The sequence below is a fragment of the Ixodes scapularis genome, unplaced genomic scaffold (assembly GCF_016920785.2).
Source record: "Ixodes scapularis isolate PalLabHiFi unplaced genomic scaffold, ASM1692078v2 PGA_scaffold10__122_contigs__length_95168666, whole genome shotgun sequence".
Lineage (NCBI taxonomy): Eukaryota > Metazoa > Arthropoda > Arachnida > Ixodida > Ixodidae > Ixodes > Ixodes scapularis.
In genome coordinates this window covers 32,710,502-32,771,724 of record NW_024609836.1, presented here as the reverse complement: position 1 = coordinate 32,771,724, position 61,223 = coordinate 32,710,502, and the positions used below count along the sequence as shown (strand labels likewise).

The 61,223-nt window shown below is 48.1% G+C and overlaps 2 protein-coding genes across 3 annotated transcripts; one reads left to right on the top strand and one right to left on the bottom strand.

The window, feature by feature from the left end:
- Positions 1-1,880: 1,880 nt before the first annotated feature.
- LOC8036055 lies at positions 1,881-26,177 on the bottom strand. Its single transcript, XM_029971533.3, has 6 exons — positions 26,061-26,177; positions 25,724-25,779; positions 17,577-17,775; positions 15,022-15,158; positions 10,101-10,319; positions 1,881-4,154 (listed from the first exon to the last, which is right to left on the bottom strand). Exons 1-6 carry the CDS (start codon positions 26,083-26,085, stop codon positions 4,077-4,079), a joined length of 714 nt encoding a protein of 237 aa, XP_029827393.2. The 5' UTR covers positions 26,086-26,177; the 3' UTR covers positions 1,881-4,076.
- Positions 26,178-26,361: 184 nt separating this feature from the next.
- LOC8036057 (F-box only protein 28) lies at positions 26,362-52,565 on the top strand. Of its 2 annotated transcripts, none has more exons than XM_029971531.3 (5): positions 26,362-26,796; positions 30,608-30,856; positions 42,300-42,549; positions 46,472-46,614; positions 50,893-52,565. In XM_029971531.3, the coding sequence occupies exons 1-5, from the start codon at positions 26,671-26,673 to the stop codon at positions 51,349-51,351; spliced, it is 1,227 nt and encodes a 408-aa protein (XP_029827391.2). In that variant the 5' UTR covers positions 26,362-26,670; the 3' UTR covers positions 51,352-52,565. The 2 variants fall into 2 exon arrangements, with proteins under 2 accessions (XP_029827391.2, XP_029827392.2); XM_029971532.3 differs by having other exon boundaries at positions 26,376-26,796; positions 46,475-46,614.
- Positions 52,566-61,223: the final 8,658 nt, after the last annotated feature.

Here is a 61,223-nt window from a genome sequence, read left to right as displayed (position 1 = left end):
TGTCATCCTTTTTAGGCCAAACAGTAAAAAAGTGGGATGAAAGGCGCTCACTCGCAGCAGCAAAGTACTTGTGTATGTGTGGTAAGGCGCGAACACACCACTGGGAAAATATCACAATATTCGAAAATGGCAACACCTCCAATCGGCCACAGTTTTAAACACAAACTCTCAACTACATGCTCGGAACCATATACTAAATAAAACTCTGTGCCAACCGTAGAGAAAAAGAAAACGCACACTTGTGCAAAATTTCATTTGTCGAGGTTGTTGTGTAGAAGAAACAGAATGTCGTCAACTCGGACGGATTAAGACTTCTTAAATTAACACGCGCTAATAAGAAGTCTTTCTTCATTGGTGCACTTGATGCCACTGGGGTGGTATGCACAAACTGCGCTACAAGAACGAGGTGCGGAAACTCGTGCTGGTGAAAGTTCCACCACTTGAGAGGACCAAATTCGGTCTTCTCAATATATATTTGTAGGCAAAGAAGCCACTTGCAGGTTTCTTCTACATCCTTCTGGCTTGTACGTTCTAGTTTGTTTTTTGCCAGAAAGTCTTCTGCCCTTCTCCCTGCCAAAGAAGAACACGCTTTCCAGGACAACTGATACTCCTGCATTCTTTGCTTTTTCTAGGGACAGTATTTTTGGCGAGATAGAATGTTCTAGAGCAATCTTTAGTGAAAATCAAATCTTTATTGACGTAAATAATGATTTTCTCCTTGATTGGCATCTTTAATCTAAGAGTGTAGTTTGCCCCTGCAATACATTCAGTGATGCACTTCATAGTATAACTCACTCACTCTACACTGTGCGGTCCCACACGTTTATGGGCCGCCTCGGCAAAAGAATATGTAAATCGGGACCCGCGGATATCTGCATCCGACCCGCAAAGCTTGAATATTTTTATCCGAATCCGCCAGTTTACTGCGGATATCCGCGGATATGCAGGGCTCTACCTATTTGGATAGAGGTGAAGAGGTCGGAGAGAGAGAGAAAAAATATATTTATTCATATGCCGTCTACCAGTTCTTGCCCACCACGTTTTTCACATGCTGAATGAGGACTGGTAGGAGCATATGGTTTGCATCAGGTAGTAGGGTGAGCCAGTCCGTTTCCGAGTGGGGTTGCTTATCGAAGGGAGGGTTGAACATGGGAGCAGTGCCATAGGCAATGCTCTAGGGAGGCGTATTCGTTGCAGCGAGGACATTTGGGGCACCCGGGAAGTCACCATGCGTGGCGGCGGAAGAGTGGGGTCGTAACAGAGTTCGCCCGAAGTCTGCGGAAAAGGTCGGAGGAACATTTACAAGCCCATGTTTCGACGACCTAGTTTCATCCGGAAAAATGTCAAGCCCGAAAAAAATGGCACATGCTTGTTCCTCCCAGAGTACGTCGACTTGATTCCTTCACACTCGTGTCCTGTGCGCGTCCCCAAGACCAAATTTGATAATCGTGTCTATACGGCCTCAAAGCTCGATCTGTGCCTTTGACGTGTGGCAACACTGGTTTACGCCGTAGTCGAGAGATTTAGCCAGTGGAGTACCATTGTGATGCACGACCGATCGCGCACGTCGGTACAATGCTCGTCCAGATCGGAATGGGAATCGACCCCAGGATCCCCGGGCTGCGTGCGCCGACACGTTCGGGCCACTGATCCCCCATTGTGAGAAACTGTCGCAGATCACTTCCTTGGTCAATGAGTCGGCTGGAACGAAGAGGGGGTCGCCGCACCGAAGCAAGGAGCCTCGAAGGACCATAGTGTTTGCAACCTCCACAACCTCGTGGAGTGTGCCTGCTCAAGACTTGCAGCTTGTTGCGGAAACATATCTGTAACATTTCGTCTAAAAAAATACATCCAAATCTTAAAAAAAAAAAAAAAGTTGGTGTAAGTTTGAATGTTTTATTTCCGAAAGGGAGAGAAATAATGCTCACTCGTATCAAACGGCTTCATCTCCAAATTCAAGGTTTGTTTCAAGTGAAAAAGCTTCGACCTTGTGACATGTTAAGCTTCGACCTTTCAATATTAAGCTCTATATCCTTCTTTTTTTTATATAGTCAGGTACACACCAGGGAAGCAAAATCCCCATCCATACTTTAATAGCCCCAACGGTTCAGTCTGCTCGAGACAAGGCATCGCAAAATACATGGAAAGATTTGTCAACAAACATTTACTACATAAACACTGAAACCGAATAATTCTTACTCCTTTATATCGTGCGATACCCATTGCAAAATGTACAAACTGTGGGTGCTATGATAAAAGTATGAATTTCAGACATTTGTGTTACAAGAGGCTATGCTTAGAAAAGCAAAACAGAATGGGTATGTGCTTCTTTAAAAAGGCGTTAAAAATAATCATAAAACTTAAAAGAAGCTATGATAGAGCAAGTGTTTTTTAGAGCTTCTCACAGTCCAGTCTACTGTGGGAAAATCTGAGTCAGTTGAAGGCAATGGCAACAGATAGCTTTCAGTAGCCAAAATAAATAGGAGCTGCAGTTTGACGATCACTCTGCTTTTTTTTCCATACAATATTGGTAGACAAAACACAAAAATAAAGGTCACTATTTGCAACACAAATCCATTAGATGATACAACGCACAAACCAACTGAGAGCTTCTAAATTGGTTGCAAGCAGAAATGAAAAAACACTCCATTCAAGTATTGAGGACATGTTTGCCCCTAAAACAAGGTATTGCCCAGAATCGAACAGCTGAACTACTCAACTTGGCATAAGAGGTACTGATTATATCTGTGACCTGCCTGTTCAAAGTATGCGGTGTTTTAACATAGCAAGGAAGTCCTATAAGGTATATATATGCTCTTAAGTTAAATCTGAGGCACTTTTATTGAACATCAGTGCAAACTGAAACTGTTGGATTGCCAGCCCGTAAACTAAATACAGACTTGAAAGAAATGTATAAATTCTTAGTGCCCAGGTCTTTCAAGCAATGTTGAACAGCCAGAAAGCATAGCCAGACTTTGCACAGTTGTCGGCCTGGATGCTTGTCTTGATGCATAATGCCAGAGTCCCACTAGAGCGACAAATGGAAACAAACCACAATTACAAGCCTCAAACCGGAGTCTTTCGCAATTCGACAGGCTTTGTAGAATAAAGGAGGCTATGCTCAAACACAAGCATCATGCACGCAAGGCTATCCTTGGCAGGCTTGCAATCACTCGTGCTTACTTGTCGAGCACCGAACGACTAAACACCTGCAAAGGTACCATCGCGAGCATGCTGCATCTGTTTGTAGCTTGTCGCTGTCTTTTGTTTCTGTTTGTCGCTCTAGTCGGACTCTGGCATAACAAGCACTCTGTGCTAGGAAATATGTCTTTTGTATCGTTCCCTTGTAAAATTATAAAAGGGAACCTGTAAAACTGATTTGACAAGTGTAAATGCGGAGCTCTTAGCAAAATGTTTCTGTTCGGGCATTCGCGCAAGCAGCCTGCCAAAGCACAGTCCAGTGCCTTGTTCAATGGGTACATTAAAAATAAAAAGGTGAGCAAAACGAGCCCGCTCCTAATATTCATACTGAAGGGAAAAAAACAAAACTCACACATAAAAAAGGAATGCATTGCTTCTTCAACACAAAACAAATTTAGCAACAAATACATGAGAAAATCGTAGTTACAGGCCTCCATAAATGCAGCACTCTGTGCATTGTTAAGTCGGTATAAATAAAGCACTCCTTCACACTTCACACTTGTTGACCTCGCACCGAAATCACTTGTTTGGTTGACAAAGTCGCCACCGATGTTGCCACAACGCGCCTCCGTACACGGCGTCAATTATTTTACGCAACATTTTTTAGGCCAGCGTAGCTTCTGCTGTGCTCCGGTGCGTCTCCTTTGCACGAGAGCGGGTACAATTGACACTCGAGACAAAGCCACGTGCTCTCGTATCGGTTCGGGCAACAGCACTGCGGAAGCTGTGCTAGCTCCGACAATGTGGCACAAAATAGTTCACGCCAGGTAGTGACCGACTTGTTCACCGGAACCACGAATCTCCGTGCAGACCAAACAGAGAAGGCGTGCCACTTCTTTGGCGCCTCGCTGTCGGTGGCGACAGACCCTCCGAGGTCAACCGAAGGTCAGCTCAAACTGGAGGATCTCGTCGAACTCCGCCGCCTTTTTGTCTGCCCACTCGTCGAAAGCAGCCTGAAAAAAATGAAAATGTTCCGTGCGGTCATCTTGAGCATGCGCTTTTCTTTTGTGACCAGAAGAAATTTTCAAAAGTTTGCTGAAGTGCGACTCGCAAACGCCGCTTGGGTGAGGAAACGCACGACATCATGGGCATGCTGGCACGGTTCTGACCGAAGGTTATAATCTGCGAGTCATGATGCGCCACGGTAAGTGTACCTAACCTAGCTTAGGGCTTAAAAACGCACACTGTAAACCACGTCCTCAAAGCATAGGAACGCACACTGTGAACCACATCCTCAAAGCATAGGACTGAAGTTCCAAATGTAATGGGGTTTCCACACAAAAAATATTACCGTAATATCCCGAGTCATCGCCCACCCCCCTACCGCCTGAAATTCGTTAAAAAAGTGGGGTGGGCCATGTCTCGGTGGGTGAGCACAAACACTTGAAAAAAAGCGAAAAAAACGCCTATTTTTCTCTGCATATCTAGCGCTGATGCACAAGAGATACATCAAACTCAAAACTCGATTTAGTTTCATTGTTTTATAGAAAAAAATGCTCAAGAAAGAATATTTTACTATAGCGAAGTCCGTTGCTTGCATACCCGCTAGAAACACCGCCGATCTGCGTATAGCGCGAACGTTTGTTCCGTGAAAGAATGTCACCACTATGTTCTCCTAGTTAGTAAAAAAAAAAAAGAAAGAAAAGTCTACAAGAAAATAGAAAAACCGACCAGGCGCAACGAGCGAGTGAGCGAGCGAGCGGACCAAAGAAGCGACCAAGAGCAATGCTGGGAAAGCGGGAAAGCCGGCGGTCGCGTTGGCAAATACTTTGGCGTCGGGCCAAGTCGGGCGCCTTGTCAATTGCAAGCTCTTGCGCAACTTTCTTGTTTGGTGCGTACATACGTGCGTCCGTGCACGGCGGGCTATCAATGCACGGTTGGGGCGCTCTGCAAACGTCTGTGTAGGACGTTCCAGGCTCCAGCAAAGCTTTATTTACGCTTTGGCTTTGCCTAAAATATTGCACAACCGCAGTCGCGACGGGCGGGAAGAAGGAGCGGGTTCGCGGTGACCTTACTTCGGCGGAGACAGGCTTTGACCTAACACTCCGCGGTTACATTAACAAACTCTTATTTTGTTATCTCCATCGTTTTCTTTTCGCACGGATACACGACCACTTTGGGGTCGCTCACGAAGGAAATGCGTAAACAAAAAGAAGTGACTTTCCCTCCATCGTTTTACTTTGTCACGGACGTCCTCCAACTGTAAGGTCCGCGGCCGCGTCATTCGGGTAGGATGAGTGTTCGCGGATCGCAGAGTCCGCGCTGGGGTATTTGAAGGGATGGGCGATGACTCGGTGTTTTTTCGGAAATTGATATTGGCCCAAAAAATGGGGTGGGCGATGGCTCGGGGATGGGCGATGACTCGGGATATTACGGTAAGCTAAGTAATAAAAAAAAAATGTCTTTCACAGTGAGTTTTGCCTAAAGTAGAGCAGTCAGCCGGAGAGTTCCAGGGAAATTTTGATAGTCCCTGATTAGCCCCAAATTCGATTCAACACATAAGTTCATTACTCAGAACTACAAGATCACAAGTGGCAATACTTTCGTTTTTGGCAAAGTTACTAAATGTTTAATTTTTTTTGTCCGAGAGGCTGAAAAGCTCCACCGGAGCATTGAAAATGCGACGTCAAATGCCTTAATATGGGGGCAGAGCAGCTCTTTCTCCGACGGGCAGCAAGGAGTTTGACGGTGTGAAACGAACGCTGGGGAAGCTCGCAACAGCAAAACGAAGAACGATGCACAGAACACTGCATTTTTAGAGTGCCTGCTCGACTTGCGAGTTATACCACGCGTGACGTCGGCCCGCCAGAGAGGGCGGCAAAATTCGTGTTCGTTTTGGCATTACCTTTGTTTGCGTTTTCTCAAGAGCTATATTGAATTTAGAGATAATAAATAGCATGTCACAAAGAGTAAAGCGTGGGTACCCCGAACACGTGCTTAGTGCGGGTAGCTTTAAAAAGTCCGCAACCTTTTTGCTGTGGTATGCGTAGAAGTGGCAGTGATGGCTCAGTGGGCGGAGGCATTCACGCTCTGCTTCGATACAAACAGCATGGCATCCCCCCTCCCCCTCCAAATAGTGTCCTAACTTTGCGTGGCCTCTCCACAAGCGATCACATTGAAATCCAGAGAAGCGAGGCGATATCCTGAGGCCCACACCGGCCCCACGGCACTGCTGGTGATGATTATTTGTGGCTCTTTCCTTTGAATTGGGAGGCGAGAGATGCTGAAGCCCCTCAATGTGTTTGCATCGAGGCCCTCGGAGGCAAACCGAGGCTCAGCACCTGCTCGTGGCACATGTCTTGCACATTCGTACAACAATGGTTGGCGGTACTTCTTGCGAGAAATGCAGAGCGTGAATTTCGTCGAGCGACCTTAATCCTTTCACGGTCGAGTTTCGTTTTCAAAAAATGTGCACCAGTAGATGAGTATTCTTAGAAATGGATAGAGTACAAAAAATAAATAAATGCACAGGATTTCTTTTTTTCTTTTACTATTTCAATGGGAGCACATGCAGAGCTTGCGAGCTGTTCAAATGAAAAAAACATCAGATGGAAATGTTGAGGGTGAAAAGTTGCACCGTTTCTTTCATTTGGTTTCGTTTTGGTCCATTTGCTTCCCTATAGCTTTCGTGACATTCTGGCGGTTAGATTCCGAATTGGAGGTACACATCGCGACACTGTTAGCGCAAACACCACGTCGGCACATTTTCGCATTTTACTTCTAAATAGTATTAGCGAGCACGAAATGTTATTGCTTGCATTATAGAACTAAATGAGCTCTTTCCATAGCATAGATGACATCCCTTGGTTTCAAAAAGAGAAACAGGAAAAACCAGTGATCGCTTGTTCGCGCTAACAGTGTCGCGCTCTGTACTTTACAGAGCTTCTTCATCGGACGATAAGCTCTCAACCTGTGAACCTCTGAAAAGTATTGCACATTCCGAGAAGTATTGGACACCACCAGCAGATCAGCTGACACGCGAAGCGGCCATCTCCGGCGTATCACGTGCACGAAGCGTCCAATTTCGAAACTACAAAAAGTCCCAGCAAAGCGAAATGCAGCACTAATAAAACAACTGTAGATGCCCCAAAAGAAGTGCAGACCGGAAGTTTGTCTGCTTCTTGCACGGGGTCTGCAATGACGTCAGACAGCCGAGCTCTTATTGGCTGCTTGAAAGAAATAGTGGGCAGACCCCGAGGCATATAGCATTCAGGTCTACCCACCATCCTTTCAATCAAAGCCAATCAGAGCTCGGCATCGTTCCGACGTCACTGCAACTCCTGCGGAAGGAGCAGACGACTTGCTCTCCGCGTAACAGACAGCAGGAACTCCCGAGGTGCGTGCGGTTTCACGATTAGGCGGGAACTTTAAAACGTGTGATTGCCGCACGTGCACGTCAGCGACCCTCAAAGGGTCAAGAGGCGCCAAGTGTGCCGGCCATCTCTCGGCCGAGGGGTGAGCTAGTGTTTTCTGCCGAGCGCAACGCCATGAATGCAGCTGGCAAGACCCCATGACGCCTGTCAATGTAAAAAGAAAGGCTGACTGGAGTTTTCTCTACTTGAATTTGATACTCGGATGTAGGACTGAACCACAGATGCTCTGCAGGGGAAATACAGTTAATTCGGATTTATCCAATGAACTCTGAATTTGGATGTGCCAATGCACCCCTTTTCCCACTCCCCTCCCCCCCCTAAAAATAAAAACGAAAGACATTACTTTTGCAATAAAGTCTGATCAGCGCACAGGGTTCTTGGTCCTGGGAAAATGACACCACAGTTATCTTTCAAATATCAGACCATAGTCCAAAGAGGTGTTGCAGCTTATTTCGTCAAGGCTTATTTGGGACAACAGGCCATTGTACTTTCGGGTCACAACAAAAGCCACTGTCTTAATTTTTCCAGTTTGGGCCATACTCTTTGTACCTTAGGCTTAGAGGAAGGAAAGCTTGTGTTTTTGTAACAGTGATAGCTATGTACCATAGAGATTGCATAAAATGGGGAAGAGAGGCAGTTGAAACTTTTCTATTACGTCCTTCATCACTCCACCTCGTGCGGCTGCGGGGTAGGTCGATGGGATAGGATGGGATGAATGTGAGCTTCCTAGCGACCACCTCGAAGAGTTTATTGATTTTAAGGTGTCAACGTTTGTCAAAGTAACACTTGTGTGGAACTTTTGTCATGAGCCAAATTAGTATTGCCAATGGCAATAATACCATTGCCAATACAGCTGAAGAAATATTAATTGACACAAGTGCGCCTTATTTTTTTTTTTTTTTTCAGCATACGTTTAACTCAGAATTTCAGAGAATGGGAAACTAAAGAAAATTAAACTCCAATAAACTCCTAAATTTCAGCAAAAAGCGAACTCATGAAAACAACCTCTGAATATGGTGAAAAATAAACTTTGAAAACCCAAAATTTTACTTATATGGCACACACACACACTGTATCTTACCTCATGGGAGCACTATAATGGTGGCGGCCAAAGAACTGCTCCACGAAGTAGCACTCGGTAAAAGAGCCTGAGCAGGGCTTTCCCATTGAGGCCGCTCGCTCCTGGCCAACACCACGGCTGAACCAGGCACAACGTAGCAATCTTGCCAGACGGCCGATGTTTGCTTTTCATCACTCCGTCGTACCACGATGCACAGAGGCGGCTTTTAAAAACGCAGCGTCCACCGCCCAACCGCAATTTCAACCTCGGGCGAGCGGCCTCCACAACTTGGGCTGTTCCACTGAGTGCCACGTCGCGGAGAAGGTCTTTGGCTGACGCCAGGATAGCGCTTCCACGAAATAAGGGGCACTTTGCGCGTGCCGCATAAATTTGGCAAACGCTGCGCCTGAGACATTGTCCGATACAGTGCAGCAGTAGTGCTGCAAAGTACTGAATGCTCGTCAATATCTTGTTGAGAATGCTAGGATTTCCCAACAAATGCTATGGATCGATAGCTTTACTTTTTTATTTAAAGGGCACTAAACGGACAGACGCCCGTATTTCGGCAACTCCGGACGACTCCGTGAGGCTAATGCAAACATCCCGTGTATCGGGAAATGCTCCTTTTCGTGCTCTGAGCATATCTTAACTTCCATTTTTAATCAAAATGCATTTGGGATTAATAATGCAACATTTAAGACGACAGCAATACTTCTTTCACCGCAACCTGGCAAAGAGCGAATGCTACACCCCTTCGTGCCAATCGGAGCGAAGGAAGCGATGCACGTAACAACCTTTACCAAAGATATAGGGGTGGGAGGCCGCCGAGAGCGACACCCAAGAAGTTGGAGAGGCGGGGAAGGACTTGCTTCCCTTTTACACAGATCCTCTCCTGCCAGTACCAGACGTTGCTTCTGTGCCCCTTGCCCCCTGGAGATTAGCCAGTCACTCGAAATTCGCACAGAAGCAGCTGTCCTCCCCAGTCGCGCATCGTAAGACCAGTTGAACCCCCACCCAGAATCCTTCTCGATTAACTCGTCCCAGTTGACTCCCAATTTCTCCCCAAATGGGAATGATGCAACCAGATGACTTTCAATGGGGAGTGGTGACAACCTGCTTACCCCTCAACTGGACCCGGTTGGCCTTTCAACTGGTCCCGGCCGAACTCCAATTGGTCCCCGTCGAATCCCAGGTGGGACCAGTCGATCCCCGTTTCCGATTCCAACCGATCCCAGTTAGACATTTTCACCCAAGTCTCTCCTCTGCCCGTGGCTTCAACAGCACTGCAAGCAACTAGTTATAGTCCCGAAAGTTTCCCTTTGACGTGCCGGTCAGCTCATTGGGACTGTAGCCTTCATAGTTCTCCAAGTTAAGGCGAAAATGAGTGCAGCATGCTTATGAAGACGTGGGGAATCCCGGCGTTTCCGGCCTGGTTCCCCAATCGAGAAAACCGCGGCAGGACCAACCTTGCGCTTCTTGTCCGGCAGCTTGGAAGGCGTCGCCTTCTTGGCTTGCCTCTTGACCTTTGACGTCAACGGCTCTTCCAAGAGGTCCGTCACGGCTGCCCCATCCTCTGGATCTTCGAAGAGGTTGAGTGCTCGACGCGCCCCGCGCACCGGAGTTCGGCTGTACGTCCGACTCACGCGCCGCACAGACAGCTCGGGACTCCACACCGCGGTGCCTCTCTGTTTGGAGTGGTCGGGAAAACCGTTTACTTATTTATAGATTTTGTATACCTTCGGGGCTCCGAGGACATTGACACTGAAGCAAGGAGTGGGTTAAGAGCAAGGTTCCGTGTTTTCGGGGGGTTATTTTTTTTTCAAACTTGGGGCAGTCTTTTTTTTTTTTTTTTTTTTAAGGGGGGGGGGGGGGTAATTGTTTTCCACAGATTTGGGATTTTTCAGAGTCGATTCTTAGTGTTGGATGAAACATCTGGGTCTATCAGGGCTTGTGCTGAAGAAAATTGGACACGGGGACACTTTCAAACACTCTGGAAACACCGGGGACACTTTTCGAACACTCTGGAAACAACCTCCCGAACACTCCAAGGACAGCCCCCCAAACTCTCCCGGGACAACCTCCCGAACACTTTGGGGGCAGCCTTCTGAGCACTCCAGGGACAACCTCTCGAACACTACGGGAACCTCCCCAGAGTGTTCGGGAGGACGTCCCCGGAGTGTTTGGGAGGATGTCCCCGGAGTGTTTGAGAGGTTGTCCCAGGAGTGTGTGGGAGGACGTCCCCAGAGTGTTCGGGAGGACGTCCCCGGAGTGTTTGGGAGGGTGTCCCCGGAGTGTTTGAGAGGTTATCCCAGGAGTGTTCGGGGAGTTGTCCCCAGAGTGTACTGGAGGTTGTCCTTGGAGTGTACAGGAGGTTGTCCCCAGAGTGTTTGGGATGTTGTCCCCGGAGTGTTTGGGATAGGCCTCCTGCGCTGAAGCTTTGAACAAACTGTAGCGCCCTCATTTTGGGTAGTACAAGCTCACCCGATTGAGCCTCGCGCTACTTATGGCACATTGGTTGAGCTTTTTTTTTTTTCTGTGTGGTGCTGAAGAACGGAAAGACACCTTTAGGCACCCTAAATCGAATAGATTCAATGCCATAAGACAATCGAAAATGCCAAAATCATGCTACCACCGCTAGGGTACGCGTCTTTTATCTCTGGGTGGTGACGGGAAAACATCTGTATCGTGCCACTTTCATTTTTATTTTTTCTTTCACTTCTACTTCTGCCCGCATGAAACGGCGTCTTTTGGCTCACGCTCTCAGCGTCTTAGCTTTGATTTGTGCTTCGGGGGCGTTCGAATTTTTGTTGTTTCTTTGTATTTTTCTGTCCTCGCGTTCCGCACCAGGGCTGGTGCGCTTCTGCATGCGTGACAGTTTGAGAAGCTCAAATTTGAACTACCCAAAACAAGTTCCTTTTTGCAACGACCCCTGGGCAACGCAGGAGGCCCACGTTGTCCCCGGAAGGTTTAGAGGTTGTCCCCGGAGTGTTCGGGAGGTTGTCCTTAGAGTGTTCGGGAGGCTGTCGCCGGAGCGTTTGGGAGACAAACGCTCCGGGGAGAGCCGTAACGATAAGAAAAAGAAATGAGATAGAACGCGTGGTTCCAAAGCGAGGGGAAGCCTCGCACACAGTTAATTGGGTCCTGCTTCCGGGTCAATGCAGAATAAAGCCGTATACCAAGATTGTCTTTCTTCTCCTTATTTGAAAACAGCTCCGATTTGGGCTTTGTCAGTTTTCCCCGACTTCGATAAACAAAACCTTTGGGATCAATTTTCGGGGTTTGTCGGTATTTACTGAAAACATGGAACCCTAGTTACAAGGTACAGTAATTTCTCAATAATATGAAGAGCACGCTATACAGACAATGTTTTGGGGGACAAACTGGGTCAATACATGCACTTCTGTCATGTTAGAAAACTTACCTTATGAATGCTTTTTGGGAGCACGGAACTGTCCATATTAAAAACACAACACTGTATGCAAACCAAAAACGACAATGAATTCCAAAAATACAAAATAGTTGCCCATTAATAAAATACTAAAATACTGGCTCTATAATAAACCCAAGACTAAGAAAAGTGTAAAAAAAGGACAATCACGCATGCCTCAAACACAAGAGTAACGGTGTTTAAAACGTTCTGTATGTCGTTGTTTTTTTTATAACTTTTTTAGTCAAGTTTTCTTATAGACCGACACGCTGTTTACAAACAAGCCCTCGTTTGCCCCCACCAGGTGTGGGCACTGCGCGTGCGCAGAAACTGAATTCACGTGAAGTGAATCGCCTGCGCATGCGCAGTGCCGTTGACAGCGCCACCGCAGCTGCGTGACGTCACGGTCGCGTGTAAAGGAACCCTGACACTATCCAAATTTTTTTTTTAATTTTTTAGGAGATTTTATTATGATGTCAGAAGATTGCCCAATCAATATTTTGCTAGTGTCACATATATTTTTAATAAAGTAAAAAAACGCAACTGCTAAAAACCGAAACCACAACTGGACTGGGTGGGGAGGAAGATACAGAGAGGATAGCGTTGCCAAAAATCACGTGGCTGTGCATCATTTTCTTTTTTTTTTTTAAATTAATGTATTTGTAGTTTCTTAGAAGCCACAAATTATCAATATCATATTTTGTTTCTGTTTTTAATATTGAGTGTGTACCTTCGATGACCTATGACTTTGATTATCTTTGGTGGTTTCCCTCTACGCGTAACGCTAGAGTTTCAGAGGGAAAGCATTGGACTTGAAATGGCCTGCCCCAACTTCGAATCCCCACGTTTCAAACCTGTGGCAACGCGTTGGCGTAACACAGCTTCCGGAGGCTCGACCTTCCTTGGAGAAGCCACGGAAGGGCCGCGGTGCTGACGAACGTCGGTAGACGAGCGGCGTCTGGTTTACGCGGACGCATATGTTGCATTCTGAGCGACCCCGGGCGACGTACCGACATGACGCAACGAGGAAGCCGCCGGCACAACTGCTCAGTTGCACCGACCGCCAACGACGCGTAAATGAACGACGCAAGAAACGAGCAGAAATCGCTGAAGGACCCGTTCCACTTGGTTCAGTGTTTTCCTGCTAGGTGCCATCCATTTTGCAAAAGTCTCAAGAAGTTGAAAAAAAAATTCAACAGTGAAGTTCAAAAAGAAAAAAAGAAAAGTCGCAAAAATTGTACAACGCAAAAGCGTAACACGTGTTGTCCTCGCCAGGCTTGGCGGGGAAATTCAAAATTTCATGCCAGATTTAGCGGGAAAGACTAAGTTTCTAGGACTGGGAGACAGCTGTACAATATGTGGGCTTCCAAACTTTCCATCTCAAGGAACACCTCCCTCGACTGATGTCCAACAAACCCTTCCCTGCATTGGCAGTGATGCAGTGCAAAAGCCCAGGCCCTCTAAACAATCATTCAGGCGCTAGGGAGTGATTGGCTCATTGCTGCGCATCAGCAGGCAGTTCGGATCCAATATTTTCCGTAAACGAGAAAAACGCTTTACGTGGCTGCGGAGACTTAAGCGCGATCCAAACCAACGCTTCTTTTTGCGCCTGTAGGTCGTGCGGCTGCGGATGTGACGTATTTTCGTGATGTCGCGCCGCTTCTTCCGGGCGCGCACAAGAAAGTTGGATAATTTCAACTCCTTCTCAACGCGCACAAAAACGCGCGGTGACGTAGTAGGGCGCTCCTGTGTCCCGGCCAATCGGTGGAGGGCAAGCTAATTCCGGCTCCGCGTTTCTCGCCGTCTGGCTGCCCTCTCCACCCCCCTTTTATTCTCTTCCAACATGACAACGCGATCTCTCTCTCTCTCTCTTCCTCTCGCCGTCTGTCGCAATTGCACTTTGCTTGTGCGCTCGTGCCGAAGTTTCGCCCGTCCAAACCAAAGCGCACGGTTCTGACTCAGAAAGCGCGCCCGGAAACAGCAAAAACGTCAGGAAATGCGTCACATCTGCAGCCGCACGACCTACAGGCTCAAAAAGAAGCGTTGGTTTGGATCGCGCTTTAGGAATTTGGGAGCCCCCGGGGTTAATCTGGGGAATCCCTGGATTCCTGAAAAGCACAGTTTGAGAGCCCGTGGTTTTGTTTAAAAAGTGACCAAGTGCAAAAAAAAAACAGCTGTTCCTTAACCCTTCCACTGCGGAGAGTGTCTTTAGACGTGTCTCTGTTTTAATCTTGAAATGGGGAATGCGTCCAAAAATATGCAACGCATCTTTCAAACAAATAGAGCGCGCAGTGAAACGCGTGGCAACTTTTGCCGGAGGATGTACACATTACCAAGTATGGCCTCCAGGTGCGGCCATCTTGCTCAGTTGGAGTGCGCTTGGGTGCAGCTATAATCCAATTGAATTACCACGCACCCAAGAGCACCTCAACAGAGCAAGATGGCGGCGCCCTGAGGCCATACTTGCACACATGTATGGTGCTGCCGTCTATGGTACACGATACCAAACACGTTTACATTTATTTGGATCCGCTGGCTGGCGAAATAATTTAATTGCTTTGATACAGAATAGTTGTTCCTTTTCTCAATCAAGATGCTCGGAAGCGGTGCAGAGCGACGCGCTAACTGCGGTGCTGCTTTGGCGACGTGGCCACGATGACTCAAACACGAACACCCATACTCATGACCTACCATACAAAATCGAACGTTCATAAATGAAAATCGTCGTCTCTTCTCTGTACTCCAACACAAGAAGCAAGTAAATATTCTTTCACAACTATAAAAAAAAAAAAATATTTAGTGCAAAATTGATTTTAAAGATTTTCTTGTGAAAAAACACTTTTCAAGGCATGGTCGCACACCCAAAAATTACTCTCTAAGTGTTGAGACTCCCTCTCAGGCCTTGCATGACCATTCAACGCTTTCCTGGAGACACAAAGCAAAGGAAACTTTTTACAAACCTTGCGTTTACGGATTGGAGACTCTCCGAAAGGGGAAGATGCACCGTCCCAAGAACAACCTCCTGCCGCAGAAAACGAGGTATGCATGGGTGATGGCGTCAATCTCTCGCGCTGACGCGGCACCGTGCCAGAGGTCTCTGCACATGGGACAAGGAATACAAAGGAATCAAATGTGCAACTGGTCAGAATCTAATATTATAGTTAGTTTTAAATAACTATCGAATAAATGGCTATTAAAGACGATGCCAAACCAGCATTCAGATTTATTCGTGATTTCCAATGACGCGACATCACTCGCTGGAAGACGTACTGGCTGAGCAGGCAGTCTAGAAAACATAGTACTGTAAACAATTTTTGCAGGCTCAAATTTTTGCAAATCAGTCCAAAGCTGAAGACTGGGTTCTAGTTCGCGAATCGAAAATCAGAACTCGCGACAACCCTGAACCGAGGTGACCGTAAATTCCAGCTTATTGGATTAGTTTCTTTCGCGTATTCTAAACACTAATATTATTAATAGAACATATGTAATGACCGTGTGAGAACCTTTGCTTCCGTATTTTTCCGTTGCTAGATAACTGCTCAAGGAAGCCCAGCTTCTCGATGCAGCTTTCTAAGCGTCAACACTTTGCTCGAATTGTTTTCAGCACCTGTTTCGCGAATACCTAACCGGATTGTTTACAGCCAGGGATGGGCAGTATTTCAAATACAAATATTTGAAATACGTATTTCAAGTACTTTGTGTATTTTGCATTTATATTTAATTACAAATTGGGCAATGTATTTGACGTGTGTATCTAAATACTAAAATGTGGGTATTTTAAATACAATTGTAATTAAATACAATTTTGTGGGCGAAAATACATCCCTCAAATTTATTGTCACGACTCATTTTGCTCATCCTAAGACGTGTCCAGAGCAAGAAGAAAACTACGTTCCTGCACCGAATGCAGTGTCTCTCAATCAAGCACAAGCGTTTAGTGACTTTGTGATTCCGGTGCTAGTCCAGGGCAAGAATAGTGACGAAATCGACGTTCACAGGCAGACTGGCTAAATAAGTGCCTGTGACAACTTGTGATGCTTTCCAGCCTGATTTCCATCCATTATTTTGCCTGGAACATTCTAAATGCGCGGGTCGTCCAGATTTTCGTAACTGGTGCGAGTTGCAACAATAAAAATTTCTCTAGCTAGTGCTGCGCGTCTTGGTTGTCTCAGTTCTTTGTTGGTCTATACCAAAATGTAATCGACAAAAAAGCTGCTTGAAGCTCTGTACTTTTATCACCTAAACGTCCAAGCTGATTACATTTTTTTTTTTGTGATTATATTTTTATTACGTTACTAGAGCCTCGCACACTAACTCCCGAGTGTGCGATGCAAAATTAAAATGAGATACCCAGAAACCCGTTGCAGGTGCCCTGAAGTCACTGACGCAAATTTTGAGGAATGTATTTGGAAAAGTATTTGGAGGAGACCAAATACCTTTGGTTGTATTTGTATCTTGTAATTAAATGCTTTTTTGGAAATATAATTAGATCTGTAATTAAATACATTTCTGACGAAGTATTTTGTATTTGTATTTCGATACATAGTTGCAAGTATTTTGCCCATCCCTGTTTACAGCATATCACACACTTTCAAGCTGCAAGGTGAGCATTAGAGAACGCTTCCTCAGCATTCACTTCACACCGTCACACTTCTCGTAATCAGTTGGAAACAAGTTTCAAAGACCAAGAAATGAATCTGTGACTGCCACTGGCATCACTTAGGACACTGCCGGTAAAGACGTTTACTGCAGAACAACGGTGAGGATTGAATCTAACAAGTTCAATTATGACATGATATGTCGGTCACTATTACAGGGTGTTTCTGAGTGATATTCGAGCGTAAACATATTTTTTTAAGAAACAAACCAATAAATTGAGTGCGATGAAGCTTCTCAGAAAGGTGTTTTTGGGTGGTGCATTTAACCAACTCAAATTTTATGAGTGTAAGGAATTAGAAAAAAAATTATCTAAGCAAAAATAATTAAGTATTTTTGTTTTCTTGTGAACATGAAAAGGAAAACGGTAAAAACCATTCTGGTTCAAGCAGTTACTCACAGGTGGCACAACGTAAAGCAAAAACGTGAGAGCTTCTTTGGGATGAATGCCCAAAAGCAGATCCAGCAGATCAGCACGTCGGATACAGCAGATCTGAACGTGTGCAGTACCGTCTGCAAGTAGCAGCGTGAACCACGTGGATTGTAGCGTATCCCTCTATGGGCATAGAAAAACAGCATCGTTTAGGCTTAAGTATTTTTTTCTGAAACCTACAGTTACGAAACTTGTGTACAATAAATGCACTACCTAAAGATATTCTTGTGAAAAGTTTCAATGCACTCCGTGCACTGGTTTATTTATAGTAATTCTTTTACACCAGAATAGCGCTCACAAATACACTGTAGCTCAGTTGTGCATATCGGTGTGTTGAGAAAATTTTAAAGCAAATTGGCTATCGTGAAAGACAAATGGAAGAGTGCCCCCCTTTAAACGAGGTCAATACGTGCAGACAAGACATACCGAGATCGGCGTGGCTTGCTCCAGCAGTTGCCGCTTCGTTGCTTTGGCGCTTCGACGGAGCACGCCGTCTGCGACGTAGGAATGGGGTTGACGCAGGGTCCCTCCCTGGGCTGTCCATGCTCTCAATCACCTCCACGACGGCGTCCTCCTTTTTCTCTTTCTCTTCCGTAAGAGCTGCCGGAGACTTCTTGCAGATGCGCTGGACAAGCAGACAGTACACATGCGGAACAAGTTGAGACAAATGCACTGGACAAGCAGACGCCAAATCTGCTGGACAAGTGAACGAGATGCACTGACAGACAGACAACAAACATTTGAGCTTGGTATAACCGGTAACTGAACCAATATCTCATAGGTAACTGAACCAATATTCCATGCAATTTGGCACAAAGGGTGCAGCACTTCCATCACTGCAGTTATACTCTTAAACATTCTTAAAATGGACACAATAAGTGGTTTTCTTTATGATTACACATTGGGTTTATATTATTTTCCAGAAATTTTACTCGCATTAGAACAGATGCGACGGCCAGCAACACACAGGATTGGTTGCCGTCGCATCACTAAAAGCAGAAACTCCTTTCCTGGTTTCTAGTAAACCCTAGCCCGGTTTCTGCACGTCGAAACGCCTCGAGAACTGCGTAGCGAGTTCCGTCCCCCGGGGTTGGCTCTGACGTCGCTCAAACGGGTGACAAATGTCAATATTGCTATGACTTCATGGCATCATTGAGGGCAGAGCCGTGGTGCATGCATTGCCAATATATGTTCCTTCCTTCCGTGACTTTTTTCTGGAATGTTCAACCTAGTAATTCCGCAATCTTGATAGTGACTGACAGTCGCACATTTCCTCTGCTCCGCGTATGCTGTATCTTCGTGGTGCTTTGTAGGCTCCGACTGGACAACCCTTTAGCTCCCGACCATCGTGCCAACTGCAGACCTCGGTGTACGTTGCCAGTTTCTTTCCCTCAAACTTTTCCGCATGGACGGCCTTTTCTGCATAGACGGCATGGACTAGGCCTAGCACAACAATGGCGACGGAACACCAGCGCATCTCCCAACCGCGCTGCCGACTGTCTCCAGTCGGCACCACAGGACACCGCCTCAACCTACACACCGTCTGTGTTCTTTTACTTGCCGGCGACATCGCAACGAACCCCGGGCCGCAGCAGCCTTCCTGTGCAAGCTGCACAAAGCGGGTACAGGACAACCAGGCGGCCATCTGCTGCAACCTGTGCGACGGTTGGGTCCACCGCAGCTGTGTTTACATGTCACTGAGCGATTACCGCAAAATAGGTGAAGGAGGCGACCCACGGTTTTGCTTAGCCTGTTCGCTGCCACCGCACTGAGATGACTTGTTTAAGATGCCCGCTGCCCCCAACCCTTTATTTCCCACCGCGCCTGGCATTCCTGACACATCACCACTCCCCAAGCCGCACCATCCGTTCAAAAAGACGGTCACGTTCTGGTACACTAATTGCAGAAGTGTGAGGAACAAGTTGTCAGACCTCAAGCTTGCCTCCTCAGCCCTACCCGGCAGCACCGTCATTCTTCTCACAGAAACGTGGCTAGACGCTGGTGTTAGTGACGCCAAGCTCTTCGGCCACGCATCTTTTATTGTCCATTGTCACGACCAACCATCCCACGGCGGCGACATACCCATCCTCCATGTCATGCCCTCCAGCCTCCCGGCAGTCAGGAGGCATGACATGGAGCACCCAGAGTTGGAGACTGTCTTTCTTGAACTGGTGCCACCCAAAGGGCAGCTCTCTCCTAATCCTTGCTTATTGCCCCTCGTTCACCAAAGCTACCGTCTACAAGCTTCTCGACAAATCGCTACCAAAGCACTGGCAAAGCCTTGTCATGAAGTGCTCATGTTTGGTGACTTCAGCAGCCATATTGACTGGTGGGGTTCCAATACTCCCATCGCTTCTGATGTGACTGATGAAACTCTCCTGGGCCTGGTGTCGACATTAGGTCTTTTGCAGATCTGCCACTCTCCCACCTGCATCTCACCCTCCAGATTCTTCGATCTTCTGTTTGTGTCCCATCCGACCCAAAGCCATGGTGACCACCCAGCTATCGAACTAACATACACCATGGCTCTTCCCCGCAAGGGTTACTTTGCTCATGCAGTATGGAGGTTCCACCGGACTGATAAAGGGCACATGGCTAGGTTGGCTCACCTCACCCCGTGGTACATGACCACTATGGTTGACCACTGCCTGTGAAACATGGACTTTTGGTGCGACTTGCTATGTGAAATCCAGAAGGAGTGTGTACCGTGTGTTGTTTCCCACAGGGGAGCATGTCTGTGCTGCTCAAAAATGCGGGCCTTTTTGAGCGTGCGGTTGTCTGCAGTGCGCTAAGAAACTCTTGCAAGTGAAGGCACTACAGCGCTCCTTGAAGGCCGACCTAGATGATGCTGAAACTGCATTTGCCAACGCCATTGCTTTCTGAGAGCGGAAAGAACCTAGAATTTTTTGGTAGTAATGCAAAACTATTGATAAATGGACTATCGATACAATCAATAGTTTTGCCAAAACTCTCGATAATGTGGCAGAACTATCGATAATGTTGCAGAACAATCAATAGTAGGCTATAGATAGTACTATCAACAGTTTTTTTTACTATCGCTAGTCAGATTTCTAGCGATTATCGATACTATCGATAGTACTATTAATAGTTTTGCACCACTATTTTCTGGTCCTACATCAGCGAGTGACAAAATATGCGACAGTATCCGACCTTCACCTCCAATGGCAGGATAGACTCATCACCTAGGGAGATTGCCGACATGTTTGGCAGCCAGTTCGCTTCAGTATTTACACCTGCTCCTTCTTCCTTACCTCCCCGCCATGGCTCATATATTAACTTGCTGTCTAACCCTAATGTCCGCTCATCCCTCTCTTTCACTTCCTTAGACCTCGAGGAGGCCCTTAACTGCATGAATCCTTCCTCTTCCATTGGCCCCAACAATATCCCTCCCATCTTCCTGTGTTACGGGAAGGTTACGAAATAAACAGGCAGGAATTCGCTATGAACTCCTGTGTTACAGGAAAGGATACCGCAGATTGCGGACGCAGCAGATTCGCATTTCATGGTGCGGAGGGCCCGCGGAAACTAGAGTTCCTGTATATAGCTACCTACAGTAGCAGAGTTGCGCATTCAGCCTCGGCGGGTGGCTGTAGCGCCGGCTTTCCCGCACGCCCTGGATGCTTTGCTCCTCACGTGACTAAGTTTGGCGAATAGCGGCGCCGCGTGCACCGCCGCGCATGGAAAACAGGAGAGGAGGAAAAGGAGGCGGAAAGCAGGGGAACATATGCCGGGGCGCGAGAAACGTCGGCGGAGCGACCGTAAAGGTGGCTTTCTCGCACGGCGCCGGATGCTTTGCTCCTCACGTGATGGATCTCGGCGAATAGCAGCGTAGCGGCGCGGGGAAAACAAATGTGTAACTCTGCTCACCCTTCGGGGGAGCATATCGAGGAACTCCAGCAGAAACCCACCGATAACTTGCATCTCATGGGAATGAATACCGCAAATCGCGGACGCAGCAGATTCAAGTTTTATGGTGCAATAAACATGTGGAAACCCACTACAAACTTGCCTGTCACGGGAGCCAATATTGCGCGCGCAGACAAAAACGCAATATCCGCTATGAACTTATGTCACGGTAACGGATTACGCAAATTGCGGACGCACCAGATTCACATTTCACGGTGCAACATACACGCGGGAACAACTCGCGTGTTACGGGAGCCGATACCGCGTGCGCAGATCGCAGACAAAAACGCAAAAACCCGCTTGTCAGACGAGCCGCTACAGCAAATGGCGCAATTTATGCAATTTCCGGCGGACATCGTGTGACGTCTGATGGGAATCGGGGGGTGGGCGATGTTTCGGAATTTTTATATCAGATATTTAACCAGAAAAACGGGATGGGCAATCTTTCAGAGGCGGGCGTTCTCTCTGAACTTTATGGTAAATACCTGTTAACACTTGTGCTTGATCGAAGTGCTAGATTCGCGCTGTTGGACCGCGTCTTGCTAAGCGCTTTGGAACCAATCTTTTACGATTGCAACTCGATGCTGACGTCACACTCGGCAAAGGAAGGTCGGATAGGCATTGCATAGTTCCCACAAACTGTTCTAGCTCGACAGTGTTGACATACCGTTGTGTCGGAATAAAGAAGGTACAGTCGCCGGCCAATTATTCGGACTTCGCAGGGACCGAAAAAACGTCCAAATAATAGAGCAGTCCGAAAAATCTGCAGATTAAAAAACTTGCCTTTATTATTTCCAAGTGGGCTTAAAAAAGCCGTAAATAGTGCCTTGCTTCAGGTTACGCCTCCGTTTGCGTTCGGCAACTTTCTGTTAGCTTGAGAATCGTTGCCTTCTTTTCTAGTGTTATGGTCGAGTACTTTCTGCGCTTCTTAACGACACATCGCGGCGGCAGAACAGTTCGGCCATGACGTCCAAGCCAGCGTTGTCTGAACGAGATGAGAGGTGCAAATCCAGGACTGCAACATTGCGACTGGCGACGCGAAAGTGGGGCGGATGTGGCGGATGCGCGAAGAGATGGAAGGAAACAAAGCAAAATTATAATTATGATGATGATGATGACGTGCAGCTAAATGAAAAAGAAAAGAACTAGCATAGCGTCACCTAGCAATAGGACTCGGGAGTACTCAAGTAGCGCTGCAAAACCAAGCCAATCCATTTGCAGCCAACACAGAATTCAAAATGGTCGCTTCTCGGTGGTGTTTCCCGCTGATCTCTCGCAATGATTTTGTCCGAATAATTGAACTTTCGGACTTCAAGCTGTCCGAAACATTGGTCATGAATATACACTATTTCTATGGGGTAAGTCACGGTTCCGCCTTTAGGTCCGAAATATCGAACAAGTCCGAATTATCGGAGTCCAAAAAAACAGTCGGCGACTGTATACTAATAACAAAGTGTACATGCCATGTTGCGAAGGTAATCTATTCGGCATTAATTTGAGCTCGATATCACACAAAACAAAGAGATCAAATCAATGAAAGCCCCTTTTCGACGACAGCATTCGTCACCGCTGGCTTAGAAAACAAAGGGAAGAGATTAACCTCTTAATCTAAAATTAAGGTCAGCAATTAAACTATTCAGATGGGAAGGGTCCACAAGGGTGGCGCGGGTATGTTCCATTCAGCAAGCCAGTCGGTCCTGGGCGGACTGTCTTGGCCCGGGACCGTCAGAGCAGGTCGGAGTGCCTCGCTAGGCCTATATTCTGCCAAACTCGCCGAGCTAGCCGGGTTAACAAGGGCTGATCAAACGCCATTTAAGCCAAACACGTTTTAGATAATGGGCATGTTTTACCGAAGCTCGGTTTAGAGAAACGCCGTATATAGAAAAGGAGAGGCTGTTTAAAAGTTTAAAAAAGGCTTTCCTACTCTGCACATGTATTGTTTTATCGCACATTAACCCACCTTCCCCCTGCATTTACGCCGCTTCGTGGTGGCTCATTACAAAAATGTACACTCACCTGACCCATCTGTACACGTCGCTTTGCGGCGGACAATTTCACTGAAAGGAGGCTCATCGCCATTCTCTCTAAACTGGGTTTCTCTATAAAGGGATTCAATAAACGTGGGTCGGTAAAACATAGTTCGCTAAAACTAGCTTCTCTAAACCATGTGCCTCCGGCGGTCACTTCTTTGGTGGGATCCTCGCCATTGTGGCTTTTCCCGGATGTCTGTGGATCCAGCATTCATGTCCACCGTGGTTGGTTTCAAGTAGTTCATTCTTTTTTCTTGCTGCTTGAAGTCGGGACGCGCAAGAAGAGCACATAGAAATATAAATGTCTGTGGGATATCACGACCAAGTAACTGAGCGACACTGTCGGCGATGTTGATCTGATTGTGAAGAAGTGCAAAAGACAGCTCCGGAGCTGTCGTAGGATTTCATTGTAACCTGTGCAAGACCTGCAAAAATTTCGTTTTATGAATACGAATTTGTTTTTACGTTCTGTCGTACGCACACTTTTGGTGTAAGATAGTTTCGTGAATGTGACCTCAGTTCAGCCAGGAAGGTCCAGTCACCAGACTACATGCTTGGAGGGCTCCTTCTCTCGTCTATGCAAGAGCTCCACATCTTGGGTGGCATCATTGCCGCCATAACTCGATTTCAGCCGTCCCGTGGCTAGGGTGGTGGGCAGGTCTTGCAGTGTAATGGGCTTCGCTACCAGGTTTTTCCGGCGTTTCGGACGGGAGACTCTGAAGAATTGTACTTTAACAGGGTAGCTTGCTGGGCTGGTTGGTTGAACGACATAGTGAAAAACAGTGCATAAAAGACAGGACACAAAACAGAAGACAGACAAAGGACATACGCTGACTAACAACCGAAGGTTTACTGGAACTTCCACGTGCGCTCAGTGGAATGCGCAAGTACATGCTCCTTTTTTTCTTTCAACAGATATAAATGTGAAGAAAAAAAAAAGAAAAAGAAAATTTGAAAAAAGATTGAGAGATAGGACCTCATTCGGGCCTAAGGTTTTCTTGTGCCGCTGTAGATTCTTTTCTTACAATCATTTTTCAATTTTTTTTTTTTTTTCTTTATACACATTTATCTTCATCAAAAGAAAAAGAAGAGCATGTACTTGTTAGTCAGTGTATGTCCTGTGTCTGTCTTCTACTTTGTGTCCAGTATATTATGCACTGTTTTTGACTATGACTCTCAAAACACTGTTCACGGCTCTGGTGCTCTCGATTAGAGTACTGATCTTGCACCTGGAGCCCTCACCAGATACACCTCACTGAGCGCCTAGAGAGCGTGCAGCACCGCGCGACTCGAACCTTGGCCCACCACAACTATTCCTCAGACTGCAACGAACGCCTGCGGTCCCTTCGCTGGCACCACCGGAGCCATCATGTCCAACTAGTCACTGTTGGCCCCTCGCTGGTTGGCTCCTACCTAGCCTCGGTCCCCAGATCTCTGGCCAAAGATGCTGTCCTATTCCTCTCCTCGCCCGTACCTGGCGACGTGATGCTTCTGTTCCCCTACGTGGTGACAGCGTACCTTCCTTTGCTGGAGCAGACGCTCTCGCGCCTGCCTGGGGCTGGGAACAAACTCCGCGACTTCAGCAGGAGCTTGTCGCGTGCCCTAGAGCTCAGTAAGTTTTGTATAACCCCAGCCATTTCTCCCTCCACTTCATTTCATTGATGATCACTATCATATCAGATGTTAACACACACCCGAGGAGGCAGCCAATACTTAGCAATGTTATTCAATTGCCTCAGCTACGGAACTGCTCATAGACGCCGCTTGCACGAACAGTACCCCCCTCACTCGCCATGACTCGCCTCCCGTCGCTCAACGTGCTGAACGGCTGCTATTGTAACTGCAGTGTATTCTATGGAATACATACGCTTTGAAGCACAGCGTCTAGATGGTGTTTCAGCTCTGCTCTATGGAACGCACAGTTATGGAACGAAAATCTAGATGGCACCTCGAACGACGGAAGTGAACTGAAGTGATTGAGGGGGGTACTACCCCCCACAAGAGTTCCCCACAAGAGTTCCACAACTGAGGTAATCTAGTAATGTAGGCACTTGGTTGTACAAGCTTCTGCCTTTTGGCTACCTCAGGCATTCGGCTGCGGAGAGCAAGTCATCTGCTTCTCGCGCAGAGGTTGCGGTGACGTCAGAATGACGGCAAGCTTAGATTGGTTCTGATTAAAAGGATAGTGGGTAGACCTCAATGCTATATGCCCTAAGGTCTACCCACTATTTTTTTCAATCAACCGATAAGAGCTCGGCATCCTGACATCATCGCGACCCCTGAGCAAGAAGCAGGCGAAAATGCGCTCCGTATAAACAGGTTGATCACATTTATGCCTGCAGCGATAGTATCACCTTTATGCATGCATTTACGGGCCCCAGGTTGGGTACACAAGCCCTGGTGCATTTATGGGCAGCATTGCCTTTTGTGGCCCTGTATGCCTGGGTATAACCCCCCCCCCCCCCCCCCTTTCTGAGTACAAATAAAGTATTATTATTAGTATTAGAGTGATAGTGTATGCTCGCTTGTGGCGAAAAAAAGAAAAAGGAGGATAGAAGCCTCAAGCATTGTGGCATCATCAACACGATACAAAAAGCTCCACGAAACACTACGTACCGATTTCGCAGAGGTGTTCTCGATGCTTCGGAGGACTTCCTTGGCAAGCCGCTTCACTGCAACGAAAGGCGTCCTTTCAACAGTCACGCCGTGCATACACACGGAAAATCGGGCTTCTCCGACATGCGTGGATATCGAAATTAAAGCTTCGCGTTACTTTTGAGTGGGAACCGTTAGCGCCAGAACGCCACTCACTATGAAGATGACGCTCGCTCAACGGTGGTGATGTGTCAGCCATACCGGCTGGTGACATGATGAGACATGACGCTCATCCTATGCCGGGCGTGACACAACAACTCGTCGAATGAAATACGTACAGATAAACAAGTGAACGTACCCTTTTCAGCGTTCTTTTTAGCCATGATCGGTAGCCCGCCGATAAAAGAGCGCGGAGACGCCTGGAGACGCCAGAGACGAATTTTTGCGCCAGCCAGTACACTCTCGAAACCAGCAAACAGTCAAAAGCGTTTGTAAATTGTGTACGTCTTCAAGAAGCTTACATACACCACGATTTCGTCACTCACGCAACGTTTTGTATTGTGTATTAATGTAATGTATTAATGTAATGTATTAAATTATGAATAAATTGACTTTTATTTTTCTTTGTTTGGGGCTACGGCTCGAAAGATACGGATCCTGGATTGGCTTCCGCAGCGGCTTTTTGTTTTTCGTATCTAAATTTGTTAGATACGCTTCAGTCCTTCAGTCGGTTTTTCCGTGGTTCGACCAGTTCGACGTTGTCTCAGCTTGTCCAGTCGTGTTCGCGCCTGCATCTTATTTAATCGGTCAAAAGTGAGACTGACAGCAGCTAACGGAGCAGCGCGAAATCGCACGAGCGCCGCTGGATCGAAACGATCCAAACGTCGATCGGACCGCGGTGACGCGTCAGTGAAAGAAGCGAAACCCCGGCCGACGCTCGGCGAGGCTCGGCGACTCAGCCGTCCGACATGGATTCGGGGCCCTCGGGGCTCAGGCGGTGCGTCCCCAGGCTCAGCGTCGAGAACCTGCCTGCTGAAGTGGTCGAAGGCATCCTGAGCTACCTCTCGTACGACGAGATAAGCACCAACCGCAGGGTACGAGGCGTTTTCTTGCCGACTTTTTTTTTCTTCTCTCCCACACCTCGTGCAGTGAGGTGCGAAAGGGTAGAAAGCTGGGTCTATGACGCACAAATGGGCGCACGCTTAGATAAGGTGCGTGCTGCCGGGGCGTAAGAGACATGCACAGTGCTTGTCTGGGGTTTTTAAGTCTTGGTATTTGCCTTTAGGTCGAGTGATTTGCGGAGCAGCCTGCCATGTTCGCGGGCGCCAATCAATTTCTGAGTTAATTTTTCTTTTTTTCGCGTCCACCTAAAAGGCACGCCTTTCGCAAGCGTCTGACAAGAATAGTTAGGTTGCCTGTATGTTTAGACAGCGGGAGCTTACTCTGCCTCAAGGGATGTTTCCTGTCCGCACGATGGAAGAAAAATTTTTTAACGTTGCTGTGCGAGTGCCAGCCTGGGGTTTTTAAAACGTGCATCACGCAGTAGTAATACACGACCGCGCGCCGATACGATGCCCATCCAGATCCTAACGGGCAAGGGTGGGGATTAAACCCAGAACACCTGGGATCTGCAGGGTAAGAAGTCCACTCCACGTTTTCCGAGTTGTGCTGCGTGAACACACACGGCCTTCGATCCCCCGAGCCTCTGCCAAAGAAATTCCAGGAAGGCTGTCTTCAGTGATGGTTGGCTAACGGCACTTGCATCACGGGAGGTCGTGCTGTTGCCTCCTTTGGTGGAACTTCCTGAAATGGCTTCGAGTTAGTTGTTGAAAGCATTGGGAGTGTGTGGAGCCCTGCACTGCTTCGCGTAACTACACTCGAAGCGCAAAGGTCTTCGACACGAGCTACGCCCGTGCCCCGAAAAGTGTGCCTGCCAGCCACCGTGCGGGGGAACTGGGAATGCAATAGTATATCGGAGTCTAGCAACAACCAGGTGGCGTCAGCTCTCTTCGCACGGCAGAACAGTCTTGCACAGTGTTTTTGTGCCCTCGGTGCAGAGACCAATCTACTGCTCCATGGTGCCACCAGTCTCGTGAAAGCGTCAAGCCACACTGTCACTCACTGATTGCCAGCTAGGGCGATCTCTGACATGGTTCGGTTGCTAAATAGCCTCAACGCAGTGGTGAAGGCCCATAGGCATGCAGTAGCATGCGACTTTGCCTGTTCGCCACCAGCCAATTCACGTTGTGGCAGGCTGTTCTCAAAAGGAAGTGATAAGGCACCTTACTAGCCAACATCACCATGGTATACTTTATTCATCACTAAGGTGACGAGGTGGTTGGAGGTTTGTCCTCGACGGACCAAATATTCGCCTGTTGTTGGCTGCCTGGCCCCACTCTTTACGCGACAGTATGCATAGAAAGTGTGCTCACGAGATGCAAGACAAACAGTTGATCGGTTCAGCGAGCATATAGGGTGGTTGGATGGTTGATAAACAGCTGTACCTTTGTAACGATTGGTAGCTAGCACCACCTAGGCTAAAAACAATAACAAAAGCCTGATTTCCACTTCCCAGCCAAAGCGTTTCTCTGCCTATTACCAGATCATGAAGATGATCGTCGGGCAGACCTTTGGGGGATCCGGCAAAAGAAACTAAAACATCACCCCCCGGCAAGCGATTCGCCAATTTTCCTCTGGTCGAACCTTGTCGGCGTCATGTAACAGCCGACCCACGGGGGGACAGGGTTGAGAGTTTGGGCCGGTGCCACGCTTGAGGGAGTCCCAATTTTCCTGTGTCCCGCCTCACCCCTTAGCTGTTTAGCTGTGCTAGTTAGAAACTGGGGGCCACCGGTATGTTTGTCAAACCTTCGGGAAGGGCAGGACTACAATTTCTACAACTACTTTCTGCAATTTAGAATCTTATGCTGAATTGTTCTCGTCTCCTTACATACTGCACCATTGTATCCGTGTCTTTAAATTTGGCCCTATACATTTTTGTTTCTCCCGCACTTACCTCAAATAGCAGAGCGCTCCCTCTTGAATTATCTAATAAACCTTCCTTTCTTATGTCCTGCTCCTGTGACCTATAAATCATTAAAGCTGATTTCTCCTGCACTCTCCACTGCTACATCTATTTCTCTGCTTCCTTAACTGTTTTTCCACTGAAGGCATTTGCTCCACCCACATGAATTTCATCCTAAGCTTTCATGTCTGTTTCGTCCATCTCGCGTTCGGACTCCTGATATTACAGGTATTTTAGCTTCTCTGCACTCTCCGCATCTCCTTCATGTCTGTAGGTCTTTAACCAAAATTTATTTTACTCGCTGCCTGACTGCTCTGAAACGATGACCAGCCTATATCACCCTGCACTCCCCTGTTCGGAGCGTTCTCATGTGCCCCTAGAGCTATCCTGCCAACATTCCCAAGTGTTATCTCCAATTTTGTCTGAACTTTAGAACCGGTGCACAAGACTGCTTTACCAAAGGTCAGTCCTGGTACGATTACTCCTTTCCAAACTCCCCACACCACTTCATATTTACCAGGGTTTTATAACGCCCTGTGCTTCATAATGGCTGAATTCCTTTTACCCTTACCGATTTCATGTCTTTCGTATTCATCAAGGTATTTCTTTCCTTCGTTGATCCACACTCCCAGACATTTGTACTTGTCCACCGTACCTATCTCTGTGTTCTGTACCTTTAAATGATCTCCCTTAATGTCATTAAAAAACATAATACCAGATTTTGTTCCACTAAATTTAGATCCAAGAGCGTCCCCTTTCATGCCGCATTCCGGTCGACTTCTGCAACTCTTCTCGGTTATCTGATAGGAGTTCTACGGGCAGAAATTAGCACTACATACTGAGTCTGTAGTATCAGCTTCTTCGCATTTTGGCTGCATTTATCCATGGACATTATTAGCTGATGTTTAGTTTAGCTCTTGCTGTGATAATTTTGTTAGCAGTACCAGGAAGATAAGTGTCCTCACTCGAGCGTTTCTCTTTGAATTTTTGAGTCACTCGTAGCTTTTGAATGTACCAGCTTATTTTGAAATCCTTGGGCCATTTGCTCGAAAACTAGGAAAATCTAGCCGCGGTTGATGAGTTTTTTTTAAAATTTGCTGATACCTATTTTTTCGTTTCCGCAGCTACACTATGTCCACGTAATGTATAAGTTCTTCGAAGATCAGAACCCATATTTTCTGAGATAAAAGCCATTATGACAAACATTGTAAAAACTTCAGATTGAGTAACCAAAGGTGCAAAACCCAGGGATCCTGGGTTCCATCCCCAACCCTGCCTGTTTCGATCTGGATGAGCATCAAGTGTGCAATCATGTATAACTACAGCGTGATGCACATTAAAGACCCCAGGCTGGCAGTGTTACTCTACTGCCAAAATTTCTCATCTACAGCAGTTATACACATTCTGTTGTTGGCATTGTTGTCAATGCTGCTGTGCCATTAAACTCCAAAGGTGTACAGTCGTCACAGAATGAAACGCGAACATGGAGCGCATGGTTTTCGATCCACGCTGAGTCACCTAGAGACGCAACACCGAAGGTTTGGATGCACTGAGCAAGAGTCTAACACATCGAAGGAGGAGCCATCTTCTTGCAGCTCCCATCTGGTTCAGGTAGTGCAGCATCTAGCGAAAACCATGCACCCACGGTTCGCGTTTCATTCCGTGCCGACTGTACGTTCCTCTCCAGTGGTGACTCCACATGCCCTATGCGGCTGACTTCTTGCCGTCTACACAAACACGCAATGCAATCAAAATTATATCAGAAGGAAAAAGGCATCGCACGCAAGAGCCTAGACTTCAGCCATTTGCGGCAGTCGAGGGGACAAAGGTTGGTGCGAGATGGACCCCCGCGCCCCCTCAAACGAGTCTTCTGTGTCCGGCAGGTGAGTCGGCGCTTCAACTCGTACTGCCAGCGCCTGCTGAACCAGGGCTTCTTCCGGGCGGAGCGCTTCCACGCCAAGTGCCTCAAGGCGGTGAAGAAGCAGTTGCCCCGGCGGGAATCGGAGCGCCGCACGCACCCACTGGCTCGCCACTGCGAGATCCTGACGAGCATCGAGACGCGCCTGTCCCTGCTCAGCATGACCTTCATGAAGTACATGGACATGGGGCTCTGCTGCTTCATCCCAGGAAAGGTGAGGTTCCTCTGCCTTTGGAGGGCACCAGCCCTGTCGGGCCTCGTCGTTACCAGTTGTACTCGGTCATGGCGCTTCTCGTACGAGGCGTATGGTGGAGGCAGCGAGATAGAGGGGCTTAAAGTGATAAACTGGTATCCCGTTCACCAGGCAAAAGTTACACACCCCTTGGTTGCTGCCATGTTGTACAATTTTGATCACTAGACACATGACCCTTCCAAATTCTAAGGCTTTTACACAAAACAGAGCCAAAATTTGTATTGCGAGCGCTGTAAAAAACATAATGAACTATTTTTCAATACTTTTAGCCCCTGAGATCAGTGTCTAGCTCCGATAAAATCCTAAAATACAGCACCGCGGCTGACAGCATCTAGCGGAGGCATTGCGAAGCTGCCCGAGTTTTTGTCGTAAAAGCACATCGTGGACTTAAAACTAGGGCTCCGTGTTTTCGGAGTTTATTTTTCGTGAAATTCGGAGGGTGTTTTTCGGAGTTTATTTTTTAGCGAAAATTCGGTGTTTATCGGAGTTTATTTTTTGTAAATCCCCAATTCTGCGAAATTCGGAGATTAATTTTGCAGTATTTCTTATTAAAAAAAAAAAAATAATAATAACCGAATGTAAACGTATGCCAGATAAAAAATAAAACGCGCTTGTATCAATTAAGATTTCTTCAGTTGAATTTGGCGTTGGTGTCATTGGCAATACTCATTTGTCCCAAAACGTCGGTACCTTAAAATCAATAAACTGTTGGAGGTAGCCGCAAGGAAGCTCGTAGTCATCCCATCGATCTATCCCGCGGCCGCGCGAGGTGGAGTGGTTAAGGATGTAATAGAGAAGTTTCAACTGCCCCTCTTCCCTATTTTATACAATCTCTATAGTCCATAGTTTTCATTGTTACCCACAAAAACGTACCCTCTCCTTTCTTTAAAACCCAAATCACATGGCCCAAACCGGAAGCCAAAAGAGTGGCTTTTGTCGTGACACGAATGGTACGATGACCTGTCTCCCTGAGCCAACCTTGACGAGACAAGCCGTAAGACCCCCTTTTGACAACGGTCCGAGGCTTGAAAGATAATTATGGTGTCTTTTTCCCAAAACCATTTATTTATTTATTTATTATACCCTCAGGGCCGAAGCATTACAGAGGGGGTGGGCAACGGAAGTACAAAAAACGCTGAAAATGGTTAGTCCGGCACAGATCATGAATAGTAACTTGTTAAAGCTTCTTTAAAGAGGACAAAATCGCCAATGGACACAATGGGTGAGGATCCTGCGCTGCTCAAATTGTAAAAAAAAAAAAAAAAAAATACTTTTTTTTTTGTGGAAAAGGGGGGGGGGGGGGTGGCATGGGCACATAACGATTTGGAGTTTATCAGATAAATCCGAATTGAAGAAAATTTTACCGGCAAATGTTTTTCGGATTTATCTGAAAACACGGAGCCCTACTTAAAACAAACGAAACATAACTTAGCTCGTCATTACTGTTGTTAGAGATCAATAAGCAATTATTTGTGCGCAGTACTGCGTTAAAATCTAGACGCAGGGGTGGAACGGCTGCGCCATTTTGCACCAGACGCATTTGTCTGCACCATCCTGCGCCATGTTGCGGAAACTGTGCCACAGCCAGTACCTCGCGCCATTATGCACCAAATCGCTAAATGTGCGCCAAAATTTTTTTTTTATTTTGCCTTGGTTTCAGCTTTTATTGACTCGATTGGCAACAATGAGCGTGTTTAGCTTGGTCAGCCTTGCAATTCTTTGTTCTGTTTATTCTCCCTGTGTATCCCGAGTCGGAAAGGCTCGAAAAACCTCAGGGGTCAGATTGCAAGCGCTACACTACCTGCGACTGGATTGTTATTCTTCAACCATACGCTGTTAAGCGAGTCGGCCGAGGTGAGGTCGAGTCATTGAGTGTAAGATCACCTGAGGCTCTGCGGCCCGGGATCTGGACATCAGCCAGTTGAAAACAAATGAGGGAGAGATTCTTTTTAGTACTTCATCGTTAGAAGTGAGGACCGCATTCCCACAAGACAAAACGTGATTTGATAGAACTGAAACGCGGTCCGACCCGAAACCTTGCCGGCCAGCAGCTCTTACGCGAGCGGCGGTACATCTCCTCGGCGTACTTCAAAGGGGGGTGCAACGATTTCCGGACTTCGGTCAAAGATTTCTGGAAGTTACCCTCTGACACTTCTGAAGTAAAGAACAGAAAACCGATTTCACGTGCGTGTCCTAGTTGTTGCGTAAAAATAAGATAAAGATTGGCATTTCAGGCACCCCTCAACTCACTCCCAGCCTTCAGGGTTACACCTGGTCCCCCTCCTAGTGACGTCATTTGGAGTGCCGTGTGGGTTCCCGTCTGCTCTCTCGGAGGATGCTTCCTCTCCCTCTCTGCTGACATTAGCGGGCGTTATGCTGCAGCTTAGAGCCGAGCGAGGTCACGTAATCTTTTCGCCGTAGTTCCTTCGGCTGCCACTTGGGGCTGCAGGTGCGGGGAAAAGCTAGACTTTTGCTTTGCGATTATGCTGCGGAATCACAACATTTTTTAATGAAGGAGATGTTTTCTCTATCCTCCGGGACACGATGAACAACGTAAAAATGACGAGATGCAGATTCTTTTAATCATAAAATCGTTGCACCGCCCCTTTAAACATGCGCCTGCTTATCGCTTCGTATACGATAACTCCGTTAATCGTGGTCTGCTGCTTCGATATTGAGTTGCACAATAGGATAAACTCGAAATTTGTTGCCCTGTTCCTTCGCGCAACTGCGCGTCTGTTGCTTACACACGTCACGTGGTTCGCACATATAATCACTATGTCGAGTAGATGTGGGTTGTGCGATGGGCAGTGCTGGTTTGCATTTTGAGCAGGTGAAAGCCGCTCAGAAAATATTAAGGACACTATCTTCAGAAGCATATGGTACTTGCTTTTTGGTTCTCATTACGGCTCACAAAGTTTCAAGTTTTTGCAACTGTTACACTGTTATCCCACCTACCTAGGTCCCGAACCACTCATGTTCATCTGCGCTGCTAAGCACAATTGAGATTGCTCCCGTGCTTGTCTAAGACACAAGCTGAAGTGTACTGAAAACTGATCTAAGCTGCTTCTAGCCTGCTCCAGAATGTAGCTTTAGCTGCTCCCGACCTGCTCTAAAACAGCTGTTTCAGCTGCTTCCGTGGCTGCTCCCAAGTACATTTCATGAGTTCCACTCCTGAGACGAAAAACTATATGGTCACGTGTCTAGTGGTCATAAATGTCCAACATGGTGGCAGCCAATTGGGGGTCACTTTCAGCTGCCAGTTTATCGGAAGCCATCCAATTTTTTCCCATGGGATACTCTGCATTTTGGTTAGATGCTGCACCTTGCTTGCCGTCACCTTCGTACCTGCTAATAACGAGTGTCGCTTGTGCCACCCTTTACAGACCATAAAGCCAGACCACGACTCCGACTCTTGTTTCGCTTTCGGCGCTTGTTTTGTGTGCTCTCTGGTAAATGGCAGAACCATCCCTGTTGTTCCACTCACCATTGGTAGTTTGCTTGTTTGTTTTGCTGTTTTGATTAAAATAAGAACACCGACTTCACATAACAAGGAAAACAACTTCATTAAACGTTTCGCCTCCCATGCCGGGAGGCATCATCAGTACATACTAAGGAATGAGAGAGCTTCGGTCAACGCAGTCCTATTTATCGGGAGGGTCCATATAAGCTTCCGGGATGGGGCCACGGTTCTTGTTGTACGCCGTCTTATCTCCGCGGATGAACCATGACTCAAGTAGTTTGCGTGGGCCCCACCTATCCTCCTTCGCCAAGGTCGTCGCGGCTGTGAAGTCGAAGGTGTGTCCTGTAGTCCACGCGTGGTCGACCAGCTCCGTCTTGAGACGGGTGGTGTTCGTGGAATACTTGATGTCACGTTGGTGTTCTTTCATCCTGGTTATCTTCTTGCGTCCGGTCTCTCCAATGTACGAAGAGCCGCAGTCCTAGCAGGGGATCTTGTACACAATGCCTTTCTCTGTATCCGCAGGGGTGGGGTCCTTTGACTTAGACACAATGCTTGCTATAGTTCGGTACGGTTTATACGCAGTTCGAATACCTACAGGTTTTAGGGCGCGGCTTAGCGACTCAGACACTCCCTTAACGTACGGAATGCACAAGACATTACATTCTTTGTCGGCTGGATTGGATTGCGTTTTTCGTTTTGTCTTCGATACGAAGAAAGGCATTGTGTACAAGATCCCCTGCCAGGACTGCGGCTCTTCGTACATTGGAGAGACCAGACGCAAGAAGATAACCAGGATGAAAGAACACCATTGTGACATCAAGTATTTCACGAACGCCTCCCGTCTCAAGACGGAGCTGGTCGACCACGCGTGGACCACAGGACACACCTTCGACTTCACAGCCGCGACGACCTTGGCGAAGGAGGATAGGTGGGGCCCACGCAAACTACTTGAGTCATGGTTCATCCGCGGAGATAAGACGGCGTGCAACAAGAACCGTGGCCCCCTCCTGGAAGCTTATATGGACCTTCCCGATAAATAGGACTGCATTGACCGAAGCTCTCTCATTCCTGTGTATGTACTGATGATGCCTCCCGCATGGGAGGCAAAACGTTTAATGAAGTTGTTTTTCTTGTTATGTGAAGTCGGTGTTCTTATTTGAATTAAAACAGCAAAACAAACAACTACCAATGGTGAGTGGAACAACAGGGATGGTTCTGCCATTTACCAGAGAGCACACAAAACAAGCGCCGAAAGCGAAACAAGAGTCGGATTCGTGGTCTGGCTTTAAAGGGACCATGAAATGACTTTTTTACTTTTTCCAGATAACTTTTACATTAAACCGTCAATGTTCACTGAATGCCGAACAGGCATCCGTTTTCGTCTCGGTTTATTAACTTCTACACAAAAAATTAATGAAATATCGACTTTTTCTTGACCGCAAAACAAGCCGTGACGTACGCTGCTTCCGGAACCGGAAGTTCTCTCGGCAGTTGGAGATGGGAGCGTTAGCGGCGACGAGTTGGAGTGTGCCGGTAGGTTTTACTGCGCCGATGTCACCGACGTATTTTCTGAATCGGCGCCTCTCATCGCCGCATCGCAGCTGAGCGAAATTCAATGAGATACGTTGCGCTACAGCGACAGCATGGGACTAGTCCCATACGCCGTTATGCCTGTTGGGAAGTGCAGCGAGTCTTCCGGTGAAGACTCCAGAAGTTAACCCAACTGTCATTGTTGGTAAAAGGCGGCCAGTGTCAGTCGTTTGCAAAGCGACGTAGATGGAAACAAATTGCCGCGGCGTTTTGCGCGGTCTCGGAGATGCAGGAGCGAGCCGACGTTAAAAAAGATACGTTTGAACTACGAGTGTCAGCAAGAGCCACGTAAATACCTGTTCACACTCGGAGCGGACGCGCGCGTTTGATGGAAGTGCTGTATTCGCGCTGTTGGTAAGCGCTTCGGGACCGATCTTTTACGATTGCAACTCGATACTGACGCGACACTCGGCAAAGAAAGGTTGGACCGGTATTGCGCGTATACCTCCCATGAACTGTTACAGCTCGACAGTGACGTGCAGTCTGTCAGAATAAAAATGGCATACCAATAACAAAGTGTACATACCGTGTTACGAAGGTAATCCATACAGCGTTTATTTCAGCTCTATATCACACAAAACAAGAAGAGAGAATTGACGAGGGTCCCTTTCCACCAGTGTTCGTCAACCCTGCCTCGGAAAACAAGGGGAAGAGATTGACCTCACCTCTTAGCCTAAAATTGAGGTCAGCGATCAAACTATAATACGGGAAGGGTCCACAAGGGTAGCGCGGGCATATTCCATTCAGCACGCCAGCCGGTCGTAGGCAGACAGACGGTCTTGCGACGAAGCAACGCTGCGCCGAGTCGGAGTGCCTGCTAGGCCTATATCCTGAGAGCTTCGTAGGAGCGGGATTTGCGGTTGTTGTCGCTCTTCTCGGGTGTTTGTGGATCCAGCGTTCTTGTTCGTCGTGGTCTGTTTTCAGTACATTTTTTTCTTGCTGCTTGAAGTCGGCACGCGCGAGATGAAGACGTAGAAAAATAAACGTTCAGTCAGTCAGAGTTCTGAGAGGAAGGAAACCAAAGGAAATAACCATTCTGATTCTGAACTCGGCCCTGCCCTACTGCGCACGCGCAGTGGTTGCTTCGTTTACCACACGATAGATGGCGCTTGACTCTCAGCATTATCAAATTTGGCAATTTTCGCCACACATCTCTAATTATGCTACAAAATGTGGATCTGAATATTATTTAACAAAACTTTTAGGAAACATTCGCCGGCTATTTATTGTTTACGATCGCGGTGCTGGTGAGGTAGGCTCTTACCCAATAGGCGACCTGGATTTGGCTGACGTGCTCCATTTCCGCGGATGCATCGTAGTGAACAGGCGAAGGAAGGAAGGCGCAAAAGAGTCCAGTTTTCTTTTAAAAGTTCTATAGCAAATAAGTTTTTTTGGCTCCCTAGTTTTGTGTTTTTGTGTTTCTTTTCACACCTTTTACGACGTGCGGTGGATGAAATTCGATTTTAAAATCATTTTATGGTCCCTTTAAGGTCTGTAAAGGGTGGCACAAGCGACACTCGTTATTAGCAGGTACGAAGGTGACGGCAAGCAAGGTGCAGCATCTAACCAAAATGCAGAGTATCCCATGGAAAAAAACTGGATGGCTTCCGATAAACTGGCAGCTGAAAGTGACCCCCAATTGGCTGCCACCATGTTGGACATTTATGACCACTAGACACGTGACCATATAGTTTTACGTCTCAGGAGTGGAACTCATGAAATGTACTTGGGAGCAGCCACGGGAGCAGCTGAAACAGCTGTTTTGGAGCAGGTCGGGAGCAGCTAAAGCTACATTCTGGAGCAGGCTAGAAGCAGCTTAGATCAGTTTTCAGTACACTTCAGCTTGTGTCTTAGACAAGCATGGGAGCAATCTCAATTGTGCTTAGCAGCACAGATGAACATGAGTGGTTCGGGACCTAGGTAGGTGGGATAACAGTGTAACAGATGCAAAAACTTGAAACTTTGTGAGCCTTAATGAGAACCAAAAAGTACCATATGTTTCTGAAGATAGTGTCCTTAATATTTTCTGAGCGGCTTTCACCTGCTCAAAATGCAAACCAGCACTGCTCATCGCACAACCCACATCTACGTGCCAACAGGCAAGAATAAATTGACTTTCACCTGAGATAGAAGTCCATTTATTCTTGTGTAGATGTTCTTGACCTTGGGGAGTTACCCAGGTCATTAACATCTAACAATCCCAAGTAGACGTAACATAACAGAGGAGATGTAACACCACGCACAGATATAACATCACAGACGGATCTAACATCGGTGACAGGTGTAACACGGCAGATAAGATGCAATGTCACGGATAGATGTAACGTCTCAGACGAATGCACAGTCGTGGCTGAGGATGTAATGTCGCGAACAAATGTAACATCACAACTGGAGCACACATCCTTTTTTCACTAATGGCGAATTCCAGTGGGCTTTTTGGAGCGCGCCGGGATCAGTTGACTAGATCCAGAATGGAACACATGATCCCAAACGGGGTCGCGCTGCCTACGGATCATCAGTGGAACATGACCACTGTTCCGGGATCGGCTGATGCCTTCCCGTCATTCAACTGCCTGGGAATCCCCTTTCCGCGGCCGCCGCAGTCGTTTCTAAGACATTTTCGCAATCGCGGCGCTAACATGTGTTCGACGCACGAGCAGCAGGAATGGCTCAGGAGCTTCTAGCAAAGATTGCCGGAATGCCCGTAGCATGGCAAAACCTTCTCTTCTCCTTCCTGGAAAACGAACCGGCTGTCGAGCCAAGGGGTAAGCAAGCAGCCATTATAAATTCTTCTGAGGCGAGATGGGCGAGATCAGGCAAGATGCCCCGCGAGAAAGGAATTCACGTGTGTGCGCCGAGGGCTGGCCCGGCTGGCTTCCGGTTGAATCCGCCAAAATCGTCAGAGTGACTTTTCTCGGATCCAGACCGAGATCTGGAGTGGGAGCTAATCCAAAACGACCAGTGGAATTCGCCATAAATTTCACGATGGAGATTACCACTTCCCATGGTGTGCCCAAGCAGCACGGATTTTGGCCGAGCAATGGCCAGTGTCTGGCGATGGTCTTTTGGCCAGTGGCCAGAGAGTGGCCATTCATTGGCCAATGCTAGATTGCCAGTGGCCAATGGCCAGTCTCTGGCCACGGTCTGGCCACTTGGCCAAGGACCATTGCCAGCCGTTGGCCAATGATTGGCCAACTCTGTGCTGCTTGGGTGGTGTCACATGACATCTGCGCTGCATAATATCGAAAGAGGGTCACATAGTCCAAACCCTGCTTCATGGCAATACCTGCCATTATTTTTAGACATGGTTATGTCTGGAAATAATGATGGTTATTATTATTATTACACTTCAGTCGCAACTAATAGTGTTTTCTATGGCTGGAGAAGTACTTTCTCCCAGAAGGGAGCACCTTCTACCAGCCCACTTGAGACAGTTGTTTTTTCTGCACGACAACTTGGATGTTTTTGACTACAACCAGGTTTGTTGTGTTTATATAGTATGCTAGTGGTACCATTTTATACTCGACAACACGGGTCTGGTGTTCGAACATGCGAAAATAAAGATGCTGTTGCAAACAAATGCATCGGCCTTTGACTATTTGATCCAATATTCAAAGCTGACTATTCATATCCAAAAAATGTATTATTCGCACTCCCTACGTTTAAGGCCTGTTAGCGCGGACAGCACAACTCTAATCCAGTGCTAATTTAGTAGAGACATTAAAGTTGATGTAGCACTTGCTAATGCAATGCTCATTTGGCTACTGGAAAGATGTGAGTAGATAACAGTGGCACCGTTCACGTTACATATGTGGGACGTTTCAAGAATGTTTTACAGTGCTTATGGTTCTTCCTGCTTGAGATAAACGCATTCAATAGTGCACGCAAAAGAAACCGCTGAAGCATTGTGCTTGCCCCAATATTGTAAATTTTGTCTTTCTTGGAACGAAGCCATCTATCTCACTTGGTGTCTTCATTGGAACGAAGCCATCTCACTTTTTTACTGGTTTTTAATTTGCACCGACCTGAGCGCACTGAACGTAGTTATTTCATGGAACTTTTCTTTTCTCGAATTTTGCTTTTTTTTTAAAGTTATAGGCAAATTAAAATTACAAAAACAAGCAAAAAATAACCTCCTTCATAACGTGTTTGGCCGCTTGAGTGGCCGTGAATTATAGTAAGCTCAGCGAGCGCTTACGGCTGCCGCACTTTGTGTCGACGGCTCGAGAGGGCGCCACTAAACCTATGTTCTAAATTGGCTGCACGAACTGGGCAGCCAAGGTGGCTCGCATTGCATTTTCTGCGCGATTAAACACTAATTCGGCATGACACTTCTTGGCCACAAACAACAGCAAACACGGGGTAAAGATCAGTTTTGAACAGGAGCCACTTCGCACTGCCATACCGCCAAACGGCGAAACAGCAAGCCAAACCTGCGCTGAAGGCCTTCGGCACGCTCGAAACCAGTCGGATCCTCGAGCCGTATATGACCGCAGCGCCACCGCATACATCCGGGACCTTTCTACGCCCGCCGCTCGTCGGTGCGCGATACCGCTGCCCCTTTCTAGTATGCGCCGCCTTTTCCATTGCTTGGTGGCGGGTATATTGGCGGGTCATTTCTTATTTCCGTACTTTCTAAACTGCATTTGTTTCTTCCCTGATCTAAAATAGTGAACAAAAACTGCTTTTATAAATAAATGAAATGGTTCGCGCCACTTATATTTTGTATTTCGACTAAAAAGAAGCTTTTGGCGACTTTTACCAGTAGTAAGCCTACGACCAAAGACCTCACATTTCGCACACTTTGGGCATCGTGGGTAGGTGGAGGAGGCTTCCGTGTCGTCCGGTTAAAATATGACGCACTGATAATTAGTTACTCCCTCCGTGCCCGCTGGCTTGCCCGAACCCCAAGAGACGTAGAAACCGCAAAAAAGGTAGACGCTTAAATTTGATTGCAGGGCCCCTTGCAAGTTCTCATACTTTCAGTAAATATCGCTTAGGATTATTTTTTAACATTCATAACCTATGAAATATGCGTAGGTTTTTTGTTTTTTTTCTTTCTGGAATGGCAGTTGCATAAAGCAATTGGAGGGAAAGCAGCATCGTTCACCCCTTCAACTTGCAGCCAGAACGATCGGCCACGCGATCTGGAGCTGACTATAGGCCACCAGTGCATCATGGCCACACACTGGGGTTGGGAAAGCACAGAGCGCTTGCCGAGTTTCACAGCGGCTATTTTTAACGTTGCAGCAGTTGGACCTGAGCCACTGCCCAAATGCACGTTGGGGCGTTCCTTGTGACAAGCCCGAACCGAACGCTCTGGCAGCGCTCGTGTCCGCCGCAAGCGTCGCATTTAATTATCATTGCCGCGGGGTCGTGAAGCTGGACGAAGAAATTCTGGCAATCGCATTCAAGGCGAACATTGTGATCTCCGCAACTTGGTCATCAAGTTTTGCAAAGGAAAGACTGAAAGAAAAGCGTCCGCTTAGAAAAGCGTCCGCTTCTGATGTCGAAATTATTCGGCCGCAAGGAAGCTCCTTGGTCCGTGGCATTGCGTGCGAGTATATACTAATATCCCACTTGCACCAGTACACCAATGTAAAGCGAGAGACATTTCTGTCCAATATCGTTGGATGTCCCCTTAAAGCATTGTTTAAGAAGGTCCGAGCCACCTATTCATTTGTAAGAAGATTCGCCGCATGCATTTATCTTTACAAGGTCCGTAGGTTTTTGAAGTGCTTTATTTGATCGATGCCAAGACCGAGAGGTTCTTCGGCAGCCATTCGAAAGAGGTAGGCATTCCTCGAGACTCACAAGTTGAGAATCTCTGTACTCACAGACAGGGATGAGAACGGCCAGGAGTAACCTTCGGATGCTCGGCCCCCCTGCATACATCTTGTTGCCTTCCACCATACTTTGCGTTCCACCGTGCACGTTTGAGGCTCACGCGACGCCAACATGTTATCAAGGACAGGAAGCTTACGTCACAGGTGGGACATCCGAGACTACTCCCTGCTGCTCTCATCCTGTTGGGGGTTACAGTGAACAGAATGCCAACTATTTGCACACATGCTATCTAGTGTGAATGATATTCAAACAACGGAACGTACAGCCTTCGATGCACGCTGTGCTACCTGGAGGCAACTAGGAAGTGATAAAGCTACGGGGTGGACAAGGGGCTGCGAGGGTACACGCTTACTTAACGTGCACACCCTCAAAGTACCTCTCTTCACCCCATAGTTTTATCACTTCCTAGAGGCCACGCACTCTGCTGTTCCCATTTCGTTCGTACCAATTGCCACACAACTGTGGAGCTGCGATGACATCCTTCGCTCTTTGCACGTTCGGCAGGTGATAGACGAGATCTTCCGGGTGCTGCGGCTGGTGCAGAAGGGGGGCACCCCCCCGAGGGCCCACGAGATCCTGCAGGAGCTGCGGGACATCTCGTCCATGGCCATGGAGCACTTCGACGAGCGCATCGCCCCCGAACTCAAGCTGCATATGGCCCCCATGAAGCCCCCGCACCTGTCCTTCCTCGCCTCAGGGCAGGGGGCCCTGCACCAGTGCCCCTCAGGGGTCGAGGCGAGAACCGCCGAGCTCGGTGAGCAGGGACTCCAGAGGGGGGCGCACGAGTGCTTCGACGCTTACTCTCGCTTCCCTCCTTGAAGTGGCGGCAAACTCTCGAAGTCGCCTCAGTTTTCGAGTGCCTAGTAATACGACAGACGTGAACTTAGCGTGATGTTTATGTTGCGAGGCTTGTTCAATTTAAGAGAGATGCTAAGAGATGCTTCTATTTCAGGGTCAGCGACTCGAAATAGAAGTGCATTTTCTAACCGTTCTTAGCCCAAAGCATTTTTAAATGAAAATATTGGGGCGACGAATATTTTTTTCACGGGGGAGGGAGCTCATTTTGTGCATCCTGCCCAGGCACTTAATATAGTGTGTTTTTTTGGGGGGGAGGGGGGGAGCGTGGTTTCTATTCAAATGCCGGCGCTCAACAAACCCCTACCCCTTTCTGCGAGGATCAGCGAGCACCTCCTAGGCCTTGAAGCCACAGCGCCGGGTTTTCCACGTTGCCCGCCGAAGGCCAGGGCGGGGTGCAGATTCGACATAAGGGTTACGCCGTTGTTCAGCTGGTGCCCGTGTTCGGTCAGCGATTGAATGCGGAACCCGGCCAAACGCGGACTCGGCATTCGCGTCCAATCCGCGCCTCACCTCTGCTTCAGACGGGCGACGTGTAGAAACCTCGGATGGAAGCCAATCTGTAGGCTTTCCCAAGCAGACCTTACGCCGTAAAACGAGACGGAAAAATCGGCGCCCAAACGTAGAAAGCTAGAACTTTCACCGAATGTGCACCGAACGGGTCAGTTTTACTTTATGAAATGTCGAGGCGCGGTTCTCTTTCTGTCGAAAATAAGAGCAAAGAAAAAAAAGAAAAACCTGGCAAAAAAGATTGAGAGCGTTTGCAGACGACTGAGCCGGCGATGCTATTTGCCCTTGGCGCCATCTCCGAACAGGCGCTGCGAGTAGACTATGCAATGCGTTGCCTGCTCGTTGCATCGCTAACTCGGCCGTCTGTGAACTTACCCAACTTTGACTTTGGCAGGTTTTTTTGCTCCCATTTCTTTAAGGAAGGGAGCTAAGCTTTGAAATTTCACACGGTGAAACTGACCCGCTTTGTGCGCATTTGGTGAAAATTTTACATGTCCATGTCCAGGTGCCAACTTGTTCCGGCTCGTCTTACAGCCGAAGGTCTGCTTGGGACACCCTGTCTGTGCATCCGATTGTGCTATAGTCATTGATAAGGAGGGAAGACCGGCAGGGCAATGCCTCAGTTGTCCCGCCTCCAGCTTGAGTTTCCTACCTCTGAGCCAAAGCACGGCATTTGAAGGACACGGCCTGCCGTCCTTACTCTGCCTGTGACTATTCGCCTCGAGATGAACCGTGTCACCACCGTACGGCCGAAATTGAAAACATGCGAAAGCGGGTATACTGCCATGCGTCGTCTGCTATGGGCACACGATCAGAAGCATGGATCTCGACGACGCAAGCGCGATTCCGGCTGAGCTGGGCCCTTCTTATGAAAGGCTTGTTGTTTCTGTTGTCGTTTCTTACTAAAAGTTGTGTTGTGTATTTTCACACATGTGGAATTTCAGCAAAGCAATTAATATTAAGTCGTATGCTACCATGATTTTAGTGTTGTGGTTTGTGGAATCGCTGGCCCACATATTTCGGTTATCTCGTGCAATCCATAGCTTTAATAAAACATTGAATTTTAATTGGGTTAATTAAAAAATTAACCCGACTGATTGCCACCCTTTAATAAACTAATCAATTGTTAATTCATTAGTTGATTTGTCTACATTCATAATGCATGAAAAACATTGAAGCTAGGTTTTTTTTTACATATTTTTGCTATGCCTTAAATGGCATATTCCAGTCCAATTTTAAACTTTACGTTGTGTCGCCTTCAGAAACATGAACACAGGAAGCCTTTTAAAGTGAAGTAATTTTGAAGTTATTTTTTAAACAGTATAATCACCCTCAAGGACAATTACAGGCATTCTGAAGTGATCTGCTGTGCAGGCCTGTGTCCTAAAAAATTAAAAACGTCAAAATATTAAAGCAGGCATTTTTTTTTTCTTTTCCTTTTTCTGATTTTTTCAGCACAAAATTCCAATTAATTGGCAAAAAAAAATACAATTAGAGGATTATTTAAATATTCTGAAGGTTAATCAATGAACTTCCTAGCCCTGATTTGCATTAATTAGGTTAGGGCAAAGGGTTATCGGAAACTCTCGGGAGAGTTGCTAGCCCTCATCAGTAAAAGAGTGTCGTTATGGCCAATGCTTTCCCTGTCATTGCGTGGGTAGTTTGTTGGATTGGAGTTGCTACTATGTTTGAATAGAGGAATTTGCGGCCCTTTCTAAGAAAATTGAAGCGGGTGAACCCACCATTGAGAAGAGCATCTTGAAAATATGCACGCTGCTGCATTGCTGGTTTATTCCACTCGTGGCAGATATATTACAACAATTTGTTTCACTTGTTTCAGTTGTCCTGCCAACGAACAATTTGCAGATCGTAAATAGAAGAGTCACTCTCTCCTCATCGCAAAGTATTAGAATTGTTCAAAGTGCGAAACTTACCCACACCATGTCACTGGAAAGGGAAACATTGGCTGCAGCGTAGAAGTCATGAAGCTGCAGTAGCTTCTATGACTTTTTTAATCATAGAAGCTAGCAATATCTAGGTAATTTCTGACGCAACACCAATTTTTCTCAATGCGAAATATTTATATTACTGCAAAAGCTAAAAGGAACAAAAGAATTCCATAGAGCCTGCGATTCCACAACCCAGAGTACCAGCATTATGTAAATATCCGGGTTGGAATTCCTTGTTTTATTGGATGTCCACGTTGGTGAACCGATATCTCTTTTTAAATAAACAAATATTTGACATAAATAACACTGTTCACCCAAAAACAGGCATCCATCGTGGTGATCCATGCTTTTCTTCGTCTGCCTAAAGCAGACAAAGCATCTGCAGGAGCGATTATTTAAATTTAGACCGTACGCTGGTAACACGATTTAATCTTGACTGAGGCACCGAACAATACCGCACCATTTACTGCTAAAATTATTTTCCCACCGATACTATGTGACAAAATAAATGCAAAAATCTACACTGCCTCACGCGCGAACAGGGAGAACTTAGGGGTGGCCATACTTCAATCCCCGCTCTGATGATGATGATAGCGCGACAGTTGCACCACTTCTAGGTCGATCTCGAGGCCAGCAGGACTCTACACCGCCTCATGCATGAACGTATAAAGCCTATGGGGCGGCCATATTTCAATCTCCGCTTTGATGATGATGATGATAGCACGACAGTTGCGTCACCTCTAGGTCGATCTCGAGGCCAATAGTTAACTGTTCCAGTTTCGGGAAGGAGGGCTGGTGCTTTTACGATTAAAGCCATGCTTCCGTAAAAGCTGGAGTTTGAAGGGTGTAATAAATAAACAAATGAAGGAATCCATAACAGCTCTCCCTGCAATCTCTTGTGACGCAGTTTTCCACAGTTTTTCCGACTCTCTGGCTAGTTTTTTTTATCTCTTATCATCCGTGTTTTCTTACGGCCAACCTTGCGCCTCTTGCACCAGCGGTAACTTCAGCGAACAACCGTGTTTCCCGCATGTTCTGCAGCTTTCTAAGATTTACAGATTTTGTGTTTTCCGACGACGCTCGGCAAGTTTCTAACTATACCCATTTGTTTGTCTTCACTAGTTTAAAAGGTGACTAACAATTTTAGTCAATTAAACAGTTTATCGTGACAATTAGCCCCCTATATCACGTACCCCTGGCCGTGTGACCCGTCTGCAGAGACTGCATTAGTATAGCTCTCACGGCCTTTCTAAAAACGGCGTAAAGCCTTTGAAAGAAACAGAAAGCATGGATACGGTGCCGTAAGTAGGCGCTGGTGGGGCAGTTGGCAAAGCTGCCTGAGCACCAGACGGTTTGTCGCAGCAGCGGCCGCGTCCTCCCTGCTGGGCCGGGTGCAGAAGCCCTCGATACATGCCGGGGTCCGCTCCATCCTGAACGAGGAGATGAAGCAGCTGCGCACTTCCAACAGCCTCTTCAGGAAGACCGCCACCGAGTGCAAGGCCAAGGTGCGTTGGATGGATGGATACAAAATCGTATGGCAAATCGCTATGCAGTTGTGTTGGGCGCATGAAACATTCACCTCTGTCCGCAGAGTATGGGGAACGACGGGCTGCGGCCGGTCACGTGCCGAATTTCCCACTAAATTTAGCGGGTAAACTGAATTTGTGTGTTGTTGCGTGAGGTTAATTGGCCCACTAGACCTAGTGGGGAAGCTGAATTTGAGTATAGGCTATGTGACATCATGTTGCGTGACCATAGGCGTAGACTACGGGAAGGCATCGGGGCTCGTGCTCCCTGGTGAGATCCAGGGCGGGTTCTGCCCCCCCCCCCCCCCCCGGCCTGGGCTATGATCCTTACCAAGACGCTGTTTATGTGCCATGTAACGAGTTTCTAGTAGTGGCATGTAAACAAAATAATGCACACGTTGCCTTTATTGACGAAATACATGGGAAATAGAATCCCAGCGCGCTTTCGGGGCGGGGGGGTGCTTCTCCGCTTGCGCTGAAAAGCCCCCCCCCCCCCTTCCCAGAGAACTTCTCAGCCTCCCCCCCCCCCCTCGAGAAAATGGAAAGTCTATGCCGCTGCGCGTGACGTCAATTTTTTCGTTAAATTTAGCGGGGAAACTGAAATGGCGTTGAAGTTACCTGACATCAATTTTCTTGCTAAACCTAGAGGGGAAACTGAATTGGTTTACGGGTCACAAGGTCATGTGACGTCAGTTTTCCCACAAAAATATAGCCGGGAAACTCGATTGGTGTTAAGGTCACATGACGTCAATTTTTCTGCTAAATTTAGCGGGTAAACTGGAAGGATGTGTAGGACCCACGACGTCGATTTTCCCACTAAATCTAGGGGGGAGACTGAATCTGAGCATAGGCATGACATAAAGTCATGTAGTGTCATTTCTTCCGCTAAAATTAGTGGGGAAACTCAACTGGCGTTGAGGTCACACAATGTCAATTTTCCCTCTAAATCTTGCAAGGAAACTGCAGTCATGCGACGTCGCAGGCCGCAGCTTCATCAAATCCGGAGTAACTAGCCAAAGAATGTTTCACGTTAAGAATGGCCGTACCTTTTATTACGGACGATACCTTGCGCCAACTAGCCTAAGGTGTGTGCTTGTTGCACCTTAGGTTGCCAGGACGAGAATGCAGATCCACCATTTTCGAAGGAACCGGCACCTCCTGTCGAGAGACGGGTTCAAGGATTTCTTCGGACGAAACTAGAGTTTCAGAGTATCGACACTTCAGCCATCTTGGTGCTTGAAACCATGGTTACCAGTTATCTAAAGTTTTATTCAAGATCATTGGAACCGCTTTTCTGTCCTCCAGAAATGTCAGAACCGTCTGCAACAGAGCGAGACGATACCACCTGAGCTTTCCGATGCCGTGTCTAATGCACTGAAAGTTGCAATTTCTTATCGTAATCGTAAACTAGGCACCAAATGGCGGCGTGCATAAGAAACTCGGTGAATGGAGGGCAGGCGCCTCGAGCTTGGATTATTTAACAGCTCTAGACGAAACGACGAGTGCCGTTGGGAAGCGGAGATTGAACTTGGGGGTGCAAAAGATACACCACGACGGGCAGTTACGGGAGCTCTCTAAACCTCATTTCACCTTACAATGTATTGCAGCAGACACTGAACCACCAGGGCCAGTGCGTATGTTGGAGCATGTCACATGACCTTCTGGTTAGGGAGAGATGCGCATAGCGCAAAGTCATGCATCATGCTTGGAGCACCGGATCGGCCAAAGGGGAACTGTGGTCTTGGAGCTTTTCTCCTTATTTTATAACCAAGCCTAATTCAACTTCACAAGATTGTTCAGATTTTTGTCTTGATTTCAAATATCAGGTCACTTTCTCAGTCAGTAGATTAGTCCTCAAGATAATCAAAACTCGCCTATCTTTGTCTGTTAGAACAATACAGAAAAAACGCTCCGCAAAATATTCTGTTTAAGGTATGGCTAGATACTACAAAATGTAATAACTACAATTTTGGTTCAGTTCAGTACTCAATATGTGGCAGACAAATAATGAAACAAACTATCAATCAAAGAATTTCTTAGATCTACATAGAAGAATCTCCATTCAACATTGTATGCTTCACACATTTAGCTACATGTTGCACAAAAATGTAGGTTTCTATGTTCCCTGGATGCCGAGATATCGCTCCTGCAGATTTGCAGGGTCCACAATTTGTGTTTTGTGAAAGCGCCGATTTAGAGTCGGCTTCAGTGCAGATTCAACCCACACAATATTATAGACTGATTTATAGTTCACATTCATCCACAAAATTAGAAACCTGTTAAATTTAGAAGATGTAAAAACCCTTACTTTCTTAAGATTTGACGTTTTAGGGACTTTTGGGGGCCGAAGACCCATATTCCCCTTCTAGGTAACTGCAGTTCAGTGGAGCTAACAGGATCTAACTTCCTTGCTTGAGGAAAATATGTTAGCCCATGCTTGCTTGAGCACAGGCTCAAACATTTTCTTACCAAAACCAGCCAAACCTGCAGTTTCTGGAAATGGTGGATTGAGGCTCTCTTGTAGACCATTGTGTTGTGGGTTCTGTAACTTCCTATCAGAATAGATGTGAGTTACTCTGGCAGGTCGTGTCACGTGACAACACAGATAGAGCAATGCTGGACGAGAGAAGTTTTTTAACTCCAGGGTACAAAACCTCCTTACCCTGGAGTAAGATTGAGTAAATTTTGGAACACTGCCCAGGTTGCACTTGGGCGTTCTTGCCTCAGCTGTCCTTACCGCAAAGTGAAGTGTTCTTCCAGTTTAAGTGCTATTTTTAGAAGCTCCAAGGCACCCACTGATGTCTGTGTGCCAAACACACCCTGTAATGGGCATCGTCGTTTACATGGTCTGTAGGGTTCTATGCTACTTCATGCACCGGGAATGCGAGCGCGCCGAGCTCAGATTCAAACGATTAGTGGGTAGACTTAAAGTTAGCTGCCTTTGTCTCCACTACACCCGTCAAACGCATTAGAACGCGAATGCCAAATGCCTGACGCCTGTGTTCCAACGCGTTCGGCGAGTGCAGTGGAGACAAAGGCTGCTAGCTTTAGGTCTAACCCACTGGTCGTTCCAACCAGAGCTGTCGGCGTACTGACGTCCTTGCGCGCTCTTGTCTCCTTTTCTTTCTGACTTTCCTGGCGCATTGTATCAATGCCAAGACCAGGAGGGGTCAACTTTTGATAAAAGAAAAGATAGCAGCGAGGGAAGTGTTGCGCCATTTGCGCCAGATTGCACCATGAACGAAAGTCTACTACATCTTGCCGCAAAATGCCATTTTTGCCAAGAATTGCGCCACACCTACACCATGATGGGCTTAAGCAAAGCAAAAAGAATGAAACTATTTTATTATTGGTCGTGCCTAATATTTGGAGAAGTATGGGGAAAGGAAAGTGCTACGAAAATGTGTATTTGACAGCGTCTCTACTCACCGTATAGTTCATTCCATCTTAGGACAGAGCAGAGTCGAAGGCTCTAACACATACAACCATGAACATGCATATAAAAGCGCAAGTCACGGGACATATTCGCTGTTCTTGATTGGCTTAGTCCAGGAGTTCTCAAACTGGGTTCTGGAGAACACAAAGGTTCCACGAGCTGGTCTCATGGGTTCCGCAAACACCCCAATTGCAACCCCCCCCCCCCCCCCCCCCCCCCCCCCCCTTTGCCGCAGGCTGCGCGGCAGGACCATGCAAAGCGCCTTCATCTCACTTTGTACTGACATCGCGATTGATATGGTGGGAATAAATGGGAAGCAACACAAGCAAAATTGCCCACACTTGTGCGTCTGTTGCCTCTCGGTCAGCAAATATGGAGGGGAAGGGGGGGGGGGTTCCGCGGCAGTGCCTCTCGGTCGGCAAATATGGAGGGGAAGGGGGGGGGGGGGGGGGTTGGGTTCCGCTGCAGTTTTTGAGGCTTCCTGGGGTTCCGTGAGGCCAAAAAGTGTGAGAACCCCTGGCTTTGTTGATGAAAAATACATCCTGGAAGATGTATGAATGCCCTGATCTTGAGCTTTGACACTGTTTGGTTGGTCCCATTGGCAGGCTGCGCTCTGAATTAAGGTGAAACGAAGATTAGAGATTGCTCGTCAACCATGCTGGCCGGTTGGTGCACTGGCGAGTTCTGGTGTCGAAGACACGGGCTTTCTGCCTTTTTATTTACCACCGTCACGCCAACTAGGGACCTACGGTTTGAAACGAAATAGAAGATACTGTTTACATGTGTATAGTTACATACTAAACGAGCGACATTGTGTGCAGCTCACCGCCCAGGCCAAGAAGCTACGCGAGCAGTCCCAGCTGCTGGCAGAGCAGGGAAGCCGGCTTGCAGAGCAGGAGGGCAAGCTAAACGAAATGAACCGCAAGTTGCTCGAGCAGCACCGCGAGTTCTCTGACGTGCTTGAAGAAGTGAGCCGGCTCCGCGAGCAGGTGCTCGCATCTTGCGCAACTGCCGCTGGTGCAAAAGGAGGCGGGGAGGCGGCGCTGGCTGTCGTCGAAAACGCGCACGGACGCCCGCGCAGGAAGAGAGGTTATCCGGCCCTCGCCAAAGAGGCAACGGGTGGGGACGCGACACCGTACAAGAGTTTGGCCGGAGACAAGAGCAAGAGGGCGGCGCCAGACCATCCTGCCTCGGAGAAGAGGGCACGAAAATCACCCAGGACCCGTTCGAAAGTGAAACTCGAAGCGTCGGCGGGGTGCTTGCCACGCGTCTGGAAGTAAATCGAGGTCGGACCGAGGCTGTGGCGGTTTTTCGTACGAGTCATGCCTGCCTGTTGGGACTTCCGATGGCTGTACACCCAGTGGAGAGGATTGTGCATTGCTTTGATTTGTTTCTTAGTTGTGCGAGACGGCGCGTGACGAACGGGGCCGTCTGCAACGAAATGCCGAGCGAATTCGTCCCGGCCCTGGTAGGATGTGTGCTGAGGTGTTTCTTACGATGGCATTCAAATTCTGCTTAGGGGACGGCCTGGGTGGGCGATTTTTTTCTAGACTGCAAGCTGTTTGCTGCTGTGCCCTTGAAATTCTTCCTGGTGGTTTCCAAGCAACTGGGAACTAAGCAGTCCCTCATTGTGTAGGGACTGTCAGGACTGAGTTGCGTCTTTTCAGTTCCTGTTCTGTCGGGAACGAAGCGTTTCCTGATAGTACTGGTGCTAAGCAGTCGTTTGGGAAGTTCCAGGGGGAATGTTGGAGGTGCGGTAGTGAAGGGTACTTCTAAGCCGAGCCAGGTTGCCTTGGTGCATTATTGCAGACGGTCTCTCAGCTAGCATACGAAAGGCTTCTCGCCTAAAACGTAACGCCGTTCCGAGTTGGCGTGGCCTCTGCGTATCCTTCTATGACAGTTTAAATGAGGCCTTGGGCGCACTCAGGATTGCAAGTGTCTGAAGAGCACCGGGTGGGACATAAGCAGGGAGCAGAAGCCAATTCTAGGTATGGGTTTGCAACCTGAAAAGTGGCATCGGCTGCAGAACTAGAAATAGAAATGTGTGCCAGGGGATCCTCACCTGCCGGGTTTGTTGAGGCTGTCATGGATGGACGTCGGCCCTACTCCGGTATCTCCATTTGCTAACAAAAGTAATTTCAATGACATGTAGGTTTTGTGGGGGATGTGCCGTTTTGAAAAAGAATGGGTGTTTGTTTTGGAAGAGGGGGGAAAGCACGCTTGGTCGTTTAACAGTTGTGCTCGATGAATTTATCTCCAGACTCGCAAAAAACGGGGGTTTCCATATGTGTTTGTGTGGAGCTTTGTTTTTATGGGCAATTATTGCAAATGAAGCATTCAAAACTTCTCTGCAATTGGTGATTTTTTTAATTTTTTTTACACAATTACTTGAAAGTCCGTTTCTCTGGTCTACTAATGATTCATAACGAGGGTTTTTCTGCCGTCAGTTGTGTAGCTGTGTGTTTTAATGAGAATAAATATTTATCCCCGTAAACTCGTTTTTGGTGACGTACACAACCAAAAGCGTTGCTGTGGTTGGCGTTCCATCATTAGCCAAGAACTTTCTATTGGTTCTTTTCGTAGGATTTGTGCTGCCTCTATCGACAAAATGAAGGATAATGGTGGAACGTCAGCTTTGACGTGGAGTAACGTAAGTAACTAAAAACTACACGGTTACACATAGTTTCACTGTGCCCTCCAGTGTCGTGCTGTGCTACGCTGGTGACGATCGCGAAGGTGGGAGCAGTTTCGCCATTTGACCTAGAGCAGGGTGTAATCTATGTGGTGCACCAGTGCCGCCAAATACTCCGTCGCGCCGTAACTTGGCAAACGGCGAAGGCTGCGGTCCCTGTGAGCCGTGTTTGCGACCGTATCTCACAGATGGCGTCAATTGCCCTCGAGGATGGATGGATGGATGGATGGATGGATAATATTGGCTATGCCCGTTGTAATGGTCTGTAGCTTGCGCCACCTAGCCTAAAAAATGCTCTCCACTTAAACGCCCAATTCTCTCCTTCTACATCCCTGCAACTATCACCGGGCCGGGGGTAAGAACCAACCAGGGGCGGATCCAGAGGGGGGGGGGGGGGGGGGGGGGGGGAAGGAAGGAAGGAAGGAAGGAAGGAAGGAAGGGAGGGAGGGAGGGAGGGAGGGAGGCGACGGGGGGCGGCCGCCCCCCCCCCCCCCCCCCCTTTTTGGAGGGCAATTCGACATGGGTGGACCCCCGGGTGCACAAGAAAGAATGGCAGTATACAGGGGTTGTACGGCTGCGCCATTTTGCGCCAGACGCATTTGTCCGCGCCATCCTGCGCCATGTTGCAGAATCTGCGCCACAGCGAATACTTCGCGCCATTATGCTCCGAATTGCAAAACCTGCGCCAAAAAAAACCGTATAACACATACCCCCCCCCCCCCCAAAAAAAAAACAAAAAAAAAAACGAAGTGGTATGTGGATTATGTGAAAATGACTCCACATTGAAAGATGGTGTCTATGGGCCTCTTCTTTTCGTCATCGCTCGTTGTTTTTTTCTTTCTCCCCTCCGTCGCTCTCGCCTCCGCGCCGAGCGCCACTGGCCCAACCGGCCAGTGTTTTCGCGTGTATGTTGTTTTTGATGCGAAAGCACTAACTATCCCATGGAGCGAACCGGCGTTGTCACCTCTTGAAGCCGCGCAAAACGGCACCTAAATTCCCCTGTGCCATGCAGCTAAACCTGCATGGCACAGGGGAAAAAGTCTGTAGCAGCGAATTGATAGATAAACCCCCATTGGCTGCCGCGCGTCATAGTTTCAAGGAACGCCACCCCACAGAGAAGCCCTCTCCATGGCGCTGCGGGCCCCGCGCCGGTAAAAGGAACACGGTGGCGCCCGCCCGGCCGCCGCTGTCGTGTCAGGCGTTGCCGGGGAGAGAGAGAGGTGGGGGGCTGTGGACACTTTTGTTCCGCTTGGCGGCGAGGAGGGCGCGCTTGCGGCCGCCGCTCTCTTGTCAGGCGTTTCTGTTCCTTTCGGTGCTGTTGAGGAACATGGTGGCGCCTGAAGCATCTTTATCGTCGGCGGCCGCAACCTCGGCAGTAGCGAAACGTGGCCGTCCACGCCAGTACCCCCGCAGACGAATTAAGGGGGCGGAAGGACGACGTTCATGCTTTCGCATTCACAACTCATAGAAAGTGTTTAGATACGTCCTCGGATTTTTTTTTCTCTAGTTTTTGCTGCGCGCACGGGCACGTATAAACAATGGCACCGTCTGCGCCATTCGTCGTCGGCTGAGCCAGCCGCCGCTGCCGCCGAGTCGCAACGGCGGTGTCGCTCGCGTTCGTGCTTGGGCAGCCGGCAGAACGCCTGTGCCCATCTTGAAGATATGGAAGTGTCTCATATTACCAATGTCATATTAGATGCGCCATAATCACGCGTGGCGCATATTGGCCGATAAAGTGGCACTCGAATCTGGTAGAATCTTAAATCGTCTTGTCTGATTGTAATTTCCGTCCTGCAACACCCTACGTCAAAAACTGAAGAAAAAAAATAGTAGTGTTTACTGGATTATGCCGCACCGGAATCGCAGGAATCGATAGGAACAATCAAAGCCGTTTACGGGATCCGGCCCGATTGGAAGGCGGGCGCCTCTGATCGAGCGCAGATTAAAGTCGTAGCCGCCTGATTGACACTGAACAAGACCAAATCTGACATGGATCTGACATTTTCGTACGTGAAATGGCTTGACAGCAACGCTTAGTGGAAGTTCAGGCTTCTCCTGTCGGAGTGTTTCGTTGCGGAGAAGCGGCGTTGCGGGTGGGCGGTGGGTGGCAGGAGCGCAAACCGAGTGGCGACTGTAGTGAAGACGCATGGGTCCAGCCAAAGAACGTTTATTCGTAATTGGGAGGTCTTTTTATGGGCAGAGGGAGAGGGAAAAGATTGGCAAGAGAAAGAAAACAGAACAACAGCCCACCGGCTTGTGCGCTGCGTATTTGCCGAGTCATTCGCTTCCTTGCACTCCTCTATCCTTATAGACGAGTCGAGATGGCGGTCGCCGTGTTCGCGAAGATCTTCGTGGTGTACTGCCAGCTGCAGCGGGGGCGCCGCCTGACGCCGGCACTGGTTCCGACGGGGCGGATGTTGTGGTCACCGGGGGGCCAGGAGTCGCTTCTGCGGGCCCAGGCGCCGACACTGGTCCGGACGGGGCGGATGTTGGGGCCACCGGGGGGCCAGGAGTCGGCTCTGCAGGCTCAGGCGTCGTACTGGTAGTCCTGGCCGCTGGATCTCCGGAAGCACGGTAGTGGGGCCGTCCGGTTGGACTGGACCCTGGAGTCCCAGGGGGCGGCACGGAAGTCTCGGGTGCTTTGTCATCCGAATCACGGGAGCGGAGCTGGTCGGCGTGGCGCCGGTGGATGTTCGTACCATCTGGAGACTGCACTTCAACCAGGCGGGAACCACTGGTCGATTTCACAACTCCCGGACTCCACTTTTCACCCGGACTGTATTTCCGGAACCAGACAGACTGTCCCGGAAGGAAAAGGTTAGTTTCTGGCCGTGGAGACGGGTGATTCAGTGGAGGCAACATGGCATCCAAGCGTGAGCGTATATCGTAGCCCAGCAACCGCCGGGATGGAGAGTAACCGTCCTTCCCGGGCGTGCGGCGGTACTCGTGCAAAAACCGAGCTAGCCGGGTTGTCAAGCTACCCCTGCTCGACCTTTTAAGACCCTCCTTGACTGTGCGGACGGCCCGCTCCGCCAAACCATTGGATTGCGGAAAGTACGGCCGTGAACAAAGGTGCTTCATATTGTTTCGTTCGCAAAACAATCTGAACTCGGCACTTGTAAACTGCGGCCCGTTGTCAGATACAATGGTACGAGGAATACCAAACCGACTGAAAATGGACCTCAATGCTGACACTGTGGATTCGCCCGATGCTGACTTTAGCGGTACTACCTCAAGCCACTTGCTGTGGGAGTCTATTAGTACCAGTAACATGAACCCTTCCACCGGCCCGGCAAAGTCAACCTGTACCCGCGCCCATTTCTCGTTCGTCTCTGGCCACGGAACCGGCTCTCTTGCAGGTGGATTCGGGGCCAATTGCGCGCACTGTTGGCACTGCTGAACCATACGCTCTAAGTCTTGGTCAATCCCAGGATACCATATCATGGTTCGTGCTAACGATTTCATCGCCGAGGCTGCGCGGTGACTTTCGTGCAGAAGGTCAAGCACCAATTTTCGCGCTCCCGGTGGTATTACCACTCGACATCCCCAATACACCAAGCCATGAGCGAATGTGAGTTCGTTTTGCCCGTTCAGGAACGGCCTTAACGTTTCCGCTGCCACCTGGTGCTTGAGAGGCCAGCGACCATCCTGGATCCAGCTACGTACCTGCTTCAAGTCGACGTCCTCCGCCGAAAGCCGTTTCAGGAGAGCAGTTTATATGAAGTTCTCGTTGAGCTGCTCCGTCAGCAGGACGTACTCCAGCAGTTCCTCAGTAGACGAGCTACCGGTGCTAGTACGGGGTAACCGGCTTAGGGCGTCGGCATTTTGATTTTCAGACCAGATTGTACGTATAATCCCGCAGAAGCAGCGACTAACGCTGGATCCGGGCTGCGGCCATAGAAGGGATTGCTCGATCCGGGCGAAAAAGACCTACCAGCGGCTTGTGGTTGGTGATCAGCGTGAAATGGCGGCCAAGTAAATACTGACGAAATCGTGATACACCAAAAACAAGAGCTAAGGCTTCCTTCTCGAGGTGAGCGTAATTACGCTCGGCCACTGATAACGTGCGTGAACGGAACCCAATCGGGCGATAGTCGTTGCCAACCTTGATAGAAAGAACAGCCCCGATGCCGTAGGGTGACGCGTCGCATTCTAATCTCAAGGGTTTGCCAGGGGCGAAGTGAGCCAAAATATTCGCGTTTTTGAGAGCGGTCTTGCTATTTTCAAACGCCGTTTCGGTCATGCTGGACCATTTCCACGGTTGATTTTTTTTCAACAACTCGTACAATGGAGCTAGCAAAGTTGACATACTTGGCAGGAACTTGCTGTGATACGTGATCAGGCCAAGATAAGACCTTAATTCTGACACGTTACGTGGCCTGGGAGCTAGCATGATTGCTTCCAAATTTTCTTCTTTTGGGTGAAGCCCCGATGAGTCTATTTTATGGCCAAGGTAGTTTACCTCTTTTTGTCGAAACTTTCACTTCTCCTTGTTGAACCTGACTCCATAGTCCCGCAGACGTAGCAGCACCTGCCGGAGCGTCGAATCACCCTTCTTCTCAGCCACCAAGATGTCGTCCAGGTATACTGGAACTCCGGGCAGATCCCCCAAAATGGATTCGATCTTGCGCTGAAAGATGGCCGGTGCAGATGCAATTCCGAACGGTAGTCTATTGTAGCAGAACAGTCCCTTGTGCGTATTTATAACTGCTAGTTGTTTTGAAGCCTCATCAAGACAGAGCTGGTAGTAGGCGTTACTCAAGTCAAGAGTGCTGAAGAACTCCCCACCGCGAAGAGATGCGAAGATGTCGTCTATCACGGGTAGCGGGTACTGTTCGGTATGGCATGCCGCATTCACGGTTAGTTTAAAATCACCGCATAATCGGAGAGCACCATTCCTTTTAACTGCCGGCACAATCGGTGCAGCCCAGTCGGAATGGGGCACGGCAGACAACACCCCCTCCGCCACCAGTCTGTTTAGCTCGTCGGATACTTTTAGTGAAAAGACGGTGAGAGTGCAGGCGAGCTGGTGGTAGCTAATCATGTCGTATTACACCTGAGACTGCGGTGGAAGAAATCGGAAGAACTTTCAGTAGAAGGAACAGACACAGAGAACGTCTCAAAAGAGACGTTCTCTGTGTCTGTTCCTTCTACTGAAAGTTCTTCCGATTTCTTCCACCGCAGTCTCAGGTGTAATACGACATGATTCGGATACTTTATCGCGTAGCGCGTACGGCACCGGCCGCGCCCTTGCGAACTTCGGTTGAGCATCGGAGCGGACGTGCAGACTCACCGGTGGTCCTTTCACCGTTCCCAGACTGGGCTCGGACAAATCCGTGAACTCTTCAAGAAACAGTTCCAAGCTCCGGTCGTCCGATGACACCACGGTGGGCAGAACCGAGGCTTGTGGGGGGCTGCCTGAAAGACTCAAAACGGGAGCTCCCCGGGCATTCATGTCCCTGATTAGGTCTCTGCCACACAAGGAAGGACCAGAACTGCCGAGCACGATGAGAGTCCCATCTGTAATTTTGCCTTCGTATTTCACTCGCATGTTCAATTCGCCCAGCACGGGCAGAGTCCCCAGAAAGCACGAGAGGCGAACCGGCGTCTTCTGGAGCCGCGGCCACGAACTCCTGAACTTCAGGTACACGTCCTGCGGTATTACATTGACGGGTGACCCTGTGTCCACCACCATCATGAGTGGTACCCCGGACCAGACGAACTTCCGCATGACGGGTTCCACCAAACCGACAGAATGATCAGAGTTGGCTTGGGAGCACTGCACTGTAAACAAACTTCCTTCTTCGCTCGAACCGCTGTTGTCCCCTTCAATAGCACTTGTGGCGGCTGATTTGTGCTTACGTGGTCCGTATTTACCCGTAGTGTGAGCCTCTCCAGCGTGACAGCACCTTGCAATGTGCCCGATCCGTCTGCAGCGATAGCACGTCGCGTGCCGAAGCCTGCATGACTCGGCGTTGTGAGAATCGCTTCCGCAGCGCGAGCACGCGAGCTTGAGTGTCGTTTTGCGGGGATGGCGGGCTGCTCGGCGAGCGTTGTCTGGCGTGACCGCGTTGACGTCTGCCTCCGAAGAAGGAGACTGCTTCATGGCTGCCGAATTCGCTGCGGCGGCTTCAGCAGCAAGGACGAAATCTTCAGCATTCTTTAGGGTTAAATCCCGCTTGGCAAGTAAAAGCTTCTGAACTTCTTTGTTAGCAATGCCGCGTAGCAGCCGGTCACAAGAGGCACCGAAGTTGCAGTACTCAGCTAAGCGGCGAATCGCCACAATGAAATCTTGAACTGTTTCACCCTGTTCCTGGCTCCGGTTGAAGAACTTAAAACTTTCAGCGATTTCATTTTGCTTGGGGGCGTAGTATGTACCCAGTCGTTGTATCACTTCAGAATAGCTGAGCTTGTTGACTGTTTCAGGCGAGCATGATGCTTCCAGCGCTTCAATGGACTTTGAGCTTAATGCCGAGACGAGTAAGGCCCGTTTTTGTGCGGCTTCTGTCACCAAATTTCCCTCGAAAAACGCCTCCAGACGAGTCAAGTAAGATGTCCACTTATCTGTAGCTTCGTTGAAGAGGGGCACCGCGTAGTTCATGCTGCTGCTCGCACGCAGAGCGGGCTCAGGTGGCCTCGTCGCCAGTGTAGTGAAGACGCATGGGTCCAGCCAAAGAACGTTTATTCGTAATTGGGAGGTCTTTTTTTTTGGGCAGAGGGAGAGGGAAAAGATTGGCAAGAGAAAGAAAACAGAACAACAGCACACCGGCTTGTGCGCTGCGTATTTGCCGAGTCATTCGCTTCCTTGCAGCGACCACGCTTGTTTCATTGGGTGGGGGATGCGTGCACTATTTCAGCCAGTGCTGCAGGCAGCCGCACCGCCGATGTGGCAGATGCATTCACACTGGCGCGCTCATTTGAGTTTCAAGGAGGGTTGCGTCCGCTACTTTACGTTGCCGTTGTTCTTGCGCCCGTTCCCTCTTGATGCAAAGATGTTTCTCCGCATAAAGCGTGCTGTCCTCAAGTTCGCAAAGAAAGAGCTCAAGAGCTCCACTGAAAACTTCCTGATTTCTTCTTACGTCAAGCCTGATTTCAGGTATGTACGCTTGATGTTCGAATTTTGGAAAGCGTGCCTAATGTGTTGGATTGTAAAGCCGTGCCCCTCAAGCAGACGGAATTACGCAAAATAAACGCGCGCGCCAAAACGTATTTTAACCTTCCTCCGTATAATAAAATCGTAAAGCGAAAAAAGTAAAAATAAAAAAAATTAAGGTGCGGTTTTCTAATTGATATATACGGGGCCGTTAAATATTGGGTACTTTCTTACAGATACAAATTAAGAAAAGAAACTGAACAGTTAACAATTGTAGCCCGCGCAGATCAGGTATACGGCCACGCGGGCATTAGGTTCAAGAAAATGGAACTAAACGATGACTGATTAACTAACATTAAGTAATGAACTTTTAATTTGATATTTATTCACCATGTTCCTATATACCATATGCGAAATGCACAGGGCCATCTAGCGAGGCACCGAAGAACATGCTCCGTCCCACCAGTTGGCTTCGGCGCTGGCAAAGGCCAGGGTGCGAATGCGTAGTTTTAAAGAATTCTTCGCTCTCACAAGCATTCGTACAAAGAAAGCGCTTTCGGAATCCAGGCGCCCACACCCGTGCCTTTGGCAGCCCTCAAAGCCAAATTCCGAACTGAAGTGTACGTCCGCCATGTTGGTTGCGGCGAGGAACCAGCGACCGTCGGGGCGACGAACACGTACATGTTTAAGAAGAGGGTAAAACAATACTAACCCTTAGCTCGTGGGTAAGGATCGAGTATACGGTGAGCAGTACGCCTCGATTGTTACCGAAAAGGCTACGAAATGGGCGAACAGCAGGGGAATCTTGCCGCAACAAAGATGGCAGTGCACCGAGTGTTGCCAGACGTTCGAACAATTTCGCATATGATATATTAGACAGACGACATGGAGGGCTCAATTAATTTATGCAGGTAATAAAAGAAACCGTTTGGAGATATTCGTAGACGATTTCAGGGCTATCACATATACCATTAAAAAATAATTTCAGCGTTTTTTTTTTTTTTTTAGTTTCAGAATTGTAGGAAATCGATGTCGCATATTGCACGGTGTTAAATCTCCGCAACACACGGTTTGCAAATATCTCCCCCGACATGCCTTTGCCACATGACGCCATTTGTCGTAATGAGCAATGTGAAGTCCCTGCGCATTGATACCAATGATATCGCGGTGCACATTGGTGCTCATTAAAGGGGCCCTGCAACGACTTTATGCTGTTTTTTAGTTTGTACCGAACCTAAGCGCACTGAACGCAGTAACTTAGTGAACGTTTTCTTTTCTCGAAATTTGCTTTATTTTAAAAAATTATAGGCATATTAAATATGAGAAAAACAAGCGAAAAATAACCTCCTTCATGACGTCCTTGGTCC

Excerpts from the sequence above, each read along its gene's own strand:
- LOC8036055 (XM_029971533.3), bottom strand. The coding sequence starts at position 26,085 with ATGGCTAAAAAGAACGCTGAAAAGG. Across the intron at positions 25,780-26,060 it reads TAAAAAGAACGCTGAAAAGG|TGAAGCGGCTTGCCAAGGAA; the intron begins GTACGTTCACTT and ends CTTTCGTTGCAG. Across the intron at positions 10,320-15,021 it reads CTCCAATCCGTAAACGCAAG|AGAGGCACCGCGGTGTGGAG; the intron begins GTTTGTAAAAAG and ends CACTCCAAACAG.
- LOC8036057 (XM_029971531.3), top strand. The coding sequence starts at position 26,671 with ATGGATTCGGGGCCCTCGGGGCTCAGGCGGTGCGTCCCCAGGCTCAGC. Across the intron at positions 26,797-30,607 it reads AGATAAGCACCAACCGCAGG|GTGAGTCGGCGCTTCAACTC; the intron begins GTACGAGGCGTT and ends TGTGTCCGGCAG. Across the intron at positions 42,550-46,471 it reads GGCGAGAACCGCCGAGCTCG|CAGCGGCCGCGTCCTCCCTG; the intron begins GTGAGCAGGGAC and ends GGTTTGTCGCAG.